At 49.3% G+C, this 71,830-nt stretch overlaps 1 protein-coding gene across 1 annotated transcript; it reads left to right on the top strand.

Moving 5' to 3' along the window:
- Positions 1-28,874: 28,874 nt before the first annotated feature.
- Positions 28,875-33,843, top strand: LOC103633703 (disease resistance protein RPS2). The gene is made up of 2 exons (XM_008655413.4): positions 28,875-30,608; positions 31,738-33,843. Exons 1-2 carry the CDS (start codon positions 29,262-29,264, stop codon positions 33,457-33,459), a joined length of 3,069 nt encoding a protein of 1,022 aa, XP_008653635.3. The 5' UTR covers positions 28,875-29,261; the 3' UTR covers positions 33,460-33,843.
- The last annotated feature ends 37,987 nt before the right edge of the window (positions 33,844-71,830 follow it).

Genomic DNA, 71,830 nt, shown 5'->3' with positions numbered 1-71,830 from the left:
TGTACTTTGCTGGCTATATTTGGCTTTCCTCTGATCCTTACTGATATCTCATTTTTGTCTTGAGGTATTCACTGCGTGCCCTGCACGGATGTGACCGTTTTGAAAAATATACTGATAATTCCTGGGCGTCCCCCCCCCAATGGGTGTGGGCAAGGGACGGCTTGGTACGCTGAGTGTTTTAGCCGGCTGCTTCTGAGTAGTAATGTGATGGGACGGCTAGTGTAATCATATCCTTTGCGCTGTTGACTGGAGTCCCAATGGGTGTAGTGTTGCATGAAACGGCGTCAGCCGCCTGACGTGTCTCCAGACGGGTAGAAGTGCTTATTGAATGCTTTGCGACTGTTCAGTGACCACGGTTGGAGGTGAGCGGTTGCCTTTCCCTTCTATAAATAACGTCGTTGCTCCTCTGGTTTTTTCACATCTCTTCGCTGTTCCTTACTGCCTCCTTCTCTTCCCTTCTGTCTGCTTCCGCCATGGGCAAGAGTAACAAACGCAAGCGTGAGCCGACTCCTCCGTTGGAGGACTTCGGCGACTCGGAATACTCGGAGGAGGAGTTCTCCTCCGAGTCCGAGGGATCTCCGGCTCCCGTCTCTCCCCCGGTGTCGTCTGATGATTCAGACGACTCCCAGGGGATTGCCGCGGAAGTCTGGACGTACATCCGGGCCGTCGAGCGCTCCGGGCTCGAGGGCTCGGATGAGTCTGAGTTCTCCTCAGACGAGGAGGACTCGGACGGCGGCGAGGACGAAGATGACGACGACGACGACGGCGACGGTGGCGACGGCGACGGTGACGGCAGCGGCAGCGGCGGCAAGGGCAGCACCAGAGGCGGCAGCAGCACGGGCAGCACCAGGGGCGGCGGCGGCAAGGGCAGCAGCAGCAAGGCCAGTGGCTAAATGCCACTGGTCTTTAGATATTAGTATAGTGTAATTAGAATAATGTAGTAGTAATGTAGAGTAGTATAGTGTAGTATAGTAGTAGTAGTAATGTAGTAATAGTAGGGAAGCACCAACTCGCAAAGAGTTGGTTTGTAAGCTTATTATCTTCCCCTTAATGAAAAACTGACGTTGGCCCCTTCTTGATGACTCGCTTTCCCTGATTATTGAACTGATTCTTTTGATACAGTAGATGAATAACTTGTGCATCACACTGACGCTTCCAGAAGTAGTTGCCGAGTAATACTGTAGTCGGTATCGGCGTTTTAGAAGCAACGCCGAGCGATTGAAGGTCGACGTCGTCATTTTAGAAGTAATGCCGAGATTTCGAACACGAGATCAGCGTTTTAGAGACAACGCCGAGTGATTGTAGGTCGTCGTCGACACTTTAGAAGTGATGTCGAGCGATTGAATACGAGATCAGCGTTTTAGAGGCAACGCCGAGTGACTGGAGGTCGACGTCGGCATTTTAGAAGTAATGCCGAGCGAGTGAATAGAAAATCGGCGTTTTAGAGGCAACGCCGAGTGGTTGGAGGTCGACGTCGGCATTTTAGAAGTAATGCCGAGCGAGTGAATAGAAAATCGGCGTTTTAGAGGCAACGCCGAGTGGTTGGAGGTCGATGTCGGCATTTTAGAAGTAATGCCGAGCGACTGAGTATAAAATCGGCGTTTTAGAGGCAACGCCGAGTGGTTGGAGGTCGACGTCGGCATTTTAGAAGTAATGCCGAGCGACTGAATATAAAATCAGCGTTTTAGAGTCAACGCCGAGTGGTTGGAGGTCGACGTCGGCATTTTAGAGGTAATGTCGAGCGACTGAATACGAGATCAGCGTTTTAGAGGCAACGCCGAGTGAGTGGAGGTGACGTCGGCATTTTAGAGGTAATGCCGAGCGACTGAAGATGAAATCAGCGTTTTAGAGTCAACGCCGAGTGATAGCCGGCCGCATGAGTTATTTTGAGGATGATAACCGAGTGATGAAGTGGCACGTCGGCTTTTTGGAAATAACTGCCGGATGACCACGTGGCATGCTGGGGTTTCGGAAATAACCGCCAGGTGATGACTGGGCACTTTTTGAAGCGGTATCTGGCTCGAGAATATCCCATAAGAGTTGCGCTTTTAGCCGCCTTTGCTTTCCGTGCCCTAGTTCTTGCATTCCCGCATCTGAATCTTCTCTGTCACTCGCCTCCTACTCTGCTTGCTGGTAAAAATCGAGATGGCGCCCAAGAGGAAAACTGCGAGCTCGTCTGCTGCGGTGATCCCTCCGATCGACCCCAACAGCCAATTGCCTTTCGCAGGTAACCATATGTCCATTATTTCAGAAGCTGAGCTCCTCCACCTCGTATCCATCGGGGTTCTTCCTCCGCGGGAACTCTGTTCTTGGCGGATTTGCCACGGGACTACTGTCCCAACAGAGGATACCCACGAGTCTGTAGTCTACGCTCCTTTCCTTCTCCGCGGCCTCGGCCTTCCCATCTCTCCTTTTTTCCGCGACCTCCTTGATTTCTACCACATTAATTTGACACATTTGAACCCTAATTCCATTCTGCAAGTCTCCATTTTCGTCCACTTATGTGAAGCCTTTCTCGGCGTGCTGCCGCATTTCGGTTTATGGAAGTATCTGTATCATTGTCGCCCTGGGATGGCCGGGGGGACAACATCAGTTGGTCGGAGGTGCCAGTTTGGAGATGCGTCGTGGGCGGAAAACTGAGTATCTTGAGATTCCCCTCAAGGATAGCATTAAGGGGTGGCGTCTAGAGTGGCTTATAGTTGATAATTATGGAAATTCTCTCCCCTCCCGGTCGGGAAGACAGCCAGACGTTCGCACTCCGAGTTGGACTAAGTCTCCCACAGATCAGGAAGTGGCTGAGGCAGGTGTGTTGCTAACTGAAGTTGGATTGCTGAAAGAGAGAGGTCTCACTGCTGAAGCTGTGGTTACTGACTTTGTTTTCAAGAACATTCAGCCACTGAAAGACAGGGCCTATCCGGCATATCTGTATAGAGGGCTAGCCGACTCAACTCGGGTTACCAATAAGAGAATTCCTTCTATAGACTTGGTAAGCCGACTTGAGATGATCCTTAGGGGTAAGGTTTCAAATGTTGGTGCTCCAGTGGCATACTCGGCCTGGAACCTACCTCCTCCCAAAGCTTTCACCCTTTTTGTGTCAAATCCGCCTGTGACTGATGGCAATTTGGGCCTTAGAGTGCGACCCTCTGCTGAAGAAGTCAGTACTTTGGTTGCTTCGCTTGGGGAGATTCCTGATGATGAACGACAGGTTTATTTTGAAGTGCCTCTGAACCCTAGTGATGCGGACATAAATGACATGCTTGATCTGTTAGCTGAGGATTCGTCCGACGCTGCTCCTGTTGGTACGTTGGCAGTGGTGCCCCTTCCAGAGGTTGATACAACTTTGGATGTCCCGAAACCTGTCAGTGCTCGCCCGAGGCGCCCTAGCCGAACCAGTCAGCCTGAGCCTTCTGCTGACGAGCAAAAGAAGAAGAGAAGACGCCTCCGGCGAGTATCCAGTTTTGATGAGGACGCCAGTACCTTAGCTCCTGCTGCTGAAGAAGTGCCTGCAACTGGCCTTACCGACGCTGACCCCAATGGGTGTGCCCAAGTTGCTGCTGATCCCAATGGGTGTGCTCCATCTGTTGCTGATCCCAATGGGGGTGCTGCTTGCGTTGTTACTGTGGAAGATGAGGAGGAAGAAGATGAAGCTCCTTTAACTCGGAAAAACAGTCGGCAGTTCATCGCCAGCGGTGGAAGTAGTGGAGTTCCTTCTCCTGCTTTGTCTGCCCTTATTGGTCTGCAAGAACTGTCCCTGGCCAACTTTGATCAAACTCTAGAGGATATGGTCCCAGAGGACTTGTTATCAGAGCCTGTGGATGTTGATGCAACAGAGATCTGCGCTGCCGTGTCTGATGCTGGGTTGAGGTCATCCCGTGCCTCGTCGACCTTAGAGCGCGATCTCGAGGGTCAGGATGCTGACTTGGATTGTCCTGGTCCCATGGAAGTGGCTGAAGGCCTGTCAACCTTAGAGGTGGTTACTGCAGAGAGCCTGGGCCCCAAGAATGGTGCTGACACATGTCCAGCCCCCGAGGATGTCGCCGGGGATGACTTAGCTCGGGCGAAGAGTGTAAGCCACTGCCCAGCCCCCGAGGGTGTTGCCGGGGATGATCCGGCTCAAGTGGGCAGTGCCAACTGTGACCCAGCCCCCGAGGGTGCCCGGGCAGGGTCTCCTTCCTGCACTTCCATGGACGTTCATGCGGGTTCGCCTCCACACTCTGGCTGCATGGTTGTAGCCCAAACTCCGGACCAGGGAGTCGCTTTAGAGGGCAGCGTCCCCGCTGATCTGGCGTTTGGCTCTGTTGAAGGCACTGAGCTGATTCCTACTGGTCCGTTGCAAGCTGCTTCGGATGGTGGTCTTGCACCTGGTTATCAGCTGATTTCTCCTGATTTGGGGTCCCTTCGTTCTTTTCCAACCTCCAGGTATTGTGCTGTACTTTAGCTTAATCTTTACGTTGCATGAACTTTTGTCGTTATGTTCATCTGTTCTTCTTATCAGGCTTTGGTAGATGGGATGGCCGGCCAGCTGAGATTGCAGGGTGCTTCCGTCCCAGAAGTGGCTTCGTCTCTTGCGTGTTGGAATCCAGTGTCACTCCATCGTCGTGTATCCGAGCTAGAGGCAACTAACGCTGGTTAGTGCCCTTTTTCTTCCCTTCGCCTTTGTTGTTGGTTGTTTTACCTTCTGACCTTGTTTTGTTTGATTACTTCTTGCTAGGAATGACTCGGCAGATTACAATTCTTGAGGAAAAACATTCCCAAGATCAGGCTGAAATGGTTTGACGGTGTGCTGACTTCGAGGAGAAGTATTCTCAGAGCCAAACTGAATTAAATCAGGTTTCTGCTGCCTTGGATGACGCCAACGCCCTGAGTTCTTCTCTTCATGCTCGGCTTGACTCTGAAAAGGTAACTTACAAAACCATGCTGAAGGGGTTGCTATGCTCTTGTTACTTGCTCGATTTCTGAAGGAGTTGATTTTTGTTGGAAGAAAAACGTATCCTTGCTGTTTCTCGCGACAATCTAGACAGATTGTATCGTGATTCTAGCAACTCGCTGACCATCTTGGAGAGGAGCCACCGCTTTACAATGGAGGAACTGGACAATCAGCGTTGTAGGCTGCAAGAATCTGTGGACGAAGTGACCCGCCTTAGGCAATTGATATCAGCGAAGGATGCCACCATCAAAGAACTCCGAGCTTCCAAGAAAACCATTGCCCAGGAGTTGGAGGCCGCTCGGCTGGCTGCTAAAGTTGCCGAAGAAACTGCAGCTACTCTCAAAGCCCAGCGCGATAAAGCCATGGACAAGGCTATTCGTGCTGGACGAATCTTAATGAGGAGACCCGGCGTGGTTGTTCCTGAAGACATAAAGGCCGACGTGAATGCTGCCCCCGATTCCTCGAATCGCCCTTCTTCGTCGGTCGTTCCTGAGAAAGACATTGGAAAATAGAGAAACATTTTGCATGCTCTGAGCGCGCGGTTAGCATGATCCAGTATTCGTTAGAAGACATCAGCTTATCATTCGAATGACATGATTACTCTCTTATTGTATCAGAATTTATTGGTTCGTAGATTTGTGGTAATGCCGCATGATGATTATGAAATTTGTTTGCGGGATATGGAAGTCATCCCCTGAATTATATAGGCGCGAGTATGCTGCACCGGCTTAAGCCACCACTGACTTTAGCCGATAGCTCCATTTGTAGGGCATAGTGGTCACCCCGAGTTAAGTAAGCGTGAGCATGTTGCACCGCCTTAAGTCGTTGCCGACTTAAGTCGATTGCTCCGTTTGTAGGGCATAGTGGTCACCCTGAGTTAAGTAAGCGTGAGCATGTTGCACCGCCTTAAGTCGTTGCCGACTTAAGTCGATTGCTCTGTTTGTAGGGCGTAGTGGTCACCCCGAGTTAAGTAAGCGTGAGCATGTTGCACCGCCTTAAGTCGTTGCCGACTTAAGTCGATTGCTCCGTTTGTAGGGCATAGTGGTCACCCTGAGTTAAGTAAGCGTGAGCTTGTTGCACCGCCTTAAGTCGTTGCTGACTTAAGTCGATTGCTCCGTTTGTAGGGCATAGTGGTCACCCCGAGTTAAGTAAGCGTGAGCATGTTGCACCGCCTTAAGTCATTGCCGACTTAAGTCGATTGCTCCGTTTGTAGGGCATAGTGGTCACCCCGAGTTAAGTAAGCGTGAGCATTTTGCACCGCCTTAAGTCATTGCCGACTTAAGTCGATTGCTCCGTTTGTAGGGCATAGTGGTCACCCCGAGTTAAGTAAGCGTGAGCATGTTGCACCGCCTTAAGTCATTGCCGACTTAAGTCGATTGCTCCATTTGTAGGGCATAGTGGTCACCCCGAGTTAAGTAAGAATGCAAGCCAATCGTAAACGAGCCGAGTATCTTTGAAATCTCTCTTTATTGATGACATATTTCCACCTTACAGAATACATTGTTGCCTCAGCAGTTTTGAAACACAGCTAGGGATAAAATTTTCTGAGGTGCTCTATGTTCCAGGAGTTCCCAACTTCTGTGCCATCCATCTGAGTGAGGCGATACGATCCGGGCCGAGTGACTTCTGCTACTACGAAGGGTCCCTCCCATAAGGGCGATAACCTGTGTCGTCCCTCCCCCGTTAGAATTCGGCGGAGGACGAGGTCTCCTACTGAAAAGAACCGTTGATGCACAGCCTTGTCGTGATAGCGCCTTAGAGTCTGCTGGTACCGTGCTGATTGGATTACCGCATTCAGCCGTTCTTCCTCAAGTACATCAACGTCCTCCAACCTGGTGGCCTCGGCTTCTGCTATGCTTTCGAAGATCAACCTTGGCGCCCCAAATTTGAGATCAGCAGGTAGCACTGCCTCCGACCCATAAACCATGAAGAAAGGAGTGTTTCCATGCAGGGCTCGGCTAGGTTGGGTTCTCAGGCTCCAAACAACATAAGGCAATTCTCTTATCCACTTTCCTGCGAATTTTTCATTCTTATCGAAGACCCTTTTCCTGAGTGCCTCCAATATCATCCCGTTGGCTCGCTCGACCTGCCCGTTGGCTCTTGGATGTGCTACAGATGCGTACTTGATCTGAATGCTCTTTTGCTCGCAGAAGTCGAAGAATTCTGAACTGGTGAAGTTGGACCCTAAGTCGGTGATGATGCTGTTCGGTATCCCAAATCTGAATATTATGTCTTGTATGAATTCCACAGCCTTGGCAGAGGTTAAAGAAGCAATGGGCTTGAACTCTATCCATTTAGTGAATTTATCAATCGCCACCAATATATGGGTATATCCCCCTTGAGCTTTTTTGAAAGGTCCAATCATATCCAGTCCCCAGCATGCGAAAGGCCAAGTTACTGGTATGGTCTGTAGTTGCTGTGCTGGCATGTGTTGTTGCTTTGACAAGTATTGGCAAGCTTCACACCTCTGAACTAACTCGGCTGCATCATTCTTCGCCGTCGGCCAATAGAATCCTGACCTGAAAACCTTTCCGACTAGTGTTCTGGATGCTGCATATATCCCACATTGCCCTGCATGGACCTCCTCCAGAAGTTGTTTCCCAGTGGACGGGAGAACGCACTTCATGAGGATGCCTGACGCGCCACTTCTGTACAATTCTTCCCCAATGAGTGTATAGTGAGCCGACTGCCTGGCAATGCGCTCTGCCGAGTTCTTGTCATCTGGCTCTTCTTCATTCTTTATATACTTAATAATCGGCCGTCTCCAGTCATCGGAATTTGACTCGGGTTGATCTATGATGTTGCACTCTTCTGTTTGATCCATTGAGATACTCGGCTGAAGAATTTCTTGCACGAAGACCCCGGGTGGGACCTGAGTTCGACTGGATCCGAGCTTGGACAGTACATCGGCTGCCGTGTTCCGATCTCTTTCTACATGATGAAATTCCAGACCCTCGAATTTATCTTCCAACTTTCGGACGGCTGCGCAGTACTTTCCCATTGAATCACTTGAACAATCCCATTCCTTGTTTATCTGGCTGATGACTACCAGGGAATCTCCGTATACCATCAATCTCTTGACGCCCAGTGATATGGCGATGTTCAATCCGTGTATCAGAGCCTCATACTCGGCTGCATTGTTAGAGGCCGGGAATAGCAGCTGGAGGGCGTACTTGAGGTGTTCGCCTCCAGGTGCGGTGAAGAGAATCCTTGCTCCTGCTCCCTGCAGCTTCAGCGAGCCATCAAAATACATTCGGCATACTTCTGCAGTTTCTGGATTATCTGGTACTTGCTGTTCTGTCCACTCTGATACGAAATCAACCAATGCTTGAGTTTTGATGGCAGTTCGAGGTTGGAACTCGATGTCATGGGATCCCAGCTCGCAAGCCCACTTGGCTATTCGGCCAATGGCTTCCTTGTTGTGAAGAATGTCCCCTATTGGAAAACCAGTGACTACTATGACTTTGTGGTCGTCAAAGTAGTGACGCAGCTTGCGGGCAGTTAGAAGTACTGCATATAATAGCTTCTGAACTTGAGGATACTTCTTCTTCGAGGGACCTAGAACTTCACTGATGAAGTAAACAGGATGTTGCACTGGGTAGGCATGCCCTTCTTCTACTCGCTCGACTACCAACGCGGTGCTTACCACGTGAGTCGTGCAAGAGATATACAGCAGCAAATCTTCAGCCGGTTGAGTCGGCGTAGCTCGCCGGGGTGGTTTCAATACTGGTGGTGTTGTCAAGAATTCCTTCAGTGCATCTAGAGCTTCTTGTGCTTCTGAAGTCCATTGAAACTTGTCCACCTTCTTGAGTAGCTTGTAAAATGGCAAACCTTTTTCTCCCAGCCTGGATATAAATCTGCTCAGAGCTGCCATACATCCAGTGAGTCGCTGAACTTTCTTTTGTGACCGAGGAGCTTCCATCTTCATGATAGCTTCAATCTTATCCGGATTAGCCTCAATTCCCCGGTTGCTGACGATGAACCCGAGCAACTTTCCTGCTGGTACTCCGAAAACACATTTTTCAGGATTGAGCTTCCATCTATATCTTCTCAGGCTGTTGAAAACTAGCTGTAAATCTTCGATGAAGTTCTCCGAATTCTCTGTTTTGATCACCACATCATCTACGTAAGCTTCCACACGCTTGCCCCAGTGATCGGCTAAGCATGTTTGAATAGCTCTCTGATAAGTCGCTCCAGCGTTTTTGAGGCCAAACGGCATGGAGGTATAACAGAAAGCACCAAACGGAGTGATGAACGCCGTTTTTTCCTCGTCTTCCTTTGCCAAACTAATCTGATGATACCCAGAATAGCAATCTAAGAAAGACAGCACAGGACATCCAGCGGTGGAGTCCACCACCTGATCTATCCTCGGGAGCCCGAAGGGATCCTTCGGACAGTGTTTGTTGAGATCAGTATAGTCGACGCACATGCGCCAATCCACTTTATTCTTTTTGAGTACAAGAACAGGGTTGGCTAACCACTCGGGGTGTAATACTTCTCTAATAAATCCAGCCGCGACCAAGCGAGCTAACTCGGCACGAATGGCCTCTCTCTTGTCGGGCGTGAAACGACGTAGCTTTTGCCGGATCGGCCTCGCCTGGGGATAGACCTTCAATTTGTGCTCGGCCAGTTCTCTTGGGACTCCCGGCATATCCGCAGGTTGCCATGCGAATACGTCTCGGTTATCTTGCAGGAACTGGACGAGCGCGCTTTCCTATTTGTCGTTCAAACTGGAGCTGATGATGGCAGTCTTGTGCTCATCAGCAAACCCTAGGTTGATCCTCTTGGTTTCTTCAGTCGGCCGCATAGAGGTCGCTGCCTGAGCTTCGTTTGCCGGTACTGCCAGGTCCTCCTCAGGCTTAGAGTTCGCCAGTGTAGAGGGAACCGTCGACGGCTTGGTGGTGAGGGCTGCTTGGATGGCCACCCGGAAACATTCTGCGGCGCCTTGGAAGTCGGCGCGCACAGTCATGATTCCTCGCGGCCCTGGCATCTTCAGTATCATGTACGTGTAATGGGGGATGGCCATGAATTTGGCCAGTCCCGGCCTCCCGATGATGGCGTTGTACCCGCAGTCGAAGTTCGCCACTTCGAACCTCAGGAACTCGGTTCTGTAGTTCTCCGGAGTTCCGAAGGTGACCGGCATGTAGATGTGGCCCAGCGGGTATTCCCCTTCCGTCGGCACGATGCCGAAGAAAGGAGTGTCCGACTCGTGGAGCTCTTTGAGGTGAACTCCCAAGCCTTGGAGCGTCCGGGGGAAGGTGACGTTGATGCTGCTCCCCCCGTCCACTAGCACCTTCTTTACCCGGCTCTCTCGGATCACCGGATCGACGAGGAGCGGGTATTTGCCTAGATGGTCGAAATTGAGCCATTGATCCTCCCGAGTGAAAGTGATTGGGTGCTCCGACCACCGGTATGGGGCGGGAGGACCGGTGGTCGCCACCAGTATCTGGCGGTCGTTGAGCTTTTGTTGTCTTTTGTTCTCCTGCGACCCATGTCCGCCGAAGATGACGTTGACCTCCCTGTCAACGCGTGGGAAAGCTCCTCCTCCCCCCTCCTCCTGCTGATGGGGCTGTCGTGGTTCATCTGGTCCTCCCCTCGGCGGAGGAGGCGGTAGAGGTTGGAAGGGTCGGCCGTGCCCGACGGAGTGCTTGAAGTCCCGGCAGTTACGAAGAGTGTGGCGCATGTCCTTGTGGTACGGGCACTGGGCGTCGAGGATGTCGTCCAGCGTGCGCTCGCCTCCACGAGGTCCTCCTCGGGCGCGAGAGGCAGGTGGTCCGGCGGCATGTACTTCCTCGCGAGGCCTCTTCTCCCATCGTTTGTCGGGTTGCTGGTTCGTGTCACGTCGTGGTGCTGCTGGTGCAGGCTTTGCTCCTCCGATGAGATCCTGGGCCCGCTCATCGGCGGTGATGTAGAGGTCGGCTTCCCGGAACAGCTCCTCGGAGGTAGTCGGCGCCTTCTGTAGTATGGCTCGGACGAAAGCCGAGTCATTGGATCCTCTGTAGAAGTCCTCGATCACGGCCGCCTCCGTGACCTCGGGGATGCGATTTCTCATGGTCTGGAACCTTTTAAGGTACGACCGGAGAGTCTCATCCCCCCGGCGCTTGATGGATTTGAGGTCTCATGGTTGCGCTGGCTTGTCGGAGAGGGACTGGAAGTTGGCGGTGAAACATCGACTGAAGTCTCCCCAGTCGTCGATGCAGTGTCGGGGTAGATGTCGTAGCCACTATAGCGCATCTTGCCCAAGGACGATGGGCAGATACGCGGTCATGACGTCCTCAGATGCCCCGGCAGCCCGAGCAGCGGTGGTGTAGACGGCTAGCCAACCCCCTGGATCCTGCTTAGGTTCATATTTGTCGACATTGGATACCTTGAAGTTGGGAGGCCATTGGATGGCCCTAAGGCACGGAGTAAGAGCGGATACTCCGCACGTGTTCTCCTGTCGTCGGGGACGATGTCTGTCCCGGGGAGGGGAGTGGTGGTTGTGGTTCCTCGACCGTCCCCGGGTGGTACCGCCAGTTGAAGCTGTTGCCGATTCAGTCCTGGCGGCCTGACTTTGAGTCGGGATGCCATGATCCCGATCATATTCCTCCCGACGGCGAATTTCATTTTCATGTCGCCGTTCGCGCGAAGCATTGATAGAGCTTCGCGCGTCTCGGCGACTGTTGATGGTGTGTCGTAGGTCGTTCGGCAGGTGAGCGAGCGGTAGAAGATGGTTGGCTGCCTGAGTGAATAGGCGTCGGTATCCCTCGGCGTCGGGAGTCCGAGGAAGTCCGTCAGTTATCCGAGCTAGTACGCCTCCGACTTCGCTTGGCGTGTTCATAGCTCGGGCAAAGTCGGGATTCAGGTTGCGTCCGAAGAGCGGATTCTCCCGGCGTTGCCTTGCATCTTGCTCGGCTTGCTCCTGAGTCCGTCGGCGATCACGTCGTCGGGAGTTCCTTCGTTCTCTGAAGACGCGTTCTTCCGGAGTTTCTCCTATCTCCGAGACCTCGTCTCGCGAGACAGGCTGCTCCGGATCCCGTTCTCCGGCCGCGTGATGTCGTCGAACGTTCCTACGTCGGTTCCTCCGTCGGCGGGATTCTCGTTGAGGTGGTTCTTCTCCAGGCGCGGTCAGTTCGTCGTCAGAGACGGCGGGCGACTCCACTCTCCCGATGAAGAGGACATCGGGGTAGAATGGTGCTGTTGTCGTGGCGAATTTCTTTCCGTTCTCCTTTGAGGCCGGAGGAACGGAAAGAACGACTTGCCTTTCCCTGGTCTCCTTCTTCCTCGTGATCCGTGTCCATTCTTTTGTCGGGGAAGTAGACAGCGGAGTTTTCTGGGTCAGCGAGCTCCCAGCTCCAGTCTTTCCGGAGACGATCTTTTTCTGAAGAGCCGGAGGTTGCGTCTCTCCAGCATTTTCGGAGTCCGTTGGAGGAGTCTTCTTTTCCGGCGGATCCGCGATACGGTGTAGAATTCCCTCTTCATCTGCTACAGATGAGATCGTCCCGAAGCAGAATACGGATCCAGGACGCATGGCGATCTTGCTGTAGAAAGTGATGGCCATTGAGCTAGCTTGGATCGTCGACACACCCCCTACCTGGCGCGCCAGCTGTCGGTGTTTTGGGTCCGACCGCACACCCGGGATTGCCCCTCAAGGTGTTTTTAGGAGTAGGACGGTGTCAACGACTGTAGCAAAATGGTTCGCGCCGATCGCACGAGGGACAGTGGTCAAGATTTGCAGGTTCGGGCCACTTAGAGATGCGTAACACCCTACGTCCTGGTGAGTATGCGAGTGTGGTTACAAGAGGGCTCTCTGGTTTGAAGACACAGAGAGTTAATGTGGGTGGCTAAGTAAAATAGGGTCGATCGTTCTGAAGAGGTGCCCCCTAGGCCTTATATACTCGACCGTGGGACAGTACATGTGGATATGATAACAATAAGTAGCTAAAAGGTAGTGAACCTCTTGAGTTTATCTCCACGTAGCCTTCGCCGACTTACCTTGCATGGCTCCGTTGCATGGGGTCTCCAGCGCGGGAAAGTCGGGTCTCTGTTGCGATTTACTCGGTCGACGTTGTGGGCCGTCCGGGTTTGCACCAATCCGGTCTTACGTCTTCTCTGCCTTGTTGGTTGTTTCTCTCCGGGCCCACGAAGGAATGACCTCATGATTTATTGGGCCTTTGGGCTTTTCGTGAGGTCTTTTACTCCTTTAGTGGACCCGGGGGATATCTATCCCCCACAGGTGTGGCTCCGGGTACAGCTCACGTCGCGGCTCTGTTCCGCCCACCCTTCTCAGATGGGTCGCGACGTTCACCGGCAGATTTCACTACAGCAGCCAAGTTCTTATTTGAGCTTATCAGACGGACTCTTCTGTCGAGGATGGGATACAGGGAGGCTACCACACATATCCATCTCTGGCTCCTTGGTGCCCTGGTCTCTCACTCTGAGTTTGACGTCGTGGATTTCCTTATTTGTGAGATCGAGGACACCGTTTTGGATGGCATACGTGCTCGTCGACAGTTGCCATATGCTCACTACCTGTGTCACATTTTTGTGCAGCTGATTCGGCCTCCACAGTTCCAGGGTACACTTGAGGCCTCACGCCTTGTCTTTGGGTCCTACCGTCCTGCGCCTGAGGCTCATGTGCCAGCTTCTACTCCAGTTTTTGACTCTCAGACTGAGGATGCTGCTCTTCATTAGTTCGAAGCTCAGGATGCAGTAGTTGATGATGATGATGATGATGATTATGATTTTGGGATTCCTCCTCTGCCTCCGCCTCCTATGCCTCCACGCTCACATGATCATGAGGCTAGGAGTTCTAGTGCTACCCCTGTTGCCCCTCCTGCTATTGACCCTGCACTTGCTTCGATTCTTCAGACACTCACTCAGCAGCAGGCTCACTTGGCAGCCGAGCAGACCCGCCAGGCAGCAGCTCATCAGCAGTTATCCGAGAGGATGCTCTCGATGTTTCAGACTATACAGGACAGACATGATTCTCTTCAGCAGCAGCTTCTCCAGGATCGGGATGAGAGCAGGGCATTCATGGCTCTTATGCTACAGCATTCTGGTGTCTCGGTTCCCCCGGTTCAGTCTGCACCACCTCCTCCGCTTCAGGCTCCTGTTGTGCCAGCACTTCAGTCAGGACCCCCTTTTCCTTCTGTTGGTCCTTCTCCGCTCCGGCCGGTCACCCTGGCTTTCACGTCACCGGTTCTCAGCTCTGTCTGCCCTCAGCCTCCAGCTTCTGCTGTTACCACTACTGTTGTGGCAGTATCTGTGACCCCTTTAGTTCCGGCAGCTTCTGCAGCGCGGTCTCAGTCCGAGTCAGTACCAGCTCCAGCTTCTACAGCAGATCCTGGATCCAAGACTGACTCTGACCCCCCGCCGGCGTTCGCTCTGCTGCCTCGACCGCGCCCGGATGCGCCCCCGCCGCCTCCTCCCGCTTCGGACATGTAGGTTCGGGTACCCTTTTGGTGTTTGACGCCAAAGGGGGAGAGATATGAGTTGTGAGAGCTAGGGGGAGCTAGAGAGTTAGTAGAGAGTCATTTTGATGTAATATATGTGCTTGCTACTCTCCGTACTAGCTTGGTGCTTTTGGCTCACAAACTCTATATATACTCTCGTTGCTTATGATTGACTGTGTGTATTATGTTTTCACCTTATATTTTATCACCAGTCTTCTAGTTCTTGATTCATTGATTTAATTTCACTTTTATATGAACAAGAATCTTACGATGTGTATGCGCTCACTCTTATTATTATGGTACACGTTCTTTCTGTCAAAGATTACTGAATATAACTAACCATCCTTTCTATTGACAGAAACCCGAAAACAAACTACTCTCACAAATCTTGTAGGGTTGTCATCAATCACCAAAAAGGGGGAGATTGAAAGCATCTAGGCCCCTGGTTGGTTTTAGTGATTAATGACAACGTAATGTTATATGTGACTAACGTGTGTTTTGTAGAGACAAATGGTAAGTTAGGTCGCATTACAGGTAGAAGTACTACAACAGTGAAAACAATCCCGGAGATAAGAACTCGAAGCGACGGCTAAAACGACGAAACAAAAGGTGAAGGACTACGGAGTCCGAGTGTCAAGGAGATGTGGACACTCGTGATTTAGTTAGGTCTTTTATTCTCTGTTTAGCCGTACTATAAAGAGGGGTTGTTGATAAGTAGTTTGACCAAGAGAGTTCTAGTGTAGTGTTTGTGCACAATCACACTCACATTCAGTGCTAGGTGTCACTCTAGAACTCACTCACAAGTTAGGACAAAAACCGATTTGAAAAACAGCTAAAAAACAAGAAGTAGGGTTACTGGCCCTGGGGCACCGGATTGTCCGGTGTGCACCGGACTGTCCGGTGCACCCTCTGCCAGGTGGGGCCAGGCTGGCCTGGGGAAGAGCCTTCCCCACGCAGAAACCCGAGAGCGCAGGTTTTAGAGTTGAATTATAGTGGCGCACCGGACAGTGCACCGGACAGTGCACCGGACTGTCCGGTGTGCACCGGACAGTGACTGTTCACTGTCTGGTGTGCCATGAGTCCAACGGCTAACTGTCAGAACTAGCTGTTGGAAACGACCGGTGGCGCACCGTTGGCGCACCGGACTGTCCGGTGCGCCCACGCGCAGGAAAATGCTGGTAACGGCTAGTTGGTGGGTGAGGGCTATTTATACCCCCTCCACCCACCATATTCAATGTCTTGCACCCCACATTTATTCCAGCACATTGCTAGAGCATTGCAAGCACCAAAAGCCTAGTGAGGAGATTAGAGAATCTTAATCCGCATTTGTTCCTCATTAGTGCTAGCGAGAGCCACCTAGAGCACACACCACTTGCATTAGGCTTCTCTTGGTCAAGCGAAAGTCTACGGCTTGTTACTCTTGGTGATCGGCATCACCTAGACGGCTTGGTGGCGTTGGGAGCTCGGTGATCACCGTGAAGATCTTGTTGGTGACCCGACTCAAGTTTGTAAGCGGTCTCGAGGGATCCACCGCGCCGGAGTGGCAAAGGATCATCTCGTAGTGAGCACTTGGTTCTTGCGAGGACCAAGGGGGAGCGATACCCTTGCGCGGGTGCTCCAACGAGGACTAGTGGAGAGTGTCGACTCTTCGATACCTCGGGAAAAATTGGAGGAGTCTTCTAAACCTTGCTTTACATTCCGCACTTAATTCAAGCACTTTTCATTGTGTATTTGTTTAGCAAGTATTTGAAGTATTATCTTAGCATTATTGTATTTCTAGTATTATTATCTTAGTGCTAGTTGTTGGGGTGAAGTTGGGCTCTTGCTTAGCTCTTGTTTAGCTTTTAATTAGTGTTGATTTTTAGAAAAGCCCAATTCACCCCCCCCTCTTGGGCATCGTGATCCTTTCAAGGAGCATGTGGTAACTTATCTAAATTGGAGGCTACTGGATGCTGAAACAAGGTACACTTTCATCGAGAAGTTATGCTTATGTCTGTTTTATGAATGCACCAAGTGTAGTCGTTATCTATTATCTAGTCATTGCACTGTTTCTGGTCAAATCGATGTGATCAAATATATGTTGCAAAACCCGGTCATGAGTGGTAGAATTGGTAAATGGGCTTATGCACTTCTTTACAACTAATTAAGCACTCATTGTAGGCGTCCACATTCGGCTGTGTTCTGCCTTCGGAAATCTCGGTCGCGATAGCCTCTCCATCCCGCGGCCGCCACCTCCAGAATCTCGGTCGCGATAGCATCCCGCAGCCGCCATAATCCCCCCAATCTCGCGCTCCCCTGTGCTCCACGGCCTCCACATTTCACGTAGCCGATCTCTGCTCCCTGCGCCGTGTTCGTTCGTGAGGTTGGGGCCGATGATGGCGGTGGCAGGGCGGTCTCCAATTTCTGCGCGGCGTCCACATGCGGCTGTGTTCTGCCTCCGGAAATCTCGGTCGCGATAGCCTCTCCATCCCACGACCGCCACCAGATCTCGCGTCGCGCATCCCCACCACGCCCTCCGCACACACCGCGATGAGATCATGGACCCCCTGCGACATCCTCCTCCACCGCGCCATGGCCGCCCCCGACATCCTCGCGTGCCGCTCCCCGAGGTGGCGGGCATGGTGCACGCGACCATCGCAGGGGTCACGACGGCGGCGCGGTTCCAGGAGCTAGTAGACTGGATGGAGGAGCGGAAGGCGGCATTCAGGGACGACGGCAAGTGGATAGAGACGGTGAATCTGGGGCTCGGGAGCCTTGCGCTCATCATGTCCGGGCTGCTTCCGTTCGCCATCGACAGGGACCTCGGGTTCAGGAAGCCCAGCCTTGTGCTGCCCTGGTTGCGCCATGGCTGGCTGGGGTCCGCGTCTGTGACGGTGGTGCCCTGTCCCAGCGGCGACGGGTCGTGGTTCTTCGGCAGCACTAGGATGTGGCCGCGGCTCATGGAGATGGTTGAATCCGACCCTTTGATGAAGCCGGCAGCGAACCCGGGAATGGTGACACCGGCGAGATCCCGTCTATGACTGTGAGCTCGCGCTGGCGGTACCTGCCATTACAGTGTACGAGTATCGTCGCCATCATCATCCAGATCCAGGTGAGACCCCATCCCTTGGCCCCTGCCCTTCGCATTGTGTACACGGGTGTGAAATTGTTTGGGAGCTACGGAGAGTGTTCCCATGTCCATGTCATCGTTGGACCTGTCCGTGGGCAGGATTCCTGAGTAGAGCTCCCTTGGCAGGCCATCGCTGGGCCTCTACCTCCTCAGTGGCTGCTCATTTGGGCTGTCGTACCAGATGCCAGCGCTCGTGACGGAAATGGAGCACCCCTTGATAGTTGACATGGTGGCGTGTGCCATGGACGAGCTCATGTGGCTCGCCCAGGTCGGCAAGTAAATCTGGGTCAAGGGAATGCCCAGTGACGCGAGGTATTTCTCAGCTCAGACGCCTACTGACCTGTTTATTTCCTACAAACGCTCCCCAAAAGTTCGAAATGATTCTTCCGCCTCTGCCAAGTTCCCCAGAATCCCCAGGTTGATGCTGCCCCTGCCCATCGATTGGATCTTGTTCGATTTCTCTGTTCTGCAGATCCTGTGTGCATTCGCTCCAGGTAGTGGCCCTTTGCTTGGCTCCCTTCCTCCTTCGTCCATGCTTGGATGATTCAATTTGCGCTAATTTTGAGTTCTTGCCCCTGTCTGGCGTCAAAGACTAGCTAGAATTTGAATTTCCTATTGCATGGTTCATTTTTATCTACTGTTAATACATCACATTCTTATGAAGCCGTACAACTCTTTTTTCCTACAATGGTAACCTAATGATTATCTGAGCACAATACTTATTACTACAGTGGTATATATGTGCTATATGTATCACAAGTAATACCAATGGTCACATCAATTAGAAATCCTAACACATATCAAACTCAATAACCTGGTGTGCCCTCGCCCAATGTATATGAGCAATGCAAAGGACGAGAGCCTAATTGATAAGCAACTAACAATTATTTCTAGAGTGGGATGTACTCACTACATTTGTAGTGGAAATAAGACTAGCTCATGTGATTCCAAGTATACAAAAAAAAGAAAAAGTATGGAGAATATCGTAGGAAACTGTATTAAAAACTTATCATCGTGAACATAACAGGCCAATGCAAAGAAAGAAGAACCAACTAAAACTCAACTTAATCATGCATATCTATACTACTCTATTAAGAATGTAAAGTATGCGTCCACAGCGATTCCATGCCTCCGCTCCCATCTTCGCTGCCCCTGTCGCGAGATGCCCGCTAGCAATTGCCGCTTGCGTCCCCACCCCGCCCCTTGGTGCCGCGATGCCCCCCAAATGTCCGACCACCGTCCTCGGCACGTCGCCTCGCCCTCGCACCCATCTTCGAAGAGGTCGTGACCCTGCCTCTATCCTCAACCGCCACCCCGTCCCTCGTCCTCGGTGCCGCCGTCTCCTGCCCCCCCTTGGCACGCCTTCAGGGTCCTCGCGGGCGGCAAGAACCTCCGTCCCGGAGGCATCTGCCACTGCAGCATAGACCATCACGTCCTCGCTTGGCAGCACTGATGTCGACGATGGCAACAAGGAGGACGGCTCCACGAGGACCCCCGAGATCTGCTGCTGCCACGCCTACACAGCTCTTGCTTGTGAGATCTGTGTGCAGGTTGATGTCCTCATGGCGCCACGCCGACCTCACCGCCACCAAGCGTGCCACCCATGTCCTCACCGACCTCGCCAAAAACTATAAGAATAGGTGTAGTCACTGTCGTGGTGTACGTCCAATTGAGTTTTGAGTTGGTGTTTAGTTTTCCCTTACCAGGGACGGATCGAAGCACCGTACTAAGTGTCGATATAGCTCTTTCAATTGCGTCTATTGTTTTGTGCGAGCTATATGGATCAAGGAACCCTCTTTGCAGCAGAGGTTTGTTTTGTGTTCTGCTACCAGTAGTCGCATGTCAGTTTAATCTTTTGAGTTCTGGAAGCTGTTGGTCCCTTAGGTATTTGGGAGATCCTTTTGAATCGAAGCACACACACTCAGGTGCTATGACCTTTGGCATTTCATAGTTGCCTATTTAGCTGGTGTGTGAGGAGCACTAGGATAGCACCCTTGCAGCACGAACTTACTTTTGATTGCTTTTCTGTTGCCTGTCATATCCCGATATTTGTTTCCTGCAAATTTACTTCGTTTAATTGTATTCTATTGATTTTGCAGCTTTTGTACTTGTACAGTTACATTGTCATCTGGTTTCTATTGCACGTGTAGCTGATTAGTTATAGTCACTATCTTGCAAGCAAAGATATTAGCAGAGATATTAGGGAGGTATTATGTCCAGTCAAGTTTTGTGTTGGCTATGTGTAGCGAATTAGGATTGCTTTTCCTGGGATGGATCAGAGCACATGTACTGTGGCGATATAGCTGTTTCAATAGTATAGTTGCCAAATTTTATGTGTGTGCTATATAGACCAGGGAACCCACTTAGAAACATAGATTTATTCTGTATTTCTATTGCCAGTAGTCACCCAACAGCTAAATCTTTCGAGTTTGAGTTGCTATTGCCTTTGGCATTCCATAATTGCCTATTTCATTGTTGTGCGAGATGCACCAATATAGAACCCTTTCACCAGAAAATTAGTTTTGGTTGTGTTTCTGTTGCCTTTCAAATCCTATCCTGGTATATGTGTGGGAGCTAGCTTACTCTGTTGTTTAATACATTGTAGTTGCTGAAGGTTTCTTGAGGCTGAGAAGATGGTGCTGAAGTAAGTTTCTACTTCTTTTATTACAATTGAAATATGTTAATATATTTTATGTGATTGATTAATGACTGTCGAACTAATATTATTAGTAAAGAGTTATGGGTCGCAAAATTGTTCGAAGTACGTTCATCTTTTTGCGGGATGGAACTTTGTCTCTTTAGCGACTAGAAGATTTATCCTGGGAAAGGCATCATATATTCATATTTATCTGTGCTGATTCTCAAGTTACTCCATGCTACATTTTAAAGAGATTTATAAGCTTATATAAAATGTTGTTTATGTTTGCACAATGATCTATTTTGTCAGACTACGTTGCTCTGAAAGATGATGCTCTACAAATAATTCCTAGCCTAACAAATTGCAGGCAACCATCTTAACAACAAAAGAGGCTCATACAATGGCAAAGATGATGCTAAACCACTTGTGCATGCAAAGTATCAAAAAGGAGACCAGACACATGTTGATGAAACATCTAAAAAGGTAAGCAACTTGAACCATTGTTTTCTTTTCTTGTTTCCCATGAGAAATCAACATCTGTTATCCACATATCTTTTACATGGACCCTGTAGTTATTTTTTCCTTATCGTTTTTAGTCAAGTTGTCTGATGGGAAAGTTAAGTATACCAAATCCCCCCCCCCAAAAAAAGCACCCACCCACCAAAACACATGCACACAACCAAAAAAACAAACAAAGAATTAAAAAATATGTATGTTACAATATTAGTCTGCTTGTGGTATAGTTTTGGTGATTGCTGGTGTACTTAGCTGAACTTTTGTTTCATTACTATAGTTTTGATCCTTGTCCTTTTGTTTGTGTTATAGCCTCCATGCTGCTTTGATCTAAAATATACTGTTGAAAAAGCAAAACTTTAACTGAAGTTTGAATTCCATTTAAATCATGCTATTTGGCACATCGATTGATCCCTACGGCATAGATCAAATTATGTAGGCATTTCATACGAATTATTGTTTAAACGCAACCATCAACACACGCTCTTGGAATGAAATTTTTTGTTACAATAAGTTTTGGCATTTAGGTCCTGGAATCTGAATGCACAAATGTGGAGACCTTATAGAGAAGGGCACAAGCACACATGCATCTTGCTGATCTTGATTTGGCAGAGGCAGACATCAAGAAAGCTCTAGATATAGATCCTAACAACATGTAATACTTTTTGGTACTGTTTACTTGATTAAACTACAGACCCAGACATGTTAATCATATGTACTACTGAAGTTGGCTTAATGAAATCTTTTGAGAATAACTTGCCTATTTAACTTGTGTCCTTTTTATGGTGGCGTTGTTTGTTAGCTACAAAATCATCAATCAAAGATTGTTATTATATTGTATCACTATTTTCTATTAATTTTTAAGTTGTCGTAGCAACGCACGGGCATCCTACTATTAATACAATTATGTTTCTTGTGTACAGTGCGGTTTCACTTTGACTTGATCAAAGTTTCAAGTATAAACAGATTTGATCAAAGTTTCAAGTCTAAACAGATCTACTACTTCCAAACATGCATATCTGTTGCAACTGGTGTAATATAGTTCTGACCGGAGCACATGTATGCCCTTGTTTCCTAATGGTAGGCTTCTAGGTCTATATTTTTATCCCTCCAAATTTGAAATATTGTTTGTATTAAATGCAAGGATTTTCTTTTGTCCTACTTGTGTCAGACCCTAGAAGTTATAAGATTACTTGTGTGCACGCTTGTGGAACCAGCTATGAACTCAGCACCTGTTTTGGACTTACCACACCCCTAACCAACTTGTCTCTCTTTCAGGTTTGCCTTATGGATAAGGATTATATTGTTATGACATGAGCCTAGAAGTTATCACCCTGTTGTCCCCGACATACACCGACCCCGCCGCCACCCTACCATCACCACTCTAGCGCCATACCTGGACGCGACGGCCACGGGCCACGGCGCTATCGTGTACTTTAAATCGGTTTTCATATCTGACTCGAGGGATGATTTGTTTTTTTATGCTGTCGTGGTTCATCTGTTTTATAGTGGCTGGTAGCAAATTGCAACTGGGAGTTAATTGACAAAATTATTCTGCAGCAATGATGATGGACCATCTTCCTGTACTCATGGGTCCTAACTTAGGACTCGGTAGTCGCTATCAAATTGACCTTCTCATGTCTGGAATCACTTTTGAACTCTTTCATGTCTGGAATCACTATGAACTCTTCTCATATCTGGAATCATTTTTGAACTCTTCTCATGTCTGGAATCACTTTTGAACTCGTCTATATGGCTACTCTCAATAATTTTCTGTGTCAAATTGACTTCTCTTGTATTTGGGTCCTTGGGGGCACCGCTTTTTAACTGGTTCCTAGATGGGAAGAGCTTCCAATAGATTTTTCAGAACAAATTTATTGTGGTTTTCTGTTAGAGTTAGCGTCTTTTCTCGTGTTTGGGGCCTTGGGGCACTTCTTAACTGGTTCTTATACAGGAAGAGTTGTCAATAGATTTTTCGAACAGATTTCTTGTGTGTTTCTGTTAGAGTTAGCACACGAGGAAGTAGGAATGTATTTACTGATTGCATGTAATTCAGGGCACCACTGTCAGGGTGGAGTATGGTGATGCTGCAATTGTAGCTGACCCGCCAGGTGCTCATGTGATCAGCCATGCATTCCCTCATATCTATGGGCAGCCTATTGCTCATTTTCTCAGGAAGACAGCTGTTGTCCCTAATGCTAAGGCCATATCTGAACACCAGGTGGTCAGGTACATCTTTCACGTTCCTGCACATGAAAATTCTTTTTGCGTCGCAAATATCATCTCTCTCAAAGATCCAATCCCTTTTGTTCCAAGTGCAGGGTTGGCATTGTCTTCTGTGGCAGACAATCCCCAGGAGGCCACAATGTTGTTTGGGGGCTCTATGAGGCTATCAAGGCCCACAACCAAAACATCAAACTCATTGGTTTCCTTGGTGAGTAATTTGATACTTTTCGGTAATCACCTAGAGCATCATATCGTCTACATTGTCTTCACTTGTTAATTCCAATTTGATTCTGCTGATTAGCACTTGCTTCAACATGAGTCCTAAAAAACTGTGCATTTGGTTATTGCTGGTTTTTTGGCTCACACTAATAACTTTGTTTGTGATTTTGGTCATCATTTTCCTGCCTGGTTGGGTTGCATCTGCTTGTCATTCTTGCAGTCAGCATGAACAAGGTCGAGGCATTGTACAGGTTGTTCAATAAGATCGGCAACACCTTCATTGATGATGGGCTGATTAACAAGGTCAGCAATGGGTGTCTGATTCACTACTTGGTTCTTATGTAGTGTCTTATTAATCTTTGTGCTATGTGCAAGTGTGGATGGTCCTGTTAGTATCAGTCATGTCGGTCGATACTGCATTACTGCCTCTTAGCACATTGTTTGACCGTTCCCATTTCCTTGGCATCTGAAATGACCTTAAGAACTTTTGCCTCCCATTTTCCCCTTTTTGCCTTGATAGACTAGGAATGTAATGGTATCCTATATACTGCATTTGGTTTCATGTCTATGGTTTTGGTGAATTGACCTTGATCTTGCCAAAATAGGGAAGAATTGTGGGTCTGTGCATTTTTATGGGGTGACTGGAATGCATTGATCATTAATGCAGTGCGGTTTGCTGATTATTTACACCATTTTTTTATCACTTGATCTATCCTCGACTCATCGTAACAGTATGAACTTTGGTTGTAGAATTCACACATGGTGTTATCTCACTTTAAACTTTATGCTCCATTGAGAGAACACCTTGAAAGATGGTATGTAAGCATTCCTATTCATGCGGTAGGAAGTAGCTTATGTTATGTCCATAACAGAAATTGAGATTGACAAGCATCCTATCCAACTGAAGTTGCAGTTGTGGTCAAATCAGTCATCAAAGAGGAGCCACCTAAGGGTCATGTCGAGACCTCAAATGTTTGCAAGATGATGATGGCATAGACGAGGAGAACAATCTTGCTGGCCACCCAACTATCCACACAGGTGACGAGGAAAACATGTCTTTTGGCGAACTTGAAAGAGGATGATGTGAAATGGTGTAGTTGCAACTTGCAATGCGAGATATGGACTTGTGTACAAGAAAATGTAGAGGTCGAGATTGCTCCTGAAAAGAACAGGGACACCATGAAAACAGGTGGCTTTGTTTTGCAGTCAAGTTGCCGGGGTGATGCCACTGTTAAAGCTATCGGGGTGAAGACACATATGTTATCGCTCGAGATATGGCAGGGTGCTACGTTTCACTAGCATTATCGTTTGTAATTTGATTCACACTCTTTTGTACATAAAAATTCATGATGTTATAAGGTAAGAACAATATAGTTACATTCATTGTTTGGTCATAGAATTGCATATATATCAGATAAAAGAAAGCAGAGTAATTTTCAATATTTCAAGAATTTTATGCGCAATGCAACATGCTAAGCTTTATATGCAAATTTATATTGCCCCCCTTGCCCGTGTAAGGAATGCTGATGTAATTGGTAGAAGTTGCACAATAAAGAAATTATTACAATGTAAATGCTAAAATCCATGGATTTATATGATCTCCATAGCAACGTACGGGTACCTCATTAGGTCCAATAGAAAAATGACTTCTATTAATACTAGTTTCTCATATCGCGTAGCAAAATACATGGATTTATATGATCTCCGTAGCAACGCACGGGCACCCAACTAGTATAGAATATGACTTGGCCTATGAACCACTGAAATCTATAAAAGACCAGGTCGTAGCAGATTTTATTGTAGAACATCGAATTGATGATACTCATAAACTAGACGTATCATGCCTCATTGTTACTCCCTGGACTTTGTATTTTGATAGATCAGTTTGCAATGAAGGACAAGGAATTGGCATCGTGCTTGTTTCACCAAGTAACGCCTCCTTCGACTTCTCTAGCCGATTAAAAACTTATTGCACTAACAATCAAGCCGAATATGAGGCCCTTTTATTTGGCTTGGAGCTTCCAAAATGTATGGCAGTAAAACATGTGAAGGCATTTGGTGATTCTCAGCTGGTAATCCAACACGTATTAGAAGAGTATCAATGTTTAGATGGTACTCTAAATAGTTACCTTGAAACATGTTGGGGCATAATTCATTCTTTTGACGAATTCAGCATTCGACACATATCCAGGGTTAAGAATTGCAGAGCTAACAATTTAGCGTAGGATGCATCAGGTTATCGTATAAAGCGAGGGAGATTTCACAACACCGATAATTTGATAATCGGTGTCGCGCCAGATTCCCATGTCTCAGACCATCCGGGTGTGGGAGCCGGACCGTCCGACGTTGCCACAAAAGTTCTCCTAACTGATTCGTCTGATAACAAAGTCGATGCAATTGATTGGAGGACACCCATAATTAATTAACTACGAAATCCCAGTGTTAGGACGGATAGTAACGTTCGGCGTGCATCTTTCAAGTATGTTTTGATGAATGATGAACTCTACCACCGAACAGTCAACAATGTCCTGCTTAAATGCTTGGGTCTAGGTGACGCTATATTAGTGAAAGTCGCCTAGAGGGGGGTGAATAGGCGAAACCTGAAATTTATAACTTTAAACACACACTACAAGCCGGGGTAGCGTTAGAACTAAAATCAAGTCGTAAAGAGAGGGAAAACAAATCAACCAAGAAATAAGGCGAGTAACACGATGATTTGTTTTACCGAGGTTCGGTTCCAAAGAACCTAGTCCCCGTTGAGGAGGTCACAAAGACCGGGTCTATTTCAACATTTCCCTCTCTCAAACGGTCATTTAGACCGAGTGAGCCTTCTTCCTTAATCTCACGGGTCACTAAGACCCCGCAAGGACCACCACACACTTGGTGTCTCTTGTCTTGCTTACAAAGCACTTAAGAATAAGAGAAAGAAAAGAAAAAGGACAATCCAAGCAACAAGAGGAACAAAAGAACACAAGAACACCCTCTCTCAAGTCTCTAATGGAATTGAGTTGAATTGGAGGCTTTGGAGAGGTTCAAATCTATTTGATGTGTCTTGGAGTGGAGTCTTTCGCTCTTGTATTGAATGCAATGTTTGGAATGCTTTGATGGTTATGAATTAGGTGGTTGGGGGGTATTTATAGCCCCTAACCACTTCCATAACCGTTGGGGAAGCTGCTGGCGATGGGCGCACCGGACAGTCCGGTGCGCCACCACGTCACCCAACCGTTAGGGTTCAGAGCTCGGTCGACCGTTGGAGCTTTGTCCTCTTGCGGCACCGGACAGTCCGGTGCCCTCTGACTTCGAGGCTCTGACTTCTGCCGCGCACTGTGCTGCACTGTTCCCGCTGATAGAGTCGACCGTTGCGTGCAGGTAGTCGTTGCCCGCTGGCTCACCGGATAGTCTGGTGGCACACCGGACAGTCCGGTGAATTATAGCGGAGGGCGCCGTTGAATTCCCGAGAGTGACTGGTTGAGACTTGTACGACCCTGGTGCACCGGACACTGTCCGGTGGCACACCGGACAGTCCAGTGCGCGAATCCACGACACACTCAAGTTCTTTGCTTCGTTTCAAATTGAGTCCCTAACTTGAATCTTTTATTGGTTTGTGTTGAACCTTATGCACCTGTAATACATGAATTCTAGACAAACTAGTTAGTCCATGTGTTTGTGTTGATGATTAACCACCAAAATTAATTATAGGAAAAGGTTAACCCTATTTCCCTTTCAATTAGCCATGACCGAAGTACATGAGGGGATTTGTGGTACCCATCAATCGGCTCCAAAGATGAAGTCGTTATTGCGAAGATCTAGCTTCTATTGGCCTAACATGATATTTGATTGTTTCAAGTACTACAAATGATACCAAGTATGACAGGAATTCGGTGACTTATAGTTTGTCCCCGCAACCGAATTACATCCTATCATTAAACCTAGCCCTTTTAGAGGAAGTGGATTGGACTTTATAGGAGAGATTCATCCTTCATCATCCAAAGGGCATCGGTTCGTGTTAGTTGTCACTGATTACTTTAGCAAATGGACTAAAGTTGTTGCTCTAAAGAACATGACACACAGAGAGATAATTGAGTTCATAAATAAGCACATTATTCATAGATTCAGCATTCCCTAGACTTTGACTACAGACCAAAGGGCTTTTTTATGTCAAAGGAGGTGTGTGAGTTTGTTGAATTATATATAATTAAATTGCTCAATTCATCTCTATATTATGCTCAGGCCAATGGATAGGGCGAGTCTAGTAATAGAACATTGATTAGTCTGATAAAAAAGAAGATATCTGATCATCCTAAGCATTAGCATAAGATTTTGTCTGAAAAGCTTTATGGGCTCATAGAATATCTAAACATCGTGCTACTAAAGTATCTTCGTTTGAGCTTGTCTATGGGCAGGAAGCAGTGTTACCTGTAGAGATAAGTTTAAATGATGTCAGGTTTGTCAAGCAAAATGATCTAACTGTCGGTGATTATTGTAATTCAATGATGGGCAATATTGATGAAGTGGTCGACAAGAGAGTGACAACCTTAGTAGAAATAGAAAAGGACAAGATCATGGTCACCAAAGCTTACAACAAGAAGGTCAAGACTAAATCGTTTCAGGTAGGGCGCCTGGTATGGAAGACCGTCTTGCCTCTAAGGAGCCTAAGACCGAAAGTTTGGGAACTGGTCGCTAAGTTGGGAAGGCCCTTACAAGGTCACGCAGGTGATGTTCGGTAACACCTACTTGTTGCAAACATTACAAGACAAAGACTTGCCCAAGGCGTTAAACGGGCGTTTTCTCGAGCAGTACCATCCTAGTATGTGGTAAGGTGCCTAAGGAAATCGACGTGATCACATCGAGTTAGTTGCTTTTGGTTCGCTCAGCTCCGCCAAAAGGCAGGGGGCATATGTTGGGCACCAAAATAGCCGGGCGGACGATTCGTACTAGTGGCACGGACGGTCCACGCGCGTGCATAATCAGTTAGGGTTTCGAGTTTTTTGCGGGATTTGTTGGCTAAAACCGCGGAATTAGCTCGAGAGACGGATTTTATATATATATATATATATATATATATATATATATATATATATATATATATATATATATATATATATATATATATATATATATATATATATATATATATATATATATATATATATATATATAACTACGGCCGATTGAAGATAAATAATCGAATCAATAATCAATTACAGCACATTTTTATCTTATGCATTAGGAGTAGTTCTAGTTTAGTCCTAGTTTAACCTTTCTCTACCTCAAATCTTCACCTCTCGTCGGCTCTACGTCGACTAGAGGCGTATTGGGTGGCATGCCGATTCCAAGACAAAGCTTAGGATCTCTCCTCCCGACAGGGGTCACTCCCGAGAGCGAGTCTCAGGCGCTGCCGGCAAACTCTGCCGCCCATGCGCACGCGCAGACCGTCCGACTCGTCAGGCAGGAACACCAGCCCCTGCGTCAGGTCGCGGACCTTCCGGCCCCTAGGCGCGAACCGTCCGTGCCTCCGCAGAGAGCACCGCCGCCGGTTCTCATCGCCGTGATTGGCATCCGGATCGATGCCAACACACACTTTAGGACATATTATTCTCTATATCTTCGCCATTGCTAATAATATTCTCTAAATTACATCCTCAGCTTATCTTCTATATTTTCGTGATCATATTAACACAAGTCTTTAGAACCGTATTTTCCAACAAAATATTGTCCTCCTTACATATTGCAAATCGTTTTTAATTATGCATTAATAACTTTAAAAAAACTATAAATACCAACTAAATTCACGTATCATTCTCCTCTCCATCCCATAGAAGATCCCATTCTCTTTCTTGGTTTTGCTTTTTCAACTGCTCCCCGGCCGGTGGCTTTCTCCTTTTCGAGCCGTCGGCGCCATGCAGCAGCTTGCTGGTGGCCGTCCGCTGCTGGCCGTGCCGTGGTCGCCGCCGTGGCGGCGGAGATGGAGACAGCCGTCGCGGATGTGAGAAAACAGAGATTTATGACACATAGTATGGGACTTGGACGTACAGTACCCTGTATGATCGAAACAGCAATCAGTAGTGAAGGGAGAGGCGGAGAGCCGCAGAGGAGCTGAGCAAGCGAGCATCGCGCGTCCATGGCGTGAATGAATGCAGCAGGTGCAGCTGCCGAACGGCATGGCCACTCACGGCCAGCCAGCCAGCTTGCAGGATGGATCTCCAGCCCCGAGCTCAGACTTCCAGTGCCCGCCTCGTGACTCCGACGCCCACACCACAGGTCACGTTCCGGCAACGTCTGGCTTCGACCAATCGATTCCACTCACGCATTCACTGCACCATTAACTCCCTTCTAGCCGCCCACCTACTCACTCCGTCCTCTTTAAACCCAGCTGCGCCTCAGTGGCTCATTGCGTACGCGCATGCCACCGCAGTCTCCCTAGCACCACCGTGTCTTCAACGCACGGGAGATCGAAGAGCGTCCCCAAGCGATCTTGGGTTGGCTACTTGGCTGCAGCTGCAGGTTGGCCGGCGGAGATCGATGGAGCTACAGCTGTCGGCCGTGCTCGGCTCGCTCGCCCTCGGCGGCGCGGTGCTGGTGCTGTTCTTCGTTAAGTGGTGGCAGCCGCTGGCCGGCACCGACCGGCGCGTCAAGGAGCTTGCAGACGCGGTGGAGGCCCTGCTGCGGCAGCGGTACGAGGTGCTGGGCCACGACCCGGCGCCGTCGTCGGATACCGTGCGCGCGTGGCTGCGGCGCGTGCAGGAGGCGCAGGACGAGATGGCGTCCATCAAGGCGCGGCACGACGGCGGGCAGCTATACGTGGTCCGCCTGGTGCAGTACCTCTTCCTCCCCACGGGCCCGGTCGCGGGGCTGGCCGAGCAGCAGCTCAAGGCAGTGCGCGCGCTCCGAGAGCAGGGCGCCGCGATCCTCGATGCCGCACTGGCCACGCCGCAGGCGCCGCCGCCTCTTCTCTGCGACCCCGAAGAGCTGGAGGGTCTCCCAGCGGAGGCGGGGCCCGCGAGGGCCTACCTCAACGAGGCGCTTCGCTTCCTCGGCGACTGCGACGCCGCGCTTGGCGTCTGGGGTGCCGGCGGCGTGGGCAAGACCACGGTGCTGAAGCTGGTGCGCGAGGTGTGCGGCCGCGTCGCGCGATTCGACCACGTCCTACTCGTCGCGGCCTCCAGGGACTGCACGGTGGCCAAGCTCCAGAGGGAGGTCGTGTCCGTGCTCGGGCTGCGCGACGCGCCCACGGAGCAGGCGCAGGCCGCCGGGATCCTGAGCTTCCTGAGGGACAAGAGCTTCCTGCTGCTGCTGGACAGCGTGTGGGAACGTCTGGACCTGGAGAGGGTCGGCATCCCGCAGCCCCTCGGCATGGCTAACGGCAAGGTGAGGAAGATCATAGTGGCGTCGAGGAGCGAGGCCTTGTGCGCCGACATGGGCTGCCGCAACAAGATCAAGATGGAGTGCTTGAACGAGGAGGATGCGTGGAGCCTGTTTCAAGCTAATGTTGGCGGCGACATCATCCATGGCCACGCTCAAATTCCTGCACTTGCTAAACAGGTAATCAGCTTATCTGTTCAGACAGTGCTTTTGCTACTTATTATCACTCCATATATAAAATTCGAATTTCGAGGTGTATCCCGTAATGCAAAACTATTATAATAAGGAAAATATTTGTAATCCGCTAGTTTATTTCTAAATTAAAATGCGATAAATAAAAAATTGAAAGGAGTATCTTTTTATTACATGATCTTGTAACATCCATATTGTTTCACAAAGACTCTAGGAGTAGTATATTAAGTTCCACAAAGATTATAGGAGTAGTATTTAATAATAAAGCAATTATTGGCATAAGCTTTTTCCTATCCAAATGAAATACCTGTCAGTCCTGTCCTGTCTTAAGATGACCAGGGGGAGTAGTTGTTTCGTTTTGACGAGTATTTTTTCAGTTACCTGCAACCTACTATGGTAGTACTTATTTATTTGGCAACCGTATGCGTATCATATAAAGTGATACGGTTCATATATTAAATCTGAGGTATTCATCTCACATTTAACGACAGCAATCATTTTTACGAAGCACTCTCACCAAAATTTTAAAATTTTATGGAGGACCCCTCACATCTACTATCGTTATGACAGATAAATATTTGAGATTTAAAATGTGTACCATACCTTTTAACTTTTAAGCCCAGGATACGTTACCTATTTATTTCAGTTACCGTTTTATGTCTCCTTTCTAAAGGGCCGTTGTGTGCCCTATCTGTGGGTTTAGGTAGTTGATTTTATCAAAGACATGGAGGATGTGTTTGTTTAATGTACAAGGAGAGATGGAAGGAAGCAGTCACAGTTTTTATAGTGTTTGGATGAGAGTCACGTGAACACGAGGTAAACACCGAAGTAACTTTTTGTGGCGGCGTGATTAAAAAAACCAAGTGGACACTATCGTCCCACCTCATCCTACTTTAACCTTAAACCAAACACATTCCTAGCTACTTGCTTACTTCACTAGTCGATGACATTGACCCAAAGGCCTTGGATAAGTATTGGCAAAGATAAGTTCAAACGTTACTCCAACCCAACTCCCTAACTTCAAACGTTTCATATTTTCATTTGACATAAATATCTGAATTTCTAGTTACAAATATGTCTGATTTCTTCAGGCTAAACTTGTTTCGCCATCAAACAGGTCGCTGCCGAATGCAAGTGCTTGCCTTTGGCCCTCGTCACCGTCGGCCGCGCAATGTCAAATAAGCGCACACCAGAGGAGTGGTCCAACGCACTCGACACCCTCAAGGCATCGCTCCGCTCCGGCACGCCCGGCTTGGACAAGAGCACGCAGGCGCTAGTGAAGTTCTGCTACGACAACCTGGAGAGCGACATGGTGAGGGAATGCTTCCTGACCTGTGCGCTATGGCCGGAGGACCACAACATCTCCAAGGAGGAGCTCGTGCAGAGCTGGATAGGACTCGGCCTGCTCCCCGATCTCAGCGACATCGAAGAGGCCCACAGGTTCGGGCTCTCGGTGATTGCCATCATGAAGGCCGCGTGCCTGCTGGAGCCCGGGGACAACCACCGCTACAACATGTTCCCGTCAGACACTCACGTCAGGATGCACGACGTCGTGCGCGACGCGGCGCTCCGGTTCGCGCCCGCCAAGTGGCTGGTCCGCGCAGGCGCTGGGCTCAGGGAGCCCCCGCGCGAGGAGGCGCTGTGGCGGGGCGCGCAGCGCGTGTCCCTGATGCACAACACCATCGAGGACGTGCCGGCGAAGGTGGGTGGCGCCCTCGCGGACGCGCAGCCGGCGTCGCTGATGCTCCAGTGCAACAAGGCCCTGCCGAAGAGGATGCTCCAGGCGATCCAGCATTTCACCAAGCTCACGTACCTGGACCTCGAGGACACCGGCATTCAGGACGCCTTCCCCATGGAGATCTGCTGTTTGGTCAGCTTGAAGCACCTCAACCTATCCAAGAACAAGATCCTGTCGCTGCCGATGGAGCTGGGCAACCTGAGCCAGCTCGAGTACTTCTACCTGCGCGACAACTACTACATCCAGATCACCATACCACCGGGGCTGATCTCGCGGCTTGGGAAGCTGCAGGTGCTGGAGGTTTTCACCGCGAGCATCGTCTCCGTCGCGGACAACTACGTCGCGCCAGTCATTGACGACCTCGAGAGCAGCGGCGCGCGCATGGCGTCGCTCGGCATCTGGCTCGACACCACCCGCGACGTGGAGCGCCTCGCGCGGCTAGCGCCGGGCGTGCGCGCCCGGTCGCTGCACCTGCGCAAGTTAGAAGGGACGCGCGCCCTGCCGCTGCTGTCCGCGGAGCACGCGCCGGAGCTTGCCGGCGTGCAGGAGAGCCTGCGGGAGCTGGTGGTCTACTCCTCCGATGTCGACGAGATCACGGCCGACGCGCACGTGCCCATGCTGGAGGTCATCAAGTTTGGGTTCCTTACGAAGCTGCGCGTCATGGCGTGGTCCCACGCCGCCGGGTCCAACCTCCGCGAGGTCGCCATGGGCGCGTGCCACAGTCTAACTCACTTGACGTGGGTGCAGAACCTCCCCTGCCTAGAATCGCTGAACCTCAGCGGGTGCAACGGGCTGACGAGACTGCTGGGTGGCGCGGAGGACAGCGGCAGCGCCACGGAGGAGGTGATCGTGTTCCCGCGTCTGAAGCTGCTGGCCCTGCTGGGGCTGCCGAAGCTGGAGGCCGTGCGAGTCGAGGGAGAGTGCGCGTTCCCGGAGCTGCGGCGCCTGCAGACGAGGGGGTGCCCGCGGCTGAAGAGGATTCCTATGCGCCCGGCGCGCGGGCAGCAGGGTACCGTGCGGATCGAGTGCGACAAGCACTGGTGGAACGCTCTACAGTGGGCGGGCGAGGACGTCAAGGCCTGCTTTGTCCCTGTGCTGTGAGTGAGTCATTTCACTAGGCGGACGGAGCTGCAATTTTGGCGCCAGTTGATATGTTCGACGACCACGGTCCACGGGTTGTACCACGGTTCAAGGCAAGATGAGCGATGAAATCGGAAATATCTCTCGAACAGCGAAAAGGCGGTTTGTTTTGGATTTCTTCTAAGAACAATTCAAATTTTGGCTTAATTCCCGTTATGTTGAGAGCTGGTGACCTGGTTAAAGGCGCTTTTGTCAGGACTCTGGCTTCTTAAAAACACTTCCGGATCTAATTCCTCTAGCTTTTTGTCTTTCCTAAAGAAGTTGTAGCCATTTTATAATTTGTTTGGCAAAACAACTTATTCTATATTTATTTCGAATGATGTACGATACAACTCATGTTTTTTATTGCTCTGGCTCCCGATAATAAAAAACTGCGCCAACTTAGGGCTCTTGACCAGAAACGTTTTTTCTTCTTCAATTTTTTACCTTTAGGTAAGGTTTTACAATGAACCGAGTAGGAGCTGCTCAAAGAGCTATCTATGCTAAAGGAGCCTGTCGGAGAGGAAATCTCCGGCCCGATGGTGGAATGCACCTACCCTAAATCCTTAGATAAAGGAGGGGTCTAAGCGTTTTGCTTGTTAGTTGGAAAATAGAGAGAACACAAGAACACACAAGGATTTAGAGTGGTTCGGGCCGCCGGAGCGTAATACCCTACTCCACTGTGTGATGTATTGAGCTGACTTAAGTTGAGTTGTGTGTAAGTTGGCTTTTTTCTGTAACGTTGCGTGCCTCCCCTTTTATAGCTGAAGGGGGGCACGTACAAGGGTGCTGAGCCCCGACATGCGGGCCCTGGGACATAACGGAGGTAATACTTGGAGCAACTGATACCCGTTGCTGGAGCAATCTTCTTGCGCCCTGATACCCGCGATCTGCGTAGCTTTGGCGTGCAGGGGAAGCCTCCCTGGCGACGTACAAGTGATGATGGTCACAGTGCACCTTGCAGCACGGGCGTACTGTTTGGCAATGGACTGGACAGGCACGCCGCCTGCAGTATGGCCTGGACGCTGCTTGCCAGCGGAGTGGACATGACACATTAAATGTTGAGGCGATCGCCTGTCAGCGGAATTGTCAGGCGGCGCGTCTTCTCCGCAATAAATGCAGAGACCGCGCGGCCCAGAGGCTTTACGTCAGGCTCTGCCCGCTGGCTTACGTCACGGGTGATATGCCACGTGGCAGCATCGAGCCTCCGCCTGAGCGGGGAGAGGAAGTGTACACGGTATGGTCCGGACACGTGTCGGCCCCGGACCCCCGCCTGGCCTTGGTTAAGGTCTGAGTATTCTTTGTCCTAGAATACCGGGACCCTGCTGAGGGTGGCCCAGACCCTACTCAGAGAGGTCCAGGACCCGTCCCGGGGGTCCGGTCTGTACCCGCGGAGGTCCTGGACCCTACCCGGAGACCCGATTCGGATATGCTGGGGTCCGGGCCCACCGTTGATACCTTGGAGGATATTGTCTTTCCTGGCCACGTGGCGGCCCTGGAGCCGTCCACGTGGTGGGGTCAGGTGTTTATTCGCCACGCGACTAAAGATAGCCGCATGGACATCGCACCTTCGTACTGTAGTAACGGGTACCCCTTTTCCAGGGTACTGACAGTGGCCCTCGGGCCCGTCTCAGGGGAGGATACGAGCCTGCAGGTGGGGCCAAAGCTGGATTGTCGATTGGCACGCTGCTTCTGAGCGCTTGTTGGCGAAATTACTGCTAGCCCGCCTTTGAACACGCCAACTGCCACGCCTGTCCCCGCGGCTGACTGAACCGTGACCTCCGCACTTAATGGCTTTGTTGGGCCATGCGCGGGGTGCCTCGATACCGCTGCATTGGTTTTGAAAATTCACGTTCTCTGTCCTCTGCGGCGGCCCTGAGGAGGCGCGGTACTGGCGCGAGCGGCGGTTCGACTTCTCTGCACCCAGGGACCGGCGCCCATGGAGGATGACTCGTGGGCCCGGGCCCCCGTGCCAGAGACTGGGCTGTTGGTTTCGGCGGAAACGAAGAGGCGCACTGCTGTAGACGGTGGCGTGCTCCTCACGCGGCGGTTCGCCTTCTCCGCACACGGAGACCGACGCCCAAGGAGTATGACTCGTGGGCCCAGGGCCCCATGCCAGAGACTGGTCCGCTGCTTCCGGCGGAGGTGAAGAGGCGTGTTACTGCGGGTCGGTAGCATGCACCTTGTGTGGCGGTTTGCCTTCTTCGTACCGAGGAACCGGCACGCCAGGTGCATGACATGTGGGCCTGGGCCCCATGCCAGAGGCTAGGTGAAAGTCGCCTAGAGGGGGGTGAATAGGCAAATCTAAAATTTATGAAGTTTAAGCACAACTACAAGCTGGGGTTAGCGTTAGAAATAAAGTTGAGTCCGAAAGAGAGGGCGAAAACAAATCACAAGCAAATAAGGCGAATGACACGGTGATTTGTTCGGTTCTTGCAAATCTACTCCCCGTTGAGGTGGTCACAAAGACCAGGTCTCTTTCAACCCTTTCCCTCTCTCAAACGGTCACCTAGACCGAGTGAGCTTTTCTCTTCAATCAAACGGGACACTTAGTCCACTACAAGGACCACCACAACTTGGTGTCTCTTGCTTTGATTACAAGTGAGTTGAGAACAAGAATGGAGGAAGAAGAAAAGCGATCCAAGCGCAAGAGCTCAAAAGAACACGACAAAACTCTCTCTTCTAGTCACTATTGCTTTGAGTGGAATTGGGACTTGGAGAGATTTTGATTCACTCTATTTGTGGCTTGGATTGAATGCACTAGCTCTTGTATTGGATGTGTTGGCTGAAAACTTGGATGCCTTGAAGTGTTGGTGGTTAGGGGTATTTATAGCCCCAACCACCAAAGTGGCCGTTGGGGAAGGTTGCTGTCGAAGGGCGCACCGGACAGTCCGGTGCGCCACCGGACATTTTCCAGTGCGCCAACCACGTCACCCAACCATTAGGGTTCGACCATTGAAGCTTCTGACAACTGGGCCACCGGACAGTCCGGTGGTGCACCGGGCAGTCACTGTTCACTGTCTGGTGCGCCCTCTGGCGCCTGCTCTGACTCTGCGCGCGCTGTCCGCGCACTGTTCACGCATTCTTCACTTTTGCAGACGACCGTTGGCGCTGTTAGCCATTGCTCCGCATGGCACATCGGACAGTCCGGTGAATTATAGCGGAGGGCAATTCCAGAAACCCGAAGGTGGCAGGTTCGGAGTTGATCTCCCTGGTGCACCGGACACTGTCACCGGACAGTCCGGTTCGCCAGACCAGGGCTGCCTTCAGTTGTCTTTTGCTCTTTTTATTTGAACCCTTTCTTGGACTTTTTATTGGTTTGTGTTGAACCTTTGGCACCTGTAGAACTTATATTCTAGAGCAAACTAGTTAGTCCAATTATTTGTGTTGGGCAATTCAACCACCAAAATCATTTAGGAAAAGGTTTGACCCTATTTTCCTTTCAATATCCCCCTTTTTGGTGATTGATGCCAACATAAAACCAAAGCAAATATATAAGTGCAGAATTGAACTAGTTTGCATAAGGTAAGTGCAAAGGTTGCTTGGAATTAAACCAATTTACATTTCATAAGATATGCATGGATTGCTTTCTTCATATTTAACATTTTGGACCATGTTTGCACCACTTGTTTTGGTTTTGCAAATGTTTTGGAAAATCTTTTTCAAAGTCTTTTTGCAAATAGTCAAAGGTATATGAATATGATTTTGAGAAGCATTTTCAAGATTTGAAATTTTCTCCCCCTGTTTCAAATGCTTTTCCTTTGACTAAACAAAACTCCCCCTCAATGAAATTCTCCTCTTAGTGTTCAAGAGGGTTTTAGATATTAATTTTGAAGAGGTCATACCAATTTGATATTATATAAAAAAATAATATACCAATTTGAAAACGTTTGAAAAACTTCTTTAATACAAATTGAAAGAACACATTTTTTTGAAATTGGTGGTGGTGCGATCCTTTTGCTTTGGGCTAATACTTTCTCTCCCTTTGGCATGAATCACCAAAAACGGATACTTGTGAGTGAAATATAAGCCCTTCATAACTTTCTCTCCCCCTTTGGCAAACAATATATGAGTGAAGATTATACCAAATTGGAGGTGGTGCGGAGTAACAGCGAAGGGTAGAAATCATGATGGAGTGGAGTGGAAGCCTTGTCTTCGCCGATGACTCCATTTCCCTTTCAATCTATGACTTAGCATAAAATACACTTGAAAACCACATTAGTCATAGCAAATGAAAGAGATGATCAAAGCTATGTAAATGAGCTATGTGTGCAAAGTATCAATCAAAATTCCTAGAATCAAGAATGTTTAGCTCATGCCTAAGTTTGGTAAATGTTTTCTCATCTAATGGCTTGGTAAAGATATCAGCTAATTGTTATTTGGTGCTAACATATGCAATCTCGATATCCCCCCTTTGTTGGTGATCCCTCAAAAAGTGATACCGAATGGCTATGTGCTTAGTGCGACTGTGCTCAACGGGATTATCCTCCATGCGGATTGCACTCTCATTATCACATAGGAGAAGAACTTTGGTTAATTTGTAGCCATAGTCCCTAAGGGTTTGCCTCATCCAAAGCAATTGCGTGCAACAATGGCCTGTGGCAATGTACTCGGCTTCGGCGATAGAAAGAGCTACAGAATTTTGTTTCTTTGAAGCCCAAGACACCAGGGGTCTTCCCAAGAACTGACAAGTCCCTGATGTACTCTTTCTATCAATTTTACACCCTGCCCAATTAGCATCTGATAACCTATCAAATCAAAGGTGGATCCCCTGGGGTACCAAAGGCCAAACTTAGGTGTATGAACTAAATATCTCAAGATTCGTTTCACGGCCCTAAGGTCAACTTCCTTAGGATCGGCTTGGAATCTTGCACACATGCATACGGAAAGCATAATATCCGGTCGAGATGCACATAAATAAAGTAGAGAACCTATCATCGACCGGTATACCTTTTGACCTACGGATTTACCTCCCGTGTCGAGGTCGAGATGCCCATTGGTTCCCATGGGTGTCTTGATGGGCTTGGCATCCTTCATCCCAAACTTGGTGAGTATGTCTTGAATGTACTTCATTTGGCTGATGAAGGTGCCCTCTTGGAGTTGCTTGACTTGAAATCATAAGAAATACTTCAACTCCCCCATCATAGACATCTCGAATTTTTGTACCATGATCCTACTAAACTCTTCACATGTAGATTTGTTAGTAGACCCAAATATGATATCATCAACATAAATTTGGCATACAAACAAATAATTTGCAATTGTTTTAGTAAAGAGAGTAGGATCGACTTTTCCGACTTTGAAGCCATTAGCGATAAGAAAATCTCTTAGGCATTCATACCATGCTCTTGGGGCTTGCTTGAGCCCATAAAGCGCCTTAGAGAGTTTGTACACATGGTTAGGGTATTCACTATCTGCAAAGCCGGGAGGTTGAGAGCACCTAGAGGGGGGGGGGGGGTGAATAGGTGATCCTGTAAAAACTTAAACTTATAGCCACAAAACTTGATTAGGTGTTAGCACAGTTTATGCCAAGTGGCTAGAGAGGAGTCAAAACACAATAACCACAAGAATCCGATCACAGAGATGACACAGTGGTTATCCCGTGGTTCGGCCAAGTACAAAACTTGCCTACTCCACGTTGTGGCGTCCCAACGGACGAGAGTTGCACTCAACTCCTCTCAAGTGATCCAATGATCAACTTGAATACCACGGTGTTCTTGCTTTTCTTTTCTCAATCCCGTTTGCGAGGAATCTCCACAACTTGGAGCCTCTCGCCCTTACAAAAGATGTTCACAGAGAATCACAGAGCAAAGGAGGGATTAGCAACTCACACACGACACAAAGATCACAGCGAATACGCACACACAAGACCCAGACTTGAGCTCAAAAGACTAGCACACTAGAACGGAGCTCAAATCACTAGAATGTCAAACAAGTGCGCGAGATTGATGTGTGAGTGATCAAGAGTGCTCAAGGAATGCTTGGTGTACTCCTCCATGCGCCAAGGGGTCCCTTTTATAGCCCCAAGGCAGCTAGGAGCCGTTGGGAACAAATCTGGAAGGCCATCTTTGCCTTCTGTCTCGTGGCGCACCGGACAGTCCGGTGCACACCGGACACTGTCCGGTGCCCGATTTGTTTCCATAAAAAGCGAAGCCGACCGTTGCCGACCGTTGCAGATCTGGCGCACCGGACAGTCCGGTGCACACCGGACAGTCCGGTGCTCCCTTCCGACCGTTGGCTCGGCCACGTGTCGCGCGCCGATCGCGCGGCCGACCGTTGGCCCGGCCGACCGTTGGCTCACCGGACAGTCCGGTGCACACCGGACAGTCCGGTGAATTTTAGCCGAAGTCGCCGGGGAAAAACCCGAGAGCGGCTGGTTTGCGCTGCGCTGATCTGGCGCACCGGACACTGTCCGGTGCACACCGGACAGTCCGGTGCCCCAGCCCGAAGCAGCCTTTGGCTGTACACAGCCACTCTCCACTTCTTTTCTTTTCTTCTTTCTCCTGTTTCTAACACTTAGACAAGATGTTAGTACACAAAACTAATGTACTAAGGCTTAGAAACATACCTTTACTTGTGATTTACACTTTGTTCATCCATGAGCATATTTTCACATTTAGGCCCTTGTGTTTGCACTCAATCACCAAAATACTTAGAAATGGCCCAAGGGCACATTTCCCTTTCAATCTCCCCCTTTTTGGTGATTCATGCCAACACAATATAAAGCAACTAGAACAAGTGCAAAATCACTTTAAATAAAAACTCAAATTGGTTTTATTCAATTTTGGCATATATGGATCATCCTTTGCCACCACTTGGTTTGTTTTTGCAAATCAAACTCAAATCTCTATCTCTAAGTCAAACACACATGTTGAAGTATAAAGAGAGTCATTCCAAAAAAGAGATTGATCAAAGATTTCAAAAACTCCCCCTTTTTCCCATAATCAACACTTCTCCCCACAAGAAGCCAACTTTTGAAAATAGAGACAATAAGAGACAATAAAAGCTTTTGACAAAACAAAAACTCTATTCTACTATTTTCAAAATCTCTCAAGTGGTAGCTGATCCATTTACCTTTATTTTCTCCCCCTTTGGCATCAAGCACCAAAACGGGATCAATCTTGGCCCGTTAACCCCTCTCATCGGAGTGCAGTGGAAGTCTTTCATGGTCCAAGTCCACCTTTTCCCTTTCAATCCTCCTTCGAGACTAAATTATCAAACTCAAGCACATGGTTAGTCTCAAAGGGTCAAGTTGTAGCACATCTCCCCCTACACATGTGCATCACTTTGCAACGGACTTGTGAGGTCCAGGGAGTGTTTGTACAACTTGAGCACCATAATAAGCAACATAATGCAAAAAGGAACATGATCAAAAGCATAACTACATGTATGCTACAATTCAATCCAGGTTCCGCGAATCTAAGACATTTAGCTCACTACGCAACCTGCAAAAGGTCTTCTCATCTAGAGGCTTAGTGAAGATATCGGCTAGCTGGTTCTCGGTGCTAACATGAAACACTTCGATATCTCCCTTTTGCTGGTGGTCTCTCAAAAAGTGATGCCGGATGTCTATGTGCTTTGTGCGGCTGTGTTCAACAGGATTTTCCGCCATGCGGATAGCACTCTCATTATCACATAGGAGTGGGACTTTGCTCAGATTGTAGCCAAAGTCCCTGAGGGTTTGCCTCATCCAAAGTAGTTGCGCGCAACACTGTCCTGCGGCAACATACTCGGCCTCAGCGGTGGATAGGGCAACGGAAGTTTGTTTCTTAGAGTTCCATGACACCAGGGACCTTCCTAAGAATTGGCACGTCCCCGATGTACTCTTCCTATCGACCTTACATCCAGCATAGTCAGAGTCTGAGTATCCAACTAAGTCAAAGGTAGACCCCTTTGGATACCAGAGCCCGAAGCAAGGCGTAGCAACCAAATATCTAAGAATTCGCTTCACCGCCACTAAGTGACACTCCTTAGGATCGGATTGAAATCTAGCACACATGCATACGCTAAGCATAATATCCGGTCTACTAGCACATAAGTAAAGCAAAGAACCTATCATTGACCGGTATGCTTTTTGATCAACGGACTTACCTCCTTTGTTGAGGTCGGTGTGTCCGTCGGTCCCCATCGGAGTCTTGGCAGGCTTGGCGTCCTTCATCCCAAACCGCTTTAGCAGATCTTGCGTGTACTTCGTTTGGGAGATGAAGGTGCCGTCCTTGAGTTGCTTCACTTGGAACCCAAGGAAGTAGTTCAACTCGCCCATCATCGACATCTCGAATTTCTGCGTCATCACCCTGCTAAACTCTTCACAAGACTTTTGGTTAGTAGAACCAAATATTATGTCATCGACATAAATTTGGCACACAAACAAATCACCATCACATGTCTTTGTAAAAAGAGTTGGATCGGCTTTCCCAACCTTGAAAGCATTAGCAATTAAAAAGTCTCTAAGGCATTCATACCATGCTCTTGGGGCTTGCTTAAGTCCATAGAGCGCCTTAGAGAGCTTACACACATGGTCTGGGTACCGTTCATCCACGAAGCCAGGGGGTTGCTCCACGTACACCTCCTCCTTGATTGGCCCGTTGAGGAAAGCGCTCTTCACATCCATTTGGTACAACCTGAAAGAATGGTGAGCGGCATATGCTAGCAAGATACGAATTGACTCTAGCCTAGCCACAGGAGCAAAAGTCTCCTCGAAATCCAAACCTGCGACTTGGGCATAACCTTTTGCCACAAGTCGAGCCTTGTTCCTCGTCACCACCCCGTGCTCGTCCTGTTTGTTGCGGAACACCCACTTGGTTCCCACAACATTTTGCTTCGGACGAGGCACCAGTGTCCAAACTTCATTGCGCTTGAAGTTGTTTAACTCCTCTTGCATGGCCAACACCCAGTCCGGATCTAGCAAGGCCTCTTCTACCCTGAAAGGCTCAATAGAAGAGACAAAGGAGTAATGCTCACAAAAATTAACTAATCGAGATCGAGTAGTTACTCCCTTGCTAATGTCACCCAGAATTTGGTCGACGGGATGATCCCTTTGAATCATCGCTCGAACTTGGGTTGGAGGTGCCGGTTGCACTTCTTCCTCCATTACGTTATCATCTTGTGCTCCCCCTTGATCACACGCCTCCTTATGATGAACCTGTTCATCGTCTTGAGTCGGGGGATGCACCATAATTGAGGAAGAGGGTTGATCTTGCTCATCTTGTTCCTGTGGCCGCACTTCTCCAATCGCCATGGTTCGTATAGCGGCCGTCGGAACATCTTCTTCATCTACATCATCACAATCAACAACTTGCTCTCTTGGAGAGCCATTAGTCTCATCAAATACAACGTCGCTAGAGGCTTCAACCAAACCCGATGATTTGTTGAAGACTCTATACGCCTTTGTATTTGAGTCATAACCTAATAAAAACCCTTCTACAGCTTTGGGAGCAAACTTAGAATTTCTACCCTTCTTCACTAGAATGTAGCATTTACTCCCAAATACACGAAAGTACGATACATTGGGTTTGTTACCGGTTAGTAGCTCATACGACGTCTTCTTGAGGAGGCGATGAAGGTAGACCCTGTTGATGGCGTGGCACGCTGTGTTCACGGCTTCCGTCCAAAAGCACTCGGGGGTCTTGAACTCTCCTAGCATCGTCCTCGCCATGTCGATGAGCGTCCTGTTCTTCCTCTCTACCACACCATTTTGCTGTGGTGTGTAGGGAGCGGAGAACTCGTGCTTGATCCCTTCCTCTTCAAGGAACTCCTCCACTTGAAGGTTCTTGAACTCGGACCCGTTGTCGCTTCTTATCTTTTTCACTTTGAGCTCAAACTCATTTTGAGCTCTCCTGAGGAAGCGTTTGAGGGTCCCTTGGGTTTCAGACTTATCCTGCAAAAAGAACACCCAAGTGAAGCGGGAAAAATCATCAACAATAACTAAGCCATACTTACTTCCCCCTATGCTTAGATAGGCGACGGGTCCGAAGAGGTCCATATGCAGTAGCTCCAGGGGTCTTGACGTGGTCATCACATTCTTGCTGTGATGCGCTCCTCCCACCTGTTTACCTGCCTGACAAGCTGCACAAGGTCTATCTTTTTCGAAATGTACATTTGTTAGACCTATCACATGTTCTCCCTTTAGAAGCTTGTGGAGGTTCTTCATCCCCACATGTGCTAAGCGGCGATGCCATAGCCAGCCCATGCAAGTCTTAGCCATTAAGCATGCATCTAGACCGGCCTCTTCTTTTGCAAAATCAACTAAATAAAGTTTGCCGTCTAGTACACCCTTAAAGGCTAGTGAACCATCACATCTTCTAAAGACAGACACATCTACATTTGTAAATAAACAATTATATCCCATTTGACATAATTGACTGACAGATAGCAAATTATATCCAAGACTCTCCACTAAGAATACATTTGATATAGAATGCTCATTTGAAATTGCAATTTTACCTAGCCCTTTTACCTTGCCTTGATTCCCATCACCGAATATAATTGAATCTTGGGAATCCTTATTTTTGACGTAGGAGGTGAACATCTTCTTCTCCCCCGTCATATGGTTTGTGCATCCGCTGTCAATAATCCAGCTTGAACCCCCGGATGCATAAACCTGCAAGGCAAATTTAGGCTTGGGTCTTAGGTACCCAACTCATGTTGGGTCCTGCAAGGTTAGCACAAATGTCCTTAGGGACCCAAATGCAAGTCCTGTCTCCCTTGCATTTTGCCCCTAACTTCCTAGCAACTATTTTCCTATCCTTTCTACAAATAGCAAAGGAAGTGTTTAAAGCACAATAAATTATAGAAGGTTCATTCACTACTTTCCTAGGAGCATGAATAACATTCTTTCTAGGCACATGAGCAATATTTCTCCTAGGCATATCCCTATCATGCTTATAAGAAGAACTAGAGGCAAACATGGCATGAGAATCATAAACATGTGAATCAAAATCATTATAAGCATTTCTAACATTTCTCCTATCATAATACATAAAAGCATGGTTCTTTTTAGCATTACTAGCCATAGGGGCCTTCCCTTTCTCCTTGACGAAGATGGGAGCCTTATGGCTTGTTAAGTTCTTGGCCTCTCTCTTGAAGCCAAGACCATCCTTAATTGAGGGGTGTCTACCAACCGTATAGGCATCCCTTGCAAATTTTATTTTATCAACTTCATTCTTGCTAGTCTTAAGTTGGGCATTAAGACTAGCCACTTCCTTATTTAATTTGGAAATTAAAACTAGATGTTCACTACAGGCATCAACATCGAAATCCTTACACCTAGTGCAAATCTTAACATGTTCTACACAAGAATTGGATTTGTTTGCTACTTCTAATTTAGCATTTAAATCATTGTTGACACCTTTCAAAGTAGAAATGGTTTCATGACAAGTAGATAGTTCAAAAGAAAGCATTTCATTTCTCTTAACTTCTAAAGCATAGGATTTTTGTGCCTCAACAAATTTATCATGCTCTTCATACAACAAATCCTCTTGCTTTTCTAAAAGTATATTCTTTTCATTCAAGGCATCAATTAATTCATTAATTTTGTCTATCTTAGATCTATCTAAGCCCTTGAACAAACATGAATAATCTACTTCATCCTCATCACTAGATTCGTCCTCACTTGAAGAAGCATAGGTAGAGTTGCGAGTACATACCTTCTTCTCTCTTGCCATAAGGCATGTGTGACGCTCGTTGGGGAAGAGGGTTGATTTATTGAAGGCGGTGGCGGCGAGTCCTTCATTGTCGGAGTCGGACGAGGAGCAATCCGAGTCCCACTCCTTGCCTAGATGCGCCTCGCCCTTTGCCTTCTTGTAATGCTTCTTCTTTTCCCTCTTGTTCCCCTTTTCCTGGTCACTATCATTATCAGGACAGTTAGAAATAAAATGACCAAGCTTACCGCATTTGAAGCATGATCGCTTCCCCTTGGTCTTAGTCTTGCTCGGCTGTCCATTGCGACCCTTTAGCACCGTCTTGAATCTCTTGATAATGAGGGCCATTTCTTCTTCATTAAGACCGGCCGCCTCAATTTGCGCCACCTTGCTGGGTAGCGCCTCCTTGTTCCCTGTGGCTTTGAGAGCAAAAGGTTGCGGCTCGTTGATCGGTCCATTCAAGGCGTCGTCCACATACCTTGCCTCCTTGATCATCATTCGCCCGCTGACGAATTTTCCTAGTACTTCTTCGGGCGACATTTTGGTGTACCTGGGATTCTCACGAATATTATTCACCAAATGAGGATCAAGAACGGTAAAGGACCTGAGCATTAGTCGGACGACGTCGTGGTCCGTCCATCGCGTGCTTCCGTAGCTCCTTATTTTGTTGACAAGGGTCTTGAGCCGGTTGTATGTTTGAGTTGGCTCCTCGCCCCTTATCATCGCGAACCGTCCAAGCTCGCCCTCCACCAACTCCATTTTGGTGAGCAAGGTAGCGTCATTTCCCTCATGAGAGATCTTGAGGGTATCCCAGATTTGCTTGGCGTTATCCAAGCCACTCACTTTATTATATTCATCCCTGCACAATGAGGCTAGAAGAACAGTAGTGGCTTGTGCATTCTTATGGATTTGCTCATTAATGAATATAGGACTATCCGAACTATTAAAGTGCATTCCACTATCTACAATCTCCCATATGCTAGGATGGAGAGAGAATAGGTGACTACGCATTTTGTGGCTCCAAAATCCGTAGTCCTCCCCATCAAAGTGTGGGGGCTTGCCGAGTGGAATGGAAAGCAAATGTGAATTTGAACTATGCGGAATACGAGAGTAGTCAAAAGAAAAGTTAGAATTAACCGGTTTCCTTTGTCTGTCGTGGTCGTCGTCCTTTTGGGAAGAAGAGGACTCATCGCTGTCGTAGTAGACGATCTCCTTGATGCGTCTTGTCTTCTTCTTCTTCCCATCTCTTCGCTTGTGGCCCGAGCCCGAGTCATTGGACTTGTCATCCCTTGGCTCGTTGACGAAGGACTCCTTCTCCTTGTCGTTGATCACAATTCCCTTCCCCTTAGGATCCATCTCTTCGGGCGGTTAGTCCCTTTCTTGAAGAGAACGGCTCTGATACCAATTGAGAGCACCTAGAGGGGGGGGTGAATAGGTGATCCTGTAAAAACTTAAACTTATAGCCACAAAACTTGATTAGGTGTTAGCACAGTTTATGCCAAGTGGCTAGAGAGGAGTCAAAACACAATAACCACAAGAATCCGATCACAGAGATGACACAGTGGTTATCCCGTGGTTCGGCCAAGTACAAAACTTGCCTACTCCACGTTGTGGCGTCCCAACGGACGAGAGTTGCACTCAACTCCTCTCAAGTGATCCAATGATCAACTTGAATACCACGGTGTTCTTGCTTTTCTTTTCTCAATCCCGTTTGCGAGGAATCTCCACAACTTGGAGCCTCTCGCCCTTACAAAAGATGTTCACAGAGAATCACAGAGCAAAGGAGGGATTAGCAACTCACACACGACACAAAGATCACAGCGAATACGCACACACAAGACCCAGACTTGAGCTCAAAAGACTAGCACACTAGAACGGAGCTCAAATCACTAGAATGTCAAACAAGTGCGCGAGATTGATGTGTGAGTGATCAAGAGTGCTCAAGGAATGCTTGGTGTACTCCTCCATGCGCCAAGGGGTCCCTTTTATAGCCCCAAGGCAGCTAGGAGCCGTTGGGAACAAATCTGGAAGGCCATCTTTGCCTTCTGTCTCGTGGCGCACCGGACAGTCCGGTGCACACCGGACACTGTCCGGTGCCCGATTTGTTTCCATAAAAAGCGAAGCCGACCGTTGCCGACCGTTGCAGATCTGGCGCACCGGACAGTCCGGTGCACACCGGACAGTCCGGTGCTCCCTTCCGACCGTTGGCTCGGCCACGTGTCGCGCGCCGATCGCGCGGCCGACCGTTGGCCCGGCCGACCGTTGGCTCACCGGACAGTCCGGTGCACACCGGACAGTCCGGTGAATTTTAGCCGAAGTCGCCGGGGAAAAACCCGAGAGCGGCTGGTTTGCGCTGCGCTGATCTGGCGCACCGGACACTGTCCGGTGCACACCGGACAGTCCGGTGCCCCAGCCCGAAGCAGCCTTTGGCTGTACACAGCCACTCTCCACTTCTTTTCTTTTCTTCTTTCTCCTGTTTCTAACACTTAGACAAGATGTTAGTACACAAAACTAATGTACTAAGGCTTAGAAACATACCTTTACTTGTGATTTACACTTTGTTCATCCATGAGCATATTTTCACATTTAGGCCCTTGTGTTTGCACTCAATCACCAAAATACTTAGAAATGGCCCAAGGGCACATTTCCCTTTCAGAGGTTGCTCAACATAGACCTCTTCCTTGATTGGTCCATTGAGGAAGGCACTTTTCACGTCCATTTGATATAGCTTAAAGCCATGGTAAGTAGCATAGGCAAGTAATATACGAATTTACTCAAGCCTAGCTACGGGTGCATAGGTTTCACCGAAATCCAAACCTTCGACTTGTGAATATCCCTTGGCCACAAGTCGGGCTTTGTTCCTTGTCACCACACCATGCTCATCTTGCTTGTTGCGGAAGACCCACTTGGTTCCTACAACATTTTGATTAGGACATGGAACAAGATGCCATACCTCATTCCTTGTGAAATTGTTGAGTTCCTCTTGCATAGCCAACACCCAATCCGAATCTCTTAATGCGTCTTCCACCCTGTATGGCTCAATAGAAGACACAAAAGAGTAATGTTCACAAAAATGGGCGACACGAGATCGAGTTGTTACCCCCTTTTGAATATCGCCGAGGATGGTGATCACGGGGTGATCTCTTTGTATCGCTTGGTGGACTCTTGGGTGTGGCGGTCTTGGACCCTCATCATCTTCCTTGTCTTGATCATTGGCATCTCCCCCTTGATCATTGTCCTCCTCTTGAGGTGGCTCTTCTTGATCTTCATTTTCATCATCTTGAGCTTGATCCTCATCTTGGGTTGGTGGAGATGCTTGATTTGAAGATGATGGTTGATCTTGTGCTTGTGGAGGCTCTTCAGATTCCTTAGGACACACATCCCCAATGGACATGTTCCTTAGTGCGACGCATGGAGCCTCTTCATCATCTAGCTCATCATGATCTACTTGCTCTACTTGAGAGCCGTTAGTCTCATCAAACACAATGTCACAAGAAACTTCAACTAGTCCTGTGGACTTGTTAAAGACTTTATATGCCCTTGTGTTTGAATCATATCCTAGTAAAAAGCCTTCTACAACCTTAGGAGCAAATTTAGATTTTCTACCTCTTTTAACAAGAATAAAACATTTGCTACCAAAGACTCTAAAATATGAAACATTGGGCTTTTTACCGATTAGGAGTTCATATGATGTCTTTTTGAGGATTCGGTGAAGGTAGAGACGGTTGATGGCATAGCAAGCGGTGTTGATTGCTTCCGCCCTAAACCGATCCGAAGTCTTGTATTCATCAAGCATGGTTCTTGCTATGTCAGGTAGAGTTCTATTCTTCCTCTCCACTACACCATTTTGTTGTGGCGTGTAGGGAGAAGAGAACTCATGCTTGATGCCCTCATCCTCAAGAAAGCCTTCAATTTGAGAGTTCTTGAACTCTGTCCCATTGTCGCTTCTAATCTTTTTGATCCTTAAGCCAAACTCATTTTGAGCCCGTCTCAAGAATCCCTTTAAGGTCTCTTGGGTTTGAGATTTTTCCTGCAAAAAGAACACCCAAGTGAAGTGAGAATAATCATCTACAATAACTAGACAGTACTTACTCTCGCCGATGCTTATGTAAGCGATCGGGCCGAATAGGTCCATGTGGAGTAGCTCAAGCGGCATGTCAGTCATCATGATGTTCTTGTGTGGATGATGAACACCAACTTGCTTCCCTGCTTGACATGCGCTACAAATCCTATCTTTCTCAAAATGAACATTTGTTAGTGAAAGAGAAATGTGCCCTTGGGCCATTTCTAGTATATTTTGGTGATTAAGTGTCCAACACATATTAAGTGGGTTATTATATGCCAAATGATGAATGAAGTGCAAATCAACAAGAAGGTATGTTTCTAGACTTAGTTCATTTGTTTTGGGTACTAATGAAGTTACCTAAGTGCTAGAAACAGGAAAAGAAAAAGATTGGAAGAGAGTGCCTGTGTGCAGCCAAGACTCAGCACAGTCTGGCACACCGGACTGTCCGGTGGTGCACCGGACAGTGTCCAGTGCGCCAGGCTGGTCTCTGATGAACTGGCTACTCTAGGGAAACTTTGGCGGCGTACGACTATAATTCACCGGACTGTCTGGTGGTGCACCGGACAGTCCGGTGAGCCAATGGCCGCCAGAGCAACGGTCGGCCACGCAATCCACGGGCGACGCGTGGCCCAAGCCAACGGTCGGCTGGGGGCACCGGACAGTGTCCGGTGCACCAACCAGCTCGAAGCTGCAACGGTCGGCTGCGCCAGGAACGAAAAGAAATCATGCACCGGACATGAACAGTGGTTGTCCGGTGGTGCACCGGACTGTCCGGTGCGCCACCCGACAGAAGGCAAGATTTGCCTTCCAAGAATGCCTCCAACGGCTCCTAGCTGCCTTGGGGCTATAAAAGGGACCCCTAGGCATATGGAGGAGTCACCCAAGCGTACTTTGAGCATTCTAAGTCTTCCACACTCCGTCTCCACGCACTTGATCGACCATGTTAGTGATTTGAGCTTCGTTCTTGTAGTGAACTCATTGTGCTTCATTTTGAGCTCAAGTCTTGGCTTGTGTGCGTGCGTATTGCTGCGGATTTGTGTGTGTTGCTTCCCAACCTTACTCTTGTGCTTTCACCGTGATCTTTATTGTAAGGGCGAGAGACTCCAACTTGTGGAGATTCCTCGCGAACGAGAAAAGATATGAGCAAAGAAAAGCCGTGATATTCAAGTTGATCATTGGATCACTTGAAAGGGGTTGAGTGCAACCCTCGTCCATTGGGACGCCACAACGCGGAGGTAGGTAAGTGTTATACTTACCGAACCACGGGATAAACTCGCGTGTCTTTTGTGAATGTTTTTCTGTGATAATTGTGTTCACAAGAGCTCGCTACTTAGCCATACTAACGATTAACCAAGTTTTGTGGCTATTAGTTGTTGAATTTTACAGGATCACCTATTCACCCCCCCCCCTCTCTAGGTGCTCTCAATTGGTATCGGAGCCGTTCTCTTCACGAAAGGGAATAATCGCCCGAAGAGATGGATCCTAAGGGAAAGGGGATGGTGGTCAATGATAAGGAGAAGGAATCCATCTTCAACGAGCCAAGGGACGACAAGCCCACTGACTCTGGCTCAAGTCATAAGAAGAAGGACGGGAAGAAGAAGAGGCGCATCAAGAAGATCGTCTACTACGACAGCGACGAGTCTTCTTCTTCCCCAAAAGACGACGACTACGACGAGAAATAGAAACCGGTTAACTCAAATTTTTCATTTGATTATTCTCGTATTCCGTATAACTCCAATGCCCATTTGCTTTCTATTCCTCTTGGTAAACCTCCACACTTTGATGGAGAGGACTACACTTTTTGGAGTCACAAAATGTGTAGTCACCTTTTCTCTCTTCGTCCTAGTATTTGGGAGATAGTTGAGAATGGAATGCAATTTGATAGTACGGATAACCCTGTATTCATTAACGAACAAATTCATAAGAATGCACAAGCTACCACTGTTTTGTTAACATCATTGTGTAGGGATGAATACAACAAGGTGAGCAGCTTGGACAACGCCAAGCAAATATGGGACACCCTGAAGATTTCACATGAGGGGAACGACACCACCATGATCACCAAAATGGAGTTGGTGGAAGGTGAGCTAGGAAGATTTGCCATGATCAGGGGAGAGGAGCCGACGCAAACGTACAACAGGCTCAAGACCCTGGTCAACAAGATCAGGAGCTATGGAAGCACGAGATGGATGGATCACCACGTCGTCCAACTTATGCTCAGGTCTTTTATTGTTATTGACCCTCGTCTTGTGAACCTCATCCGTGAAAATCCTAGGTACACAAAGATGATGCCCGAGGAGATACTCGGAAAATTTGTGAGCGGGCGCATGATGGTCAAGGAGGCAAGATATGTTGATGATGCATTAAATGGCCCCATTCCCGTCTACGAGCCTCAACCTGTTGCTCTCAAAGCAATAAGTAGCAGGGAGGCGCTACCAAGCAAGGTGGCAAAAGTAGAGGCGGCCAGGCTAAACGAAGATGAGATGGCTCTCATCATCAAGCGATTCAAGACCGCGCTAAGAGGACGCAAGGAGTATCCTAACAAGAGCAAAGCAAAGGGAAAGCGCTCCTGTTTTAAATGTGGTAAGACTGGTCATTTCATAGCACAATGTCCCGATAATGAAAATGACCAGGGAGAAGAAAGACACGGGAAGAGGGAAAAGAAGAAGGCCTGCAAGAAGGCGAAGGGCGAGGCGCACCATGGTAAAGAATGGGATTCAGATTGCTCTTCTTCTAACTCCAACGACGAAGGACTCGCCGCCTCGGCCTTCAACAAGTCATCTCTCTTCCCCAACGAGCATCATACTTGCCTCATGGCGAAGGAGAAAAAGGTGAGTGCTCGAGATACCCCTAAGTATACTACTTCAAGTGATGATGACTCTAGTGATGATGAAGTAGATTACACAAGCCTATTCAAATGTTTAGATAGAACTAAAGTAGATAAAATCAATGAATTGATTGATGCTTTAAATGAAAAGAATAGACTTTTAGAAAAGCAAGAGGATATTTTATATGAAGAGCATGATAACTTTGTAAGTGTGCAAAAGTCTCTTGCTTTAGAAGTTAAAAGGAATGAAATGCTTTCTTCAGAATTATCTGCTTGTCATGAGATTGTGTCTAGTTTAAAGAGTATTAATGATGATTTAAATGCTAAGCTAGAAGTAGCTAATAATCTAGTTCATGTGTGGAACATGTTGTCATATGTAATAGATGCAAAGATTTTGATGTTGATGCATGTGTTGAACACCTTACTTATATTGCAAAATTAAATGGTGAAGTGGCAAGTCTTAATGATCAACTTAAGACTTGCAAAAATGACTTTGTTAAGTTAAAATTTGCTAGGGATGCCTACACCATTGATAGACATCCCTCAATTAAGGATGGACTTGGCTTTCGAAAGGAAGCCAAGAACTTAACAAGTCAAAGGACTCCCATTCCCAACAAGGAGAAAGGGAAGACCCCTATGGCTAGTAGAAATCAAAAGAATCATGCTTCCATGTACAATGATAGAAAATATTCTAGAAATTTTCATTATGATAGGAGTTATAATGCTTTTGACTCACATGCCATGATTGCTTCCAGTTCTAATTTTAATGGTAGGCCTAGGAGAAATTTGGTGTCTCATGCTCCTAGGAAAGTGTGTAATAAACCTACCACTGTCTTTCATGCTTGCAACACTAAGTATGTACTTTCATGTAAAAATGAAAAAGTGGTTGCTAGAAAGTTGGGGTCAAAATGCAAGGGGGACAAGACTTGCATTTGGGTCCCAAAGGCTGTTGTAACTAACCTTGTAGGACCCAACAAGAGTTGGGTACCTAAGACCCAAGCCTAATTTGCCTTGCAGGTTTATGCATCCGGGGGCTCAAGCTGGATTATCGACAGCGGATGCACAAACCACATGACGGGGGAGAAGAAGATGTTCACCTCCTACGTCAAGAACAAAGATTCCTAAGATTCGATCATCTTTGGAGATGGGAACTAAGGCAAGGTTAAAGGTCTAGGAAAGATAGCTATTTTATCCGAGCATTCCATATCTAATGTGTTCTTAGTTGAATCGCTCGGATACAACTTATTGTCTGTTAGTCAACTATGTAATATGGTTTATAATTGTCTGTTTACCAATATAGATGTGTTTGTCTTTAGAAGGAGTGATGATTCATTAGCTTTTAAGGGTGTACTAGACGTCAAACTCTATTTAGTTGATTTTTCGAAGGAGGAGGCCAATCTAGATGCATGCTTAATTGCTAAGACTAGCATGGGCTGGCTGTGGCATCGCCGTCTAGCACATGTTGGGATGAAGAACCTTCATAAACTTCTAAAGGGAAAACATCTTTTGGGTCTAACCAATGTATCTTTCGAAAAAGATAGACCTCGTGCAGCTTGTCAAGCAGGTAAACAGGTGGGAAGTACTCATCACAGCAAGAATGTGATGACCACGTCAAGACCTCTGGAGCTACTTCATATGGACCTCTTTGGACCCGTCGCCTATCTCAGCATCGGGGGAAGTAAGTATGGTCTTGTTATTGTTGATGATTTTTCCCGCTTCACTTGGGTATTCTTTTTGCAGGATAAATCAGAAACCCAAGGGACCCTAAAGCGCTTTCTAAGGAAAGTTCAAAATGAATTTGAGCTCAAGGTGAAAAAGATAAGAAGCGACAACGGGTCCGAGTTCAAGAACTTACAAGTGGAGGAGTACCTTGAGGAGGAAGGAATCAAGCACGAGTTCTCCGCTCCCTACACACCACAGCAAAACGATGTGGTAGAGAGGAAGAACAGGACGCTTATAGACATGGCAAGGACGATGCTTGGAGAATTCAAGATGCCCGAGCGGTTTTGGTCGGAAGTTGTGAACACGGCTTGCCACGCCATAAACCGGGTCTACCTTCATCGCCTCCTCAAGAAGACCTCGTATGAACTTCTAACCGGTAACAAACCCAACGTTTCGTACTTTCGTGTATTTGGGAGTAAATGTTATTTTCTAGTGAAGAAAGGTAGAAATTCTAAATTTGCTCCCAAAGCTGTAGAAGGGTTTTTGCTAGGTTATGACTCAAATACAAAGGCGTATAGAGTCTTCAACAAATCATCGGGTTTGGTTGAAGTCTCTAGCGACATTGTACTTAATGAAACTAATGGCTCTCCAAGAGAGCAAGTTGATCTTGATGATGTAGATGAAGATGATGTTCCAACGGACGCAATTCGCACGATGGGGATTGGAGATGTGCGATCACAGGAACAACGAGAGCGAGATCAACCTTCTTCCTCAACGATGGTGCACCCCCCAAATCAAGAAGATGAACAGGTTCATCAAGAAGAGGCATGTGATCAAGGAGGGCACAAGATGATCAAGTTATGGAGGAAGAGGCACCACGGGCCCCTCCAACTCAAGTCTGAGCGACGATTCAAAGGAATCATCCCGTCGACCAGATTCTGGTGACATAAGCAAGGGAGTAACTACTCGCTCACGATTAGCTAATTTTTGTGAGCATTACTCGTTTGTCTCTTCTATTGAGCCTTTCAGGGTAGAAGAGGCCTTGCAAGATCCGGACTAGGTGTTGGCCATGCAGGAGGAGCTCAACAACTTCAAGCGAAATGAAGTTTGGAGCATGGTGCCACGTCCAAAGCAAAACGTTGTGGGAACTAAGTGGGTGTTCCGCAACAAGCAAGACGAGCACGGAGTGGTGACAAGAAACAAGGCTCGACTTGTGGCAAAAGGTTATGCCCAAGTCGCAGGTTTGGATTTTGAGGAATCTTTTGCTCCTATGGCTAGGCTAGAATCTATTCGCATATGGTTAGCCTATGCCGCTCACCATTCTTTCAGGTTGTTTCAAATGGACGTGAAGAGTGCCTTCCTCAATGGGCCAATCAAGGAGGAGGTGTACGTGGAACAACCCCCTGGCTTTGAGGATGACAGATATCCCGACCATGTTTGTAAGCTCTATAAGGCGCTCTATGGACTTAAGCAAGCCCCAAGAGCATGGTATGAATGCCTTAGAGATTTCTTAATTGCTAATGCTTTCAAGGTTGGGAAAGTCGATCCCACTCTTTTCACTAAGACTTGTGACTGTGACCTTTTTGTGTGCCAAATTTATGTCGATGACATAATATTTGGTTCTACTAATCAAAAGTCTTGTGAGGAGTTTAGCAGGGTGATGACACAGAAATTTGAGATGTCAATGATGGGCGAGTTGAACTACTTCCTTGGGTTCTAAGTGAAGCAACTCAAGGATGGTACCTTCATCTCCCAAACGAAGTACACTCAAGATCTTCTCAAGCGGTTTGGGATGAAGGACGCCAAGCCCGCGAAGACGCCGATGGGAACCGACGGACATGTCGACCTCAACAAAGGAGGTAAGTCCGTTGATCAAAAGGCATACCGGTCTATGATAGGTTCCTTGCTTTATTTATGTGCTAGTAGACCGGATATTATGCTTAGCGTATGCATGTGTGCTAGATTTCAATCCGATCCAAGGGAGTGTCACCTTGTGGCCGTTAAGCGAATTCTTAGATATTTAGTTGCTACGCCTTGCTTCGGGATCTGGTATCCAAAGGGGTCTACCTTTGACTTGATTGGATACTCAGACTCCGATTATGCTGGATGCAAGGTTGATAGGAAGAGTACATCAGGGACGTGCCAATTCCTAGGAAGGTCCCTGGTGTCTTGGAGCTCTAAGAAACAAACCTCCGTTGCCCTATGCACCGATGAGGCCGAGTATGTTGTCGTAGGACAGTGTTGCGCGCAACTACTTTGGATGAGGCAAACCCTTCGGGACTCTGGCTACAATTTGAGCAAAGTCCCACTCCTATGTGACAATGAGAGTGCAATCCGCATGGCGGATAATCCTGTTGAACACAGCCGCACTAAGCACATAGACATCCGGCATCACTTTTTGAGAGACCACCAGCAAAAGAGAGATATCGAAGTGTTCTATATTAGCACAGAGAACCAGCTAGCCGATATCTTTACCAAGCCTTTAGATGAGAAAACCTTTTGCAGGCTGCGTAGTGAGCTAAATGTCTTAGATTCACGTAACTTAGATTGATTTATAGCATACATGTGTTTTATGCCCTTGATCAAGTTACTTTATACACTTGTGAGATTTTTTGTTTACTTCTGGTGCTCAAGTTGTGCAAGGGATCCCCGGACCTCACAAGTCCATGTGTGAGTAATGCACATATTTAGGGGGAGAAGTGCTACAACTTGATCCTTTGAGACTAACATTTGTGTTGAGTTTACTTAATGTAGCCTCAAAGGTGAATTGAAAGGGAAATATGAACTTGGACCATGCAAAGACTTCCACTGCACTCCGGTATTAACTCCAAGTTCATATCTATGCTCTTATTGCCTTTTTGCTCTTAATTGACAATTTTGGTGAGGCAATGGGGTTAAAGGGGACAATAATGATCCCGTTTTGGTTCTTAATGCCAAAGGGGGAGAAATTAAGGCCAAAGCAAATGGATCAGGTACCACTTGAGGATTTTGAAAATAGTAGAGTTAGAACTTTTGATTTGTCAAAATACTCTTATTGTCAAAATTTGGTCTCTTGTGGGGAGAATGTTTGATTATGGTAAAAAGGGGAAGTTTTTGGCTCCTAATCATTTTTACTCTTGGATTATCTCTCTTTGTGCCCAAACAAGTGTGTTTGACTTAGAGATAGGAAAATGAATTTGATTTGCAAAAACAAACCAAGTGGTGGCAAAGAACGATCCAAATATGTCAAATCTTGTCAAAGACTATTTTTGTTCTCAATTGCATTGATGTTGCACTTCTATTTGTTGCTTTTTGATGTGTTGGCATAAATCACCAAAAAGGGGGATATTGAAAGGGAAATGTGCCCTTGGGTCATTTCTATTATATTTTGGTGATTAAGTGTCCAACACATATTAAGTGGGTTATTATATGCCAAATGATGAATGAAGTGCAAATCAACAAGAAGGTATGTTTCTAGACTTAGTTCATTTGTTTTGGGTACTAATGAAGTTACCTAAGTGCTAGAAACAGGAAAAGAAAAAGATTGGAAGAGAGTGCCTGTGTGCAGCCAAGACTCAGCACAGTCTGGCACACCGGACTGTCCGGTGGTGCACCGGACAGTGTCCGGTGCGCCAGGCTGGTCTCCGGCGAACTGGCCACTCTCGGGAAACTTTGGCGGTGTACGGCTATAATTCACCGGACTGTCCGGTGGTGCACCGGACTGTCCGGTGAGCCAACGGCCGCCAGAGCAACGGTCGGCCGCGCAATCCGCGGGCGACGCGTGGCCCAAGCCAACGGTCGGCTGGGGACACCGGACAGTGTCCGGTGCGCCAACCAGTCTGAAGCTGCAACAGTCGGTTGCGCTAGGAATGGAAGGAAATCGCACACCGGACATGAACAGTGGTTGTCCGGTGGTGCACCGGACTGTCCGGTGCGCCACCCAACAGAAGACAAGATTTGCCTTCCAAGAATGCCTCCAACAGCTCCTAGCTGCCTTGGGGCTATAAAAGGGACCCCTAGGCATATGGAGGAGTCACCCAAGCGTACTTTGAGCATTCTAAGTCTTCCACACTCCGTCTTCGCGCACTTGATCGACCGTGTTAGTGATTTGAGCTCCGTTCTTGTAGTGAACTCGTTGTGCTTCATTTTGAGCTCAAGTATTGGCTTGTGTGCGTGCGTATTGCTGCAGATTTGTGTGTGTTGCTTCCCAACCTTACTCTTGTTCTTTCACCGTGATCTTTATTGTAAGGGCGAGAGACTCCAACTTGTGGAGATTCCTCACGAACGGGAAAAGAGATAAGCAAAGAAAAGTCGTGGTATTCAAGTTGATCATTGGATCACTTGAAAGGGGTTGAGTGCAACCCTCGTCCATTGGGACGCCACAACGCGGAGGTAGGCAAGTGTTATACTTGCCGAACCACGGGATAAAATCGCGTGTCTTTTGTGATTGGTTTTCTGTGATAATTGTGTTCACAAGAGCTCGCTACTTAGCCATACTAACGATTAACCAAGTTTTGTGGCTATTAGTTGTTGAATTTTACAGGATCACCTATTCACCCCCCTCTAGGTGCTCTCAGTTAGTCCCAAAATGTGCTCTCCCTTTAGAAGCTTGTGAAGGTTCTTCATCCCAACGTGGGCTAGTCGGCGATGCCAGAGCCAACCCATGTTAGTCTTAGCAATTAAGCAAGTGTCGAGTTCAGCTCTATTAAAATCAACTAAGTATAGCTGACCCTCTAACACTCCCTTAAATGCTACTGAATCATCACTTCTTCTAAAGACAGTAACACCTATATCCGTAAAAATACAGTTGTAGCCCAATTTACATAATTGAGAAATTGAAAGCAAGTTATAGTCTAAAGAATCTACAAGAAAAACATTGGAAATAGAATGGTCAGGAGAAATAGCAATTTTACCAAGTCCTTTGACCAAACCTTGATTTCCATCCCCGAATGTGATAGCTCTTTGGGGATCATGATTTTTCTCATAGGAGGAGAGCATCATTTTCTCCCCAGTCATGTGGTTTGTGCACCCGCTATCAATTATCCAACTTGAGCCCCCGGATGCATAAACCTACAAAACAAATTTAGGCCTTGTTCTTAGGTACCCAAACGGTCTTGGGTCCTTTGACATTAGAAACAAGCACCTTGGGTACCCAAACACAAGTATTTGAACCCTTGTGTTTGCCCCCAACATATTTGGCAACTACTTTGCCTGATTTGTTAGTGAGCACATAAGAAGCATCAAAAGTCTTAAACGAAATGTTAGGCTCATTTGATGGAATAGGAGATTTCTTTTTAGGCAATTTAACATGTGTGGATTGCCTAGAACTAGATGCCTCACTCTTATACATAAAAGCACGATGAGAGCTAGAGTGAGACTTTCTAGAATGAATTCTCCTTATTTTGTGTTCGGGACAACCGGCGGGATATAAAATATAACCCTCGTTATCCAGAGCCATGGGAGCTTTGTCCTTAACAAAATTAGACAATTTCTTAGGGGCATTAAGCTTGACATTGTCTCCCTTTTGGAAGTCAATGCCATCTTTAATGCCAGGGTGTCTCCCATTATAGAGCATGCTTCTAGCAAATTCAAATTTTTCATTTTCTAAGTCATGTTCATTAATCTTAGCACTAAGTTGAGCTATGTGATCATTTTGTTGTTTAATTAAAGCTAGGTGATTATGAATAGCATCAACATTAATATCTCTACATCTAGTACAAATAGTAACATGCTCAATGATAGATGTAGAGGGTTTGCAAACATTTAATTCATCAATCTTAGCATGTAACATGACATTTTCAATTCTAAGGTTGGAAATAACATCATTGCAAACATTTAATTCTTTAGCCTTAGCAATTAATTTTTCATTATCAATTTTAAGGCTAGAGAGAGATGCATTTAATTTGTCAATCTTAGTAATCAAATTATCATTATCATTTCTAAGACTAACAATTGAATCATCACAAATATCTAACTTCTCAACCTTAGCAATTAATTTGGCATTTTCATTTCTAAGGTTTGAGATAACATCATGGTAAGTGCTTAGCTCACTAGTCAATTTTTCACATTTTTCTACTTCTTGAGCATAAGCATTTTTAACCTTAACATGCTTCTTATTTTCTTTAATTAGGAAGTCCTCTTGGCTATCCAAGAGTTCATCCTTCTCATGAATAGCTCCTATTAATTCATTTAATTTTTCCTTTTGTTGCATGTTGAGGTTGGCAAAAAGAGCAAGCAAATTATCCTCATCATCACTAGAGTTATCCTCATCACTAAATGTTGCATATTTAGTGGAGGCTCTAGATTTTACCTTCTTTTGCCGTCTTTTGCCATGAGGCACTTGTGGCCGACGTTGGGGAAGAGAAGACCCTTGTTGACGGCGATGTTTGCGGCGTCCTCGTCGGAGGAGGAGTCGGTGGAGCTCTCATCGGAGTCCCACTCTCGGCAAACATGGGCATCGCCGCCCTTCTTCTTGTAGTATCTCTTCTTCTCCTTCTTTCCCTCTTGTCGTCGCCCCTGTCACTATCACTAGATAATGGACATTTTGCAATAAAATGACCGGGCTTACCACACTTGTAGCAAACTTTCTTGGAGTGGGGCTTATAGTCCTTCCCCTCCTTTGCTTGAGGATTTGGCGAAAGCTTTTGATGATTAAAGCCATCTCCTCATTGTCGAGCTTGGAGGCGTTGATGGGAAGCCTACTTGACGTAGACTCTTCTTTCTTCTCCTCCATCGCTTTGAAGGCGACGGGTTGCACCTCGGGTGTGGAGGTGGTGCCTCGCTCAATGATTTGTTTGGAGCCTTTGATCATCAACTCAAAGCTCACAAACTTTCCTATCACTTCCTCGGGAGACATTAGCTTGTATCTAGGATCACCACGAATTAATTGAACTTGTGTAGGATTAAGAAATACAAGTGATCTTAGAATAACCTTGACCATTTCATGGTCATCCCATTTGGTGCTCCCGAGGTTGCGCACTTGGTTCACCAAGGTCTTGAGCCGGTTGTACATGGCTTGTGGCTCCTCTCCTTGGTTGAGCATAAATCGACCGAGCTCCCCCTCGATCGTTTCCCGCTTGGTGATCTTGGTGACTGTTGGAACTTGCTCTCAGCAGCAAGGAGGCCAACAAGGGTGAACAGTGGTGACAACAGGGTTACGTGCTCGGGGGCAATAGCTCTGTTAATCTAGCCTCTCACGGGCACTGTGCGGGGGTATTTATAGGTATCTGAGTGCCCAGCGCCTTGTGTTAAGGACGCATGTGCCCTCAGACACCTAGTTTATCCCCAGAATATTCCCATAAAGCAGGGTTACAAGTTGTAATTACAAGAATGCCTTTACAAACTAGGCCCGTAACACAAAGGCGGCCACGCGGGGCCCGTTACAATGGGCCAGATCACACGTGGGCCTCAGAGCAGGACGAGGCCGTGCTGCGGGGAGACGTCACCGCAGGCCTTCGTCTGGTGCTGAATCGAGCGAAGGGTGTCCCTGCCCGTTTTGTCTCTGTCAGACCAGCGACTGCAGCGAAGGCGACGAGCGAAGGGTGGCGTCTTTGCCTTCGCCCCAACATTTGCCCTCCGAGGGACCAGTTCGACAAAGTCACCTGGTGCCGAAGACGTCGCTAGATGGCGGAGACGCTGCCCTCGCTCGAAGTGGTTCCGCGGGGGTTTTCGATGTAACCGTTGATGGACGGCGTACTGTTGGATTGCGGGTTTCCCGAAGCACCGCGCCCTGTCGGATTGCGGGTTTCCCGAAGAGCCGCGCCCTGCCTATAAAAGGGGGCGGGGGTCGGTGCTTTTTGAACTTTGCCTTCCGCGCTCCGCGAAAACCCTAGCCGCCCGCCGCCTTTCTGCTCGTCTGTCCGCCGTCTTTGATCGCCGGAGATCTGGCTCGAGTGAAGCAGACCGCCCGCCGCCGCCGACGGTACGTAGCAATGCCGTCCTCTTCTTCTTCCGCCGACACCACGCCGCCAGCCGATGCCTCGTCTGAGGAGATGTTGAGTAGCTTGGTGGTGGAGGAGTTGCGCGCCGGCGACTCTGTTGATTTTGGTGTGTCACGGATGACGTCAGCCCGCGTTGAAGATATGCAGCGGTTGGGCTACTTTGGCGGCGGAGTTGCTCGTGCTCCGGGGACAGAGGAAGTCCCCGAGCCGGAGGGTGAGTTGGTCGTTTTCGAGGCGTTCTTCGCCGTCGGTCTCCGCTTGCCTGCGCACCGGTTTGTTGGCGAAGTCCTGCGTAGATTCAACGTTCAAATACATCAGCTGACACCGAATGCCATGGTGGCGCTGGCGAAGTATGTCTGGGCGACGACTTCGTACGGCGGACAGCCGTCGGTTGAAGTTTTTGCGAAGAATTATTGTTTGCATTGGCAGAAGAGGGTGGTTGGGGACGGAGTTGCCCAGTTCGGGTCATGCACATTCACGCCGAAGACCGGCAAGACCACAATGCCAGTAGTGGAGTTGGTTCCGTGCGCCCGCAACAAGTGGGGCAATTGGAATGAATTTTGGTTTTACGTTGCTGAGGATACTGTCGAAGACCATGAGGGACTCCCCGTGTCTGAGATGTGCTCTCATTATTACTCTGCGTATCCGCCTTTTGAAGTGGCAGAAGGGGATGCAGACGAAGGGGCCCTCCGGTGCGCCGCCGGTCAGAGCAGTGGGCGTGATTTAGTTGAAGAGTTCGTGGCGTACGGGGTCTGGCCCTTGGCGCACGGCTGGGCGCTGGGCGAAGTGTGCCCTCGCCAGATGCCTTTTCACGGAGGAAGGGTGGTGCGAAGTCCTGCCTTCGCACTGAATTTGCGAAACCGTGACCCGGCCGCCTTTGTGCGTGATGCGGAGGACTTGGCGGTGCGTCTCGTGGGGCGTTACGTGCCGAGGACGGAAGGCCAGCGCAGCTTTGATATCCGCGGGTCAAATGACCGTTTGAACAGGGTCTTCGAATTAAATCAATTGCCGTACGACGGCTATCCTGGTCAAGACGAAGCGGACCGCCGCGGGAAGAAACCGGCGGTGGAGACTGGAGGCGACCCTGCGCTGGCGGCCGCCCCCTCCTCAAAAAAGAGAAAATTAGGTACTGCGATGGGAGGAATTGGGGTGTCTGATAGTTTTGCTAGAGAGTTAATGAGGACGTGTGCGGCCCCGGGGGAAAGGATGTCTTCGCTCGAGCTCCGGGAGTCTTCGGCTCGGATGCTGAGGGTTACCGGGGGTTGCTGGCCTAGAAATGTTCCTATCCCCTGCGCGGCTGAGGAGGACTGTTTTACATCTCGTATGGTTCATCAATGGAGAGTTTTTCCTTACGGGCGAAATATCGGTGCTGTTGTGTGGGCAGTGATGGACAAGGATCGCCAAGGGGCGGCGCAAAAACGCCAGGCGGCTGTCAGGCTGCATGAAGCTAGGCCAAAGCGGCAGCGGGGGGCAGCGAAGGCTGCGGCCCCCGGCGGAGGCAAGCCGCCGCTGGCGGCGAAGGCGGGCGCCTCTGCACCTATCAAGGCGCCGGAGGCAACGGCGGGCGCCGGAGGCACTAAGTCAACGAAGGTGGCGCCGCCGGCCAGCGGAGTGGCGGAGGCTTCGAAGGCGGCCCGAGCGCTGCCGTTGTCGGGCAAACGTGTTGCCGACTTTGGCACCGATATTACTGTGGACGACTATCTTGGAGGTAAGCCGTTGGTCTATTATTATTATTACTCTTCTCTTTTATTTTTTTTTTATTTTTTTTAATTTGTTGATGCGTTGCAGGGTCGGACGAGGGCCAGCTCGCTATAGTTGCGCCTGGCGCGGCGATCGCGACGGCTGCCGTAGTGCCGAAGGCGAGGGCCGAGGCTCTTGGCGCCGGAGGCGAGGTGTCGGCCCTCGCGGTGGTCAGGGACGAGGCGGGCGTCGCGACCCGCCGGCTGAAGGGAGTGACGGAGGCGCTGAGTCAGGCGACGGAGGCGCTGAGTCAGGTCCGATGGGCTTTACTCTCTCCCCCCCCCCCTTCTTTTTTCTTTTAAAGGCGACAGCCTTACGTGTGCTCTGCAGGTGGCTGACTTCACTAGCCGTATTGCGTCGGGGGCCCTTACGGCAGCTTTGTCGGTCGAAGTCGAGAGACTTCGGACGCAACATGCTGACGCTGTCCGTGAGAAATCGGCCTCTGACAGCAAGTGCCGTAAACTGGCGGACAAGGTGGCCGCCCTGGAGAAGGAGAAGGCTGACCTCCGGCGCCAGCTGGCGGGGGAGAGGAGGGAGGCCAACGAAGCCATCGCCAAAGAGCAGGCTGCGCAGGCGGAGGCCAAGTTGGCGCGGGCGGAAGGCAACATTGCCAAGGAGCTCGCCGGACATCTGCAGGAGCGGCTCACCGCCCTGGAGAGCCGCGCAAAGGGGGCCGAGGCCGCGATGCGTGCGGAGGCCGAACGGACGCGCACATAGCTTATGGATACATATCGTGAGCTGGGTGCGCGGACCGGTGAGTTCGAGGTGCCGGACCGGGAGCCCGGGCTTCGCTGCCTGGAATGGGTGCAGGAGGAGCTGTAGGAACTCCCCGCTGTCGTGGGGGGGTTCATGTCGTACGCCTCCCTGGTCACCTGCGAGGGGGCGGTGAACGCACTCTCCCGCGAAGGGTGCCGGCACTTCGAGGTCTTCGACTAGGCAGATGAAGATTTTGAACGAGATGTCTATAAGGTCGAAGACCCCGTCGTGAAGGAATCCGCCGGGGCCCTCTATGACCGGATGTGGGGTCCGCACGGTCGTGAGGTGGCCAGGGAGCGGGCCGAGCTTGCGAGGGCTCAGGTAACGTTGTTGTTTGTTTGGCGTTTGCTGTATGCGGGCTGTGCGTGTGTTTGCTGAATTTTGTGTGTTTTGTCTTAGGCGGCGCGTGGCAAGCGGGTGGACGACTTCGGGGCGTTGAACAGCGCGCTGCCAGACCCGGAGCCGACCCCTGCGGAGGCTGTGACCGGGGCCGCCCTGGAGCCAACCCCGGAGACCGCAGCGATTGCGACGGCTGCCCCCGCATCTGCTGCGGCCGGCGAAGACCTGCCCCCAAAGGTGGCCGAAGGCGCCCCTGATGCCCCCGTAGCAGCTGCGCCGAGTGTTGAAGATCTCATGGCGGAGGCGGTGGAAACAACGGCGGAAGTGGCGGCGGAGCCAATGGCGGAGGCTCCCGCAGCGTTAGGGCCTTCGCAGGTGGCGTAGCGGGTGTTTAGGGTTGGGGAATTTTGGATGTTGTACTGAATTTTGGTTGCTGCGCAGGTTCAAGATTTTGGGCCTGCGCACGCAACTGCTACTACTGAGTTTTTGGCGGCTTCGACCGCGGAAGGTGGTAATGAATATGGTGGGTCTATATCTGAGTTTTTTGATTTTACCGACTCCGGGAGTTCGGTTGAGTGGACTGAGGAGTCGTCGGAGGAGGACTTGGATTATTTTGCGGCCTTGGACGTGGCTGCGGCAGAGGCTTCGTCACACGCCGCGGATGCGCCAGACGTGCCAGGCCCTAGCACCGGGCGCCGCCGACGAAGGGCGGTTGCAAAACGTAGGGTTAGCGCGGAGGAGGGGGCTCGGCTTCATGTGAGTAGGGCTGGTCGTCAGGAACTGTTGTCTTTGCCGGCCGCTGCGAGTACAGGGGAAGGGGAACTGCGAAGTCTTTTTGCGGGTGAGGAGCTTAGGATAATGTTATTTAATTATAGAGAGATGGGAATTATTCCTAAGGTTGAGCCGATGTAGAGTGTGGTGCCCTCGCTTGTATATGTATAAAGGTTTGTATGATGAAGTTGTGTGCCCTCGCGTGCCTGTGCCTGCGAGGACGTTGTGTACCTTTGTCTGGTATGGTTGGTTATGCTGTGCTGTTGTGATTATAGTCGTTCTTAGCACTGATGGTTTGATGCTATCATTTCTGCTTTTGTTGTACCAGTTCGGCTGCGCCCTTAGGCGGCTTTTGCGCGGAGTCCTTGCGATAGACTTCGGGTTTTTTCGCACTTGTTGTGCTAGTCCGGCTGCACCCTTAGGCGACTTCTGCGCGGAGAGTCTTCGCGATAGACATCGGATTTTTTCGCACTTGTTGTGCTAGTCCGGCTGCACCCTTAGGCGACTTCTGCGCGGATAGTCTTCGCGATAGACATCGGATTTTTTCGCACTTGTTGTGCTTAGTCCGGCTGCACCCTTAGGCGACTTCGGCGCGGATAGTCTTCGCGATAGACATTGGATTTTTTTTCCGAACTTGTTGTGCTTAATCCGGCTGCACCCTTAGGCGACTTCTGCGCGGATTTGTCGCACGCGAGGGTGGCTAGCGCTTAGCCTCGCGGTGACTTCGAATTGGTCGAATGCCGAAGACCGTTGTCGCGGTCTTTTTTCGACACATGTTTTTGCGGGGGATTTTTGTCACATATATTACATGGCTCCGCCTCGTTAAAAACCTCACCCCCCGGGAGGAAAAGAGTGCGGGCCGGTACAAGATTGTTTGCGGCGAATTACAAGGGCGAAATCAGCCCTAAATGGGTCAAACAAAAAATTTGCGAAGGTTGTCGATGTTCCAGGAGTGCTCCAGGTCCTCGCCATTTGGCGTTGTGAGCCTGTAAGCGCTGGGGGAAGCTTTTGATTTGACTATGAGGGGGCCCTCCCACTTGGGCTCCAACTTGCCCTTGGACTCCGTCCGAGCTGTTCGGACGAGTACGAGGTCCCCCTCGCTGAACTCCCTCGGGATGACTGCGTGGTCGCGCCATGCTTTGGTCTGGGCTTGGTATTTGTTTAGGGCCTGTAGGGCGAAGACCCGGTCTCCGTCAATGAGATCTTTTGAAGTTGGCTCGTCCACGTCGGGGACGGCTGACGGTACTGTACGCGGGGACCCATGCTTTATTTCTTGCGGGGTCATTGCCTCCGATCCATATAGAAGGCGGAAAGGAGTGAACCCGGTCGCCCTGCACTCAGTTGTGTTTAGCGCCCAGACTGCCTCCGGCAATAAATCGGTCCATCTGCCTTTTTTTCATCGAGGAGCATCTTTTTGACAGCTGTGAAGATTTTCCCATTGGCACGCTCCACGACCCCGTTGGACTGCGGATGATAGACTGAAGCGAAGGCAAGCTTGGTGCCGATGGAGAAACAAAAATCCTTGAAATCTTGGCTGTCGAACTGCTTGCCGTTGTCAACTGTTAGCTCAGACGGTACTCCGAAGCGGCAAACAATGTTCTGCCAGAAGAATTTTTGGGCAGTCTTTGATGTGATTGTGGAAACAGCCCTCGCTTCAATCCATTTGGTGAAGTATTCGACGGCTACGAAGGCGAACTTAAGGTTCCCCTGAGCGGTGGGCAGGGGCCCGACAATGTCCAGGCCCCAGCGCTGGAGAGGCCATGTATGGGCAATCAGCTTTGTATATTGCGAGGGGTTGCCTGACCGAGGAGAGAACTTCTGGCAGGCTTCGCAGGACCTTGTGACTCGATTTGCGGCGCAGATCATTGCAGGCCAGTAAAACCCTTGTCGGATCACCTTGGCAGCCAGGGCCCTTGGCCCTGCGTGCGAGCCGCACGTGCCGCTGTGGACTTCGCGTAGGATCTGCATGCCTTCGGTTTCGGTGACGCATTTAAGCATTGGCTAACTGACCCCTTTCTTGTATAATTGGCCCTCAATCAGTGTGAAGTCCCGGCTTCGATGTCTGAGGCGCTTTGCCTCACTGACGTCGGTTGGATGATAGTACCCCTGTAGAAACAGGGTTATTGGTGCCCGCCAGTCTTCGGTCATGATTAGGTTGACTATACGGTGGCCCTCGCTATCATTAGTTATTTGGAGCCCTTCGGGGCTCCGGACGGCTGGTGTGCCGATGGTGTGAAAGAACACGTCGGAGGGCAGGGGCTCGCCCCTGGCGGCGGCCTTGGCTAATGCATCGGCCTCCTCGTTCTTGGCCCTATCCACATGCTGCAGGGTGAATCCCTTGAACTGTCTCTCGAGACTTCGGATAGCCGCGAGGTATTGCATGAGTGCGGGGTCTTTTGCTGCATAGTCTTTCTCGACCTGGCCAGCAACTATCTTGGAGTCTGTCTTGATGATACATGTGGTGACTCCGAGGGCCCTTAGCTTGCGGAGGCCGAGGATAACTGCTTCATACTCTGCTATATTGTTTGTACATTTGTCGGATTCCAGAGTGAAGTTGAGGCGTGCTGCATATCTGTGTTTGACTCCGGCTGGTGAGGTGACGACTGCAGCGACGCCTGCCCCCGCGTGGCACCATGCGCCGTCACAATGGATGGTCCAGACCTTCTCTGTGGACGGGTCCGGCTGTGTTACTGGCCCAGTCCAGTCGACGACGAAGTCTGCCAGGACTTGCGACTTGATGGCTGTCCTGGGCTCGAAGCTGATGTGGTAGCCGGAGAGTTCGGCTGCCCACTTGGCGATCCTCACCGATGCCTCCGGGTTTCTGAATAGTTCGCCGAGCCCCCTGTCTGAGGTGACTCGGACCTTGAATGCTTCAAAGTAATGGCGTAGTTTGCGCGAGGACATAACAACTGCGTAGGCGATCTTCTCTAGCTCTGTCATGTTGCATTTGGACGGTGTCAGGACCTCGGAGACATAGTAAACAGGGCACTGTCTGACTGCGCCCTCGACTGTCTGCTCCTGCACTAGTGCCGCACTGACCGCGTGCGGCGAAGCCGCGACATAGAGCAATAGGGGGAGCGAGGAGTCGGGGCTTGTGAGGATGGCCAGCTCCGACAGGTACTGTTTTAGTGAGGCGAAGGCCGCTGCTTGCTCCGGTCCCCAGGCGAAGTCTTTCGCACCGCGGAGTGTTTTGAGGAAGGGGAGACTTCGCTCGGCGGACCTGGAGATGAATCTGTTGGGAGCGGCCAATCTGCCTGTCAGACGCTGGACGTCCCTGGCGGACTGCGGGGGCGACATGCCGATGATGGCCTGGATCTTGGTTGGGTTGGCCTCGATGCCGCGGTGTGACACCAGGTAACCCAATATCTTGCCCTGGCGAACACCGAAGACGCACTTTTCCGGGTTTAGGCGGAGTCGTGCATCTCGCATGTTCGCAAATGTCTCGGCCAGGTCGGCGAGATGGTCCTCCTTATTCTTGCTGGCGACGACGATGTCGTCCACATATGTAAATATATTTCTGCCGACCTGCCCTTCGAGTACTGTTTTGGTGAGTCTGGAGAAGGTGGACCTGGCATTCTTGAGACCCTCCGGCATTCTGACGAAGCAATAAGTGCCGAAGGGTGTTATAAAGCTGGTGCTAGCCTTGTCTTCCTCCTTCATGTATATCTGGTGATAGCCGGAGAAGCAGTCGAGGAGAGACATGACCTCGCATCCGGCCGCGCTATCGACTATTTTGTCGATCCGCGGCAATGGGAAATTGTCCTTTGGGCAGGCCTTATTGAGACTGGTGAAGTCTATGCACATTCGCCATTTCCCGCTTTTTTCTGCACCATTACGACATTGGAGAGCCACGTGGGGTAAGCCACTGGCTCAATGAATTTAGCCTCCAGGAGGCGGTGCACCTCCGCCTTGGCGGCCTCTGTCTTTTCGTCGGACATTTTGCGAAGCCTCTGCTTTTTGGGTCGCACCGAAGGGTCAATTCCCAAGCTGTGCTCAATTATGGATCGGCTGACTCCGACCAGGTCGAGGGCGGACCAGGCGAAGACATCCTTATTCTTGCTCAGGCAGCAGAGAAGTTTCTCTTCTTCAAGTGAGGTGAGGTCTTCGCTGATAGTGACTGTCTGCTTGGGCGTGGCCTGATCGAGGGGGACAGTCTTGGTCCCGTCTTGGCTCTGCAACTGTGCCTTGTCGTGCTGCTTATCGGTTGGGCTGGCGGGCGCGGGGACCTCGCGCTGGGTCGTGAGACAGTGTGCGTTCCTCTGACCAGGCACGAAGTCCCGCTCTATGTTGCGCGTCGTCTGCTGGTTGCCGTAGATTGTAATGGCGCCTAGCGGACCTAGTATCTTCATACATAGGTACAGCCCGTGGATGGCAGCTTCAAACTTATTGATGGAGCCCCGGCCCATGATGGCGTTGTATGGATATACCATGTCGACAATGTCGAAGGTTACTTGCTCACTTCGGGCATTGGGTGCTACACCGAAAGAGAGGGGCAACTCTATTTTGCCAACGGGAAAGGTGCCCTTGCCGCCGAAACCATACAACGGGTTGTCCGAAGGCTTCAGCAAGCTGTGGCTTATACCCATGCGATCGAAGGCGTGGAGGAAGATGATGTCCGCCTGACTGCCGTTGTCTACTAGGACTTTGTGTAAGTCCCAGCCTGCCACGCTGCAATTGATGACCATAGCGTCGATGTGGGGGGCGCTGTGCAGGTCGACGTCTCGTGCGTCGAAGGTTAACGGTATGTGGGACCACTTCGTCTGCACGACTGGGCCAGTGACGGCGACATGGTTGATGCTGCGGTAGTGGTCCCGCTTCTGCCGCTTGGTGTCGAAGTCAGTGCTGGACCCCCCTGTTATCATGTGAATGACTCCGCGATATGGTTGGTCGTCGAAGTCTTCCTGCTTTGGGGCATGGGGGATGTTTTGATGTTGCTGGTGTGGTGGTGGGGGTGGAGGAGGTACGATTTGTACTTCCTGATGGTGTTGGTAAGCGTGGTGCGGTGGGTGCGGAGCGGGAGCGTGGATATATGGTGGAGGTGGTGGCTGGTAATTATGCGCGACAATTCTGGGATTGTCGGCTGGCTGCGCCCGCGCCATTCTGTCTCTGGTTGCCTTCGTTTTGGGGCAGTCTTTGGTTTGGTGGGCGCAGTCTTCGCCGTGGAAAAGGCAGTAGAACCGGCACGGTGGCTGCGCGCGCCCTCGGCCCCTGCCGCGAGTTCCATTTCCGCGGCCCTGGGGGGGATATTCCTGGCGACGAGGGGGGTCAGCAGCAGGCTGTTGGTTGGCGATGTTGTGCACTTGCTGCTGACTGCGGCCATCTCGACCGGAGTCTGGTTGCGGAGTCCTCGTCCACGTGCGGCTGGACTGCGGGGCATCTTTGGGTTTCCGCTGTGACTCAACCTTGCGCTGGTGGAGCTCTTCGGATTTGGCGTATTTTTCGAAGAGCTTATATAGCTCCTGCAAGCTCTTGGGTGGATCTCTGATACAGTGGCTGTAGAGGACGCCGGCCCGAAGGCCACTGATGGCGTAGTGGATAGCGATCTGATCATCGACAGAGGGCAGTTGCGACTTGAGTGTTAAGAATTTGCGGTAATACTCCCGCAGAGTCTCCTTTTCCAGCTGTTTGCAAAGCGAGAGCTCGGCCAAGGCGTCGGTGTCTGGGCGGTACCCTTGGAAGTTGAGCAGGAACTTGTCCCTGAGACTTCTCCACGAATCAATGGACAGCGGAGGCAATCTGGTGAACCAGCTGAGTGCTGGGCCCTCTAGGGCGATGATGAAAGACTTCGCCATTGTGGCGTCGTCCCCTCCGGCGGATGCAACGGCGACCTGATAACTCATTATGTATTGCGCCGGGTCGGTGCTGCCGTTGTACTTGGGATAGGTCCCCGCTCGGAAGTTAGCTGGCCAAGGCGTCACCTGCAGGTGTGGCGCCAGGGGACTTCGCTCGTCGAGGTAGTTGACTCCTTGGAATGGCGCGCCGTGCTGGAAGGTGTAGTCGCGCTGGGGGAAACGCGGGCTCTCCGGCCGCGCCCGGTGATGCAGGGGTGGGCCATGCTGCAGGCCAAGGTGGCCTTCGCGCGTGTCTTCCGGTTGCGCGCGCTGCTGGAGGGGTGGCTCTTGCTGCAGGCCAAGGTGGCCTTCGCGCTGCATCAGCGTGATCTCGCGCTCGAGGTCTTGGGCCTTTTGCTCCTCGTCGCGTATCATTTGCCGCACCTTGGCTAGTGCGGACACACGCTGGCGCTTGGCCTCCAGTATCTCTTTCTGCCTCTGGAGATTGCGGTTCTTGAGGCGCAGGGCGCGCAGCTGTAGCTGTTCTTCTGTTGAGACACCGAGGACCTCACCGTCCTCGGTGAGGTCCGCGCCTCCCAGTGGGGCGAAGCCTGGGGGCGGCTGCGATTGTCCTTCGGCTCCGCAGGTGCGGAAGGTGTCGTCTTCGCCGGTGTGGGGAACATTGTCTTCAGTGGGCTCTTGGTGGGTGGATTGGGTGAGGGCGAGGGCCTTGCCCTTTCTTGCGGCCAGCAGTGCTGCCTTCGCAGCCTCGTCAGCCTTCGGGTTAGCTCTCTTGGGTGCCATCGCGGGTGGTTTTGTCGTAGCACGAACGGTGGGCGCCAAATGTTGGAACTTGCTCTTAG

The sequence above is a fragment of the Zea mays genome, chromosome 1, assembly GCF_902167145.1.
Source record: "Zea mays cultivar B73 chromosome 1, Zm-B73-REFERENCE-NAM-5.0, whole genome shotgun sequence".
NCBI classification, from domain to species: Eukaryota; Viridiplantae; Streptophyta; class Magnoliopsida; order Poales; family Poaceae; genus Zea; species Zea mays.
This window is presented reverse-complemented; position numbering and strand designations above follow the sequence as displayed.

Bases quoted from the DNA above. Each gene is read 5' to 3' on its own strand.
- LOC103633703 (XM_008655413.4), top strand. From the start codon at position 29,262: ATGGATCTCCAGCCCCGAGCTCAGACTTCCAGTGCCCGCCTCGTGACT. The intron at 30,609-31,737 runs GTAATCAGCTTA...GCCATCAAACAG, and splicing joins TTCCTGCACTTGCTAAACAG to GTCGCTGCCGAATGCAAGTG.